The sequence below is a fragment of the Ipomoea nil genome, unplaced genomic scaffold (assembly GCF_001879475.1).
Source record: "Ipomoea nil cultivar Tokyo-kokei standard unplaced genomic scaffold, Asagao_1.1 scaffold3170, whole genome shotgun sequence".
Lineage (NCBI taxonomy): Eukaryota > Viridiplantae > Streptophyta > Magnoliopsida > Solanales > Convolvulaceae > Ipomoea > Ipomoea nil.
The window spans coordinates 2108127-2180215 of record NW_017619598.1 but is presented as its reverse complement, the minus strand read 5'-3'; the positions used below and the strand labels follow the sequence as shown (position 1 = coordinate 2180215).

General features: G+C 38.0%; 3 protein-coding genes and 3 long non-coding RNA genes across 11 annotated transcripts; 5 read left to right on the top strand and 1 right to left on the bottom strand.

Annotated features, from left to right (window-relative positions):
• The first annotated feature begins 1367 nt into the window (after positions 1-1367).
• LOC109167948 lies at positions 1368-2814 on the top strand. Of its 2 annotated transcripts, none has more exons than XR_002051950.1 (3): positions 1368-1431; positions 1589-1778; positions 2480-2814. It is a non-coding gene; the product is annotated as an uncharacterized LOC109167948 (long non-coding RNA). The 2 variants fall into 2 exon arrangements; XR_002051951.1 differs by having other exon boundaries at positions 1392-1431; positions 1534-1778.
• A 19878-nt stretch (positions 2815-22692) lies between these two features.
• On the top strand, positions 22693-33187 carry LOC109167945 (protein SIEVE ELEMENT OCCLUSION B-like). Of its 5 annotated transcripts, none has more exons than XM_019317029.1 (5): positions 22693-22726; positions 31079-31232; positions 31601-31989; positions 32112-32194; positions 32563-32671. In XM_019317029.1, exons 1-5 carry the CDS (start codon positions 22722-22724, stop codon positions 32595-32597), a joined length of 666 nt encoding a protein of 221 aa, XP_019172574.1. In that variant the 5' UTR covers positions 22693-22721; the 3' UTR covers positions 32598-32671. The 5 variants fall into 5 exon arrangements, 4 of the variants coding, with proteins under 4 accessions (XP_019172574.1, XP_019172575.1, XP_019172577.1 ...); XM_019317030.1 differs by lacking the exon at positions 22693-22726 and having other exon boundaries at positions 31024-31232; positions 32563-32604; positions 32661-33187; XM_019317032.1 differs by lacking the exon at positions 22693-22726 and having other exon boundaries at positions 31024-31232; positions 31601-31762; positions 31865-31989.
• Positions 23209-24166, top strand: LOC109167949. Its single transcript, XR_002051952.1, has 3 exons — positions 23209-23358; positions 23507-23591; positions 23786-24166. It is a non-coding gene; the product is annotated as an uncharacterized LOC109167949 (long non-coding RNA).
• A 2672-nt stretch (positions 33188-35859) lies between the features above and the next one.
• LOC109167950 lies at positions 35860-48568 on the top strand. Its single transcript, XR_002051953.1, has 3 exons — positions 35860-35961; positions 44554-44559; positions 48557-48568. It is a non-coding gene; the product is annotated as an uncharacterized LOC109167950 (long non-coding RNA).
• Positions 48569-50242: 1674 nt separating this feature from the next.
• On the bottom strand, positions 50243-50644 carry LOC109167864. Its single transcript, XM_019316936.1, has one exon. It carries the CDS (start codon positions 50642-50644, stop codon positions 50243-50245), a length of 402 nt encoding a protein of 133 aa, XP_019172481.1.
• Positions 50645-63517: 12873 nt separating this feature from the next.
• Positions 63518-65058, top strand: LOC109167863. The gene is made up of 2 exons (XM_019316935.1): positions 63518-64081; positions 64147-65058. Exons 1-2 carry the CDS (start codon positions 63518-63520, stop codon positions 65056-65058), a joined length of 1476 nt encoding a protein of 491 aa, XP_019172480.1.
• The last annotated feature ends 7031 nt before the right edge of the window (positions 65059-72089 follow it).

The window sequence follows — 72089 nt, the reverse complement described above, 5'->3', positions numbered from 1 at the left end:
GATCATCACTGGCAGGCTGCAAAATGGCTTCTTCGCTATCTCAAAGGTACGGTTTGCCATGGCCTATTTCTACGGGCGGGTCAGCCGTTGTCTCTACGAGTGTTCACTGACTCTGATTGGGGAGGTTGCCCCACCGATGGCCGTTCTACCACCGGATATTTGGTGTATCTGGGCGACAATCGCATTTCCTGGAAGTCCACGAGACACAAATCCGTTTCGTTAAGCCTTCGGTCCAAGATTGGAGTCTCCGACGGATCCTCCATCTTGCGGGGGCGTGTTAAGCCAATATGTGGCTAGTATTCTTTAGTTGTTATTTATCCTATTTGTACTCCTATAGACTAGTTGTGTTTGGTTGTAACTTGTTGCTATCTTCACTCCTCTATGTACTATATATAGGTTGTGCTTTACATCAATAAATACAACCATTCATAATCTTTACAATATATATATATATATATATATATATATATATATATATATATATATATATATATATATATATATATATACATATATATATATACATATATATATATATATATATATATATATATATATATATATATATATATATATTAAATATTAAATATAAATATATAATATGTACTAATATCCCAAATAGTCAAATGGATTATGGACTTATGGTATTGTTTTTGTATGTTTTGATATGAATTTATTATGATATGTATTTTATTTTAATTGAATTTATTATTTTAGGAGTTATTTTTAGAATTTTCAATTTTAGGGTTAAAAATTTAGGTTAATCGGTTAACCGAAAAAAAGTTCGATTCGGTTAATTCGGTAGAGCAAACTTCAGTTCGATTAACGATTAACGCAAAAAAAAATTCGATTAATTCGGTTCGGTTAACTGAATGAACACTCCTACTGAAAGTCTAAGTAGGATTCTTTGCTAAACAGTTTTTTATTTCTTAGGGTCTTTTTTGAAATTTGGAATATTTTTTTTTAGGAAATAAATTTTTAAAAATAACTCAATTTCTGTAAAATATTTTAATTTTTTAGTGTTTGGTTGGAGGTTAAAAAACTCTCTTTTTCTTTTAGATTTATTTTACTATGAAAATAGACCTATTATTTGTAATAATAATAATAATAATAATAATAATAATAATAATATAAGTGGTGATGTTGATGGTGGGGGTGATGCTGATGTAGGTGATATGGTGAAATTCTTTTTAATTATTATTATAATATTATAATAAATAATAATAATTAAAAAATTTAATTTAAATTTTAAATTTTGAAAATTTCTTTGAAATTATCAAGCCGTAAGACTAACGGCTCAAGTATTTAAAACAAACAATTCAATTATATTCAAATATGCGAATACCAGTATACATTTATACCAATCTCACCCTTTCTCTCTGCTTTCTTCTCCCTCTCTGTCTGTCTGGAGACGAATAGAGCATTTTAAAGGTAAGATCAATTTCCCCTCTCCGACCATTTTTATGTTTTCTTCCTTTCTTATAATATTTTCAGGCACTTTCTATTGCAAACAATTGCTTTTTACTTCTTCAGTTGTTATATAAAACACAACGAGAGATTTATGCGGTTGAAATACCCAATTTCTCAGAAGACAATTGTTTTGGCTAACCTGAAGAATGTGTTGGCCGCTTATTGTTCGTCGTCCCAGTCACTTCTTAGATTTCGAGATGAAATTGCCTGAAGAAACGGCCCTATTCTTTGTCAGGAGTATCAAGATCATATGTGGTCAGAGGGAAGAAATTTTCGGATAATTCGAAATCTGACTCTTGTTTTTTCGGGTAATGCTTTAATGTGTTTTCGTTTTGCATTCTTGGGATGTGAATTTTTCTTCTTAGGGATTTATGACTTTTAAAATTTTAAATTTTCATCTCTTTTGTATAAGAAACTTGAAATTTTCCCATTGATCACTGAATTTATCTTGAGTAAACAAGAGTTCCCATTATTGTTTTTGATATCAAGTTTGATTTTTTTTTTTTTAATTGAAAAAGGTTAAGGATTTACAAGAATGCTTTATGTTAACAATTAATCTTCTATTAAATCCAGTTCCGTCTAGGAAAATTTCCTTATGCTCAATTGGCAGTTGGAGGAAATACAAAATATATTGCTTCACACATAAGATATCATTATTGTCATAGGAAAAGATTTATGCCGGTTAATGATGCATTACTGTCTAATAAATGTATAAAACAAATATTAACTTCAAATGTTTTTGCCCCGTAGATGCCTTACTGTCTAATAAATGTATAAAACAAATATTAACTTCAAATGTTTTTGCTCCGTAGATGCCTTAATCCTCATGGTCATCTTACATAAGAAGAATTTCAGATTTTCTTTACTGCTGAAGAAAATGGCTTTATAGCTTACCTAGAAATATTTTAATCTTTACTTCAGAATTAGTGACATACCTAGGAACTTTATAGTTTATCACCTTGGGTGTCAATGTGTCATAACTGTTGACACTGAAATTGAATGAGTGCAGGTTTTGGACATGCATTTGTCGGATATTGAAGTTGTCTTGATCCTTCTATGACACCAAAGATGAGGATATCGACTCAGGTTTAGTTTGCTCTATTATGTGTGGAGTTACATTGCTATAACATATTTTTGACAAGATGTTTGACTTGGTAAGTTTGATACTTTTGTTATTTTGTTGATTTAATTTCTCACTAGGAGTGATAACAATGTATCCTTTTGATAATCCATTTATAGAGCAGATGATTTGGAACTAGCTAAAACATTGAAGCCAAATGACTTGGCTTCAATAGTATGTGTTAATTCAAATACTTGTATTTTGCTATTCATTTCTAATGTATGGATGGAAGAAAATGCCACCGGATTTAATATAGGCTCCTTGTGCTTTATTCTTTTTGAGTTCAGAACTATAGCTAAAACCTAAAATATGAATTTTGGTCATAAACCATACTTGAGGTCTGGAACATTGACGAAAAGTAGGAAATATAAATGAAATGTATGAAACTTTGAAATACTTGCACAGTAAATCTTCTTTAGGAACCAGTATTTTTATGTCCCCAAGTTATTGAAACTCCCAAATAAATGTGCCCTGAACTTTGGATACTCCTTGTGGTATCAAATCAGATATCTGGTGTCTTGGTAGCTTTTCAAATTAATCTATGCTAAAGATACAATGATTTGTGAAAGTGAAGAGTTATATTTGGCTATTTCAGAAACAGATAAAGAATTTTGAGGAGTTTATGAATTGTTTGGGCTAGGGACAAATGTTTGAGGTTTCTTTGCATTTGGATTTCTTCTCTACATTAATTGTCACTTGCTAAGTGCTATCATAAATATTAGTTATTAATTTCAGTTTTAATATTGGATGCTCTGTGCCTGCACTTCTTCAGATGTCATAGCCTCATAGGGTAGGCATATGTATACTTTAATATGCGACGTATGTGTGCTTGTACAGTGTATAAGTTATTTGTGACATTGATTGAATGTGTTCACTTATGCCTACTAATTATTTGTCTTCCAAATTGAATTTAGAGATAATACGACTAATCCTTTACTGACTGCAACAATCTATGATGCAAATCTACTCTCCATGCAATCTATGATCCCATGATTCCCATCAACAAGTTGTGATGCATATGTTAGTTTCATCAAAGAACATGCTTTTGCAAACCCGTAAAGATGCTACTCAAGTAGTCACAAATTTGCAGTCATGGCTGGTTACAAGCCATTACTTGATGGTCAATGGTGAATGGTGATACTTCTCTATGCATTTATTATAGTGCTGTGGGGCTATTTTGTAAGTAGTCACATATTTGTATGGTTTAAGCTTATAATCTCAGAAAATGTCTTTGTTGTGTTCCGTTTAATATTTAGAAAAATATGCTAAATGATACATAAGAGCATAATGCTGTAATGGTTTTTGCCTTGTTGGTTTTTTTTTTTTTTTTTTTTTTAAATTTATTTATTGCCCTTACTGGTTGGTACTAGCATTGCATATGTGATATTTTGTAGTATTAGATTTTGAAATAGGTGCATCCGACTGTAATGAAACTTGTCAGCAACTTTGCATAGGAAAAAAAAAAAAATCTAATTTTTGATATAATTTAGTAAATAAATTAATTGAAGAATTTCAGTTATATTCTTTACTATAAAAATTGTATTTAATTGTTGAGAACAATTTGTTCTGGAATTCTTGTGATGGAAGTAAATGCTCTGAATAATATATTTTTTTATCTTCTAGAAATTTGTAGCTAAAAGTTCAAACTAGGGTGCCAATGCTATTCCACCATATGAGGAAGTTAATTCTTCAACTGGAATCTAATTTGAGTTAGAATTTAAAATATTAATACTGGAGCATCTGCTATGTATGTTTGTGCCAAGGTTGTGTTAGTATTGTGATTGCAGTTTATTTCAACTTGCTTCATTTTTGGGTTCTATTGCTTACAACTTCTGAAATGCATTTATATCTTCTATATGTTGAAATCAATATACTTATTAGAACCAGAAATGCAATAGTTTGGTAAGTATTTTTCCATCTGAAGACAAAAGTACTTCAATTCTAATGTTATTAGTAATGTTATTAGTTTACATGTTCTTGGGTCTAATATGATATTGGGTAGTTTTGCATATGCTGTTACTTATCATTAGTTTGTTTTTGTGATGGATGCTTAGATTTCTATATATGTTGAACATGCAGTTCCAGCTAATTTGTAGAGAATAGAGGTAAACCTCAAAATAATGATAACTCATAAACCAATAGTGTCAGGGTAAAAAAAATGGTTCACATGCAGAAAATTAAAAGCAATAACTCTTTCTATGTTGCATTGCTTGTGTAGTTTGAGAAGTTGTAATTGGAATGCAGTCTTATATTCTTGGGACCATTGTTGATAGCTTTATGTCTTTATGCATAGCTTTTATGGTTTGAATCAGTTGCAGTATAAAGTTCCATCAAAATAATTCTACCTGTACTATAAACCAGTGTTTTAAGTATTTGCTATTGTGAAGATAAATTACTTCTAATGTTATTAGTTTATATGTTCTTGGGGCTAATATGATATTTGGTGGTTTTGCACATGCTGATACTTCAGTTCTCATTAGTTTGTTTTTGTGACGGATGCTTAGACTTCTCTTTTTTTGTTTTTTTTTTGTTTTTGTTTTTTGTTTTGGACGAGGAGGAAAACCTGCAACCACACTCAAAGGTGTGCACTGGGTAAACTCCGCCTTGTGACCCTAGCTGGCAAAGGACCGTAGGGAGGTAAACAAGCCTAAGTTGCCTATAGTTGACCAACTCAAACCGAGAAAGCAAATACATCCAGCTCCAGATATTTTGTACAAAGGTAAACATCAAAATAATGCTCACTCATAAACCAATAGTGTCATAAAAAAGAAATGGTTCACATGCAGAAAATTAAAAGTAATATAACTCTTTCTATGTTGCATTGCTTGAGTTTCAATTAAGGAGTAGTTTGAGAAGTTGTAATTGAAATGCATTGTATTCTTGGGACCATTGTTGATAGCTTATGGTTTGAATCACTTGCATTATAAAGTTCCATCAAAATAATTCTAGCTATAAACAAATGGTTTAAGAACAGAAATGGGTCACTTGCAGAAAATTAAAAGCAGTATAATTCATTTATTTTCATTTACTATTCATGCCATTTAGTTCTCTGTTCTAGCATTATGCTTATAAGATGCTACTTAAGTAGTCACAAATTTGCAGTCACGGCTGGTTATGAGTCATTACTTGATGGTCAATGGTGATACTTCTCTCACTCTATGCATTTATTATAGTGTTGTTGTGAGGCTATTTAGTAAGTAGACACGTATTTGTATGGTTAAGCTTATAATCTCAGAAAATCTCAGAAGCTAAGGTTGATGATTTGCAGAAATTGAATGCATCATTGTGAACTCCTACTGCCTACTGTGAAAGTGTGAAGGGTTTCATCTATTTCTCTACGTAGAACTGTACAGATTACAATAATTTATACTGAAAACTAGCTATAACCTAATGGGCCTACTGTAACGGGCCTAGGGTTTCAACACTCCCCCTCAAGCTGGAGAGTATAGATCATAAGCTCCCAACTTGTTACAAATATATTCAACTCTAGGAGCTCTAAGGGATTTCGTCAAGATATCAGCTAACTGATCTGTAGAATTAACAAAGCTAGTTTTAATACACCCTGACACAATCTTCTCTCTAATGAAGTGACAGTCAACCTCAATGTGTTTAGTCCTCTCATGATAAACAGGATTTGACGCGATGTGTAGAGCTGCTTGATTGTCACATATCAACGTCATTTGGGCAACATTGCCACATATCAACGTCATTTGGGCAACATTGCCACATTGCAATTCTTGTAGTAGGTGTTTAAGCCACATAAGCTCACATGTGGCAAGCGCCATGGCTCGATATTCTGCTTCAGCACTGGACCTAGCAACCACATCCTGCTTCTTACTTTTCCAAGATATGAGATTACCTCCAATGAGAATACAATAACCTGAAGTAGAGCGTCTGTCAAACGGGCAACCAGCCCAATCTGCATCACAATATCCAACAACTTGTGAATGTCCTCTATCTTCGTATACTAAGCCTTGTCCTGGTGCTCTCTTGATACACCTTAGAACACGAACAGCAGCATCCCAATGAGAATCACAAGGTGTCTCAAGAAACTGACTCAACACACTAACTGCGAAGGAGATATCCGGTCGTGTGATCGTGAGATAATTCAGTTTTCCAATCAATCTCCTATATCGCTCTCGGTCAGGCAATGGCTCCTCCTGTCCTGGTAGGAGTTTAACATTCGGATCCATTGGATTATCAATCGGTCTACTGTCCAGCATGCCAGTTTCTTCTAAGATATCCAAGGCATACTTCCTTTGAGAAATAACAACACCACTGCTAGATTGAGCCACTTCAATTCCAAGAAAGTATTTTAGCTTACCCAAATCCTTAGTCTGGAACCGACTAAAGAGATACTCCTTCAACTGAAATATGCCCTCTTGATCACTCCCTGTAATAACAATGTCATCCACATATACTACAAGGTATATGCATTTCTCATTAGAATGACGATAGAAAACAGAATGATCAACTGCACTTCTTGTCATACCAAACTCACACACCACAGAACTAAACCTTCCAAACCAAGCTCGTGGAGATTGCTTTAAACCATATAAAGAACGGCGAAGTTTACATACCATACCAGACTCCCCCTGAGCAACAAACCCAGGTGGTTGCTCCATATAAACCTCCTCGTGAAGATCACCATGAAGAAAGGCATTCTTGATATCCAGCTGGTGTAAGTCCCAATGATGAATGGCTGCCAAAGACAAAAGTAAACGAACTGAAGCAATTTTAGCAACCGGGGAAAAAGTATCAGTATAATCCAAACCAAAAATCTGAGTATAGCCTTTTGCCACCAGACGAGCCTTAAGACGATCAATTGCACCATCAGGGCCCACTTTCACCGTATAAATCCATCTACAACCAACCACAGTTTTACCAGGAGGAAGAGGAACCAACTCCCACGTGCCACTAGACTGGAGGGCCTCCATTTCTGTTAACATGGCTTGACGCCAACCTGGATCCGAGAGAGCCTCACGAGTGGATTTGGGTATAGACACAGAAGATAGGTGAGAAAGAAATGCAAAGTAAGGGGACGAGACACGGTGATAACTCAGAAAGGTATATATAGGATGGGGGTTACGAGTAGAACGTGTACCTTTTCGAACAGCAATAGGTGCCTCAGTGAGATCAGTGTCAGATTGCAGTGGAAGTGGTGGAACCGCAGCCGGAGGATCGGACAGTACTGGCAAGTCACTAGGGACCTCAGGAACTGCAGGGCGAGGACGCCGGTGATAAACCTGAAGGGGCGGGTTAAGAGGAGTCGGTTGAGCTGGAGGAACAGTGGACTGGACAAGAGGAAGTGGACCAAGATAAGGTACGGGGAGCACCTCAGAGACAGGGATCGTGTCTCCTGATGAGGACTGGAAAAATGGTGTGGACTCAATAAAGGTGACATCTGCGGATACAAAGTGACGCTTTAGTGCTGGAGAATAACACCTATAACCCTTTTGGACACGGGAATAACCCAAAAAGACACACTTGACTGCTTTAGGATCTAATTTGGATCGACCTGGAGTCATGTCATGAACAAAACAAACACACCCAAAAACACGAGGTTGAATAGGGAAAGGATCAACAGAAGGACACACAATGGAATATGGGGTGTCATTGTTAAGAGCAGAAGATGGCATGCGATTGATCAGGTAACAAGCAGTAAGGATAGCATCAGCCCAGAATTGAGAATGAACATGGGAGTGTAACAACATAGTACGGGCAATTTCTACTAGATGTCTATTCTTACGCTCAGCCACCCCATTCTGCTGAGGTGTGTAAACACATGACCTTTGATGCAATATACCACGAGATATCATATATGACTGAAAAGGATGAGAGAGATATTCTTTAGCATTATCACTACGCAAAACACGAATGAGTTTGCCAAATTGAGTTTGTATTTCAGCACAAAAAGTTTGAAAAATCTGAAACAATTCAGAACGATCTTTCATAAGGAAAACCCAAGTGCACCTTGAATAATCATCAATAAAGGTTACGAAATAACGAAAACCCAAAATAGAGTTGACACGACAAGGACCCCATATATCTGAATGAACTAAATCAAAGAGGGACGCAGCCCGATTATTGACTCTTCTCGGAAAAGACTGACGTGATTGCTTTCCAAGATGACACGACTCACAATCAAAAGACTCAATAGACAGACCTGGGACCATCCGTTTTAGTTTAGAGAGACTAGGATGACCCAAACGACTATGAATAAGTAAAGGAGACTCTGTAGAGGCAGAAGCAGCAACATCACCACCCCGCAGGTAATAGAGGCCCTGTAACTCATTGCCGGTGCCAATCACCCTCCCCGTACTGCGATCCTGCACAACAACCGAATCAGCACAAAATGTTATGGAACAATTGAGAGTACGGGTAATTTTACTCACAGAGATAAGGTTGAAGGGACTGTTAGGGACATATAAAACAGACTCCAAGGAAAAAAGACGATATAGGGGAAGCCTGACCAACACCAATTGCTGGTGTTTGATGACCATTAGCTAAGGTGACCATGGGTAAAGTCTTAGACTTAGACACATTATGCAAAAGAGAAAGGTTACCGGAAATATGATCTGAAGCACCTGAGTCCAATATCCAAGAGTTTGGAGTATTGGAGTGTGAAAGACAAACCAAAGAGGAAGTACCAGCATTAGGTGTGGAAGATTCAAGGCGGGATGCTGCTTTAAGTTGGAGATACTCTTCATATTCCCTAGAGGTCATCTCAACTGGGGTAGAGGTTGGCTCATGAGTCTGACTCTCGGATGCAGCAGCCTGGGCCAGATTAACAGAACGGGGAGGCCGACCATGTAACTTCCAACAACGATCTTTGGTATGACCATCTTTGTGGCAGTATTCACACCGAGGACGTTTGCCACGACCACCACCACCACCACTAGATGGTCCAGAAGGTCCTCTATCCACAGCCCGAGTAGCTAGAACTGATGACTCTCCAATAGGTTCAATTGAGGGAGTTGAGGCAATACGAAGCAGTCTGGCAGCAGCGTCAGTGTAGGTAGGCACACTAGGACTGGATAAAATCTGATCACGAATGTGAACCTAGTCAGGCCGAAGGGTAGCCAAGGTCATCACCATAAAGAACTTATCATACTGCTTCATATGACTTTCTGACGTCTCCTGATATGGAAGTAAATTATGATACTCCTGCTGTAAAGCTTCCATCCGACCCAAGAAATCCTGTGTACTCATATCAGCAGTGGAACGGAAATTAAGCATATTAGATACAAGGGAATATAGCCTTTGGATATCATTAGTATACAATGACTTAGCTTTATTCCACACATCATAACAAGTGTCATAAGACTTGTAAATAAGATATAATTTAGGGTCAATGGATTGCCACAACATATTGCACAATAACGCGTCTGACTTCTCCTAATCTGATTTCTTCGATTCTTCAATTTCCCCAACCTTTTTGGTTAGATGATCAGACATCCCCTGGCCTTTGAACCAGAGTGTCACAGAAGCGGCCCACGAAGTGTAGTTTTCACTCCCAACCAATTTGTCCATAGTAATGGTGGGATAAGAGGTAAAGGAAGCCATAGAGATTACCCAAAAAGAAAAACACACTGTCTGTTTCTCTCTGACCGGCGGTGACCGGCGGCGGCGGCGGCGGTGGCCGGAGAATGGCGGCGGCGGGCGGTGGCGAGGAAAACAGTCAACACTCCTGGAAGCGTCTCGTCGAGACGAGTCCAATGGTGGTGACGGCGTCTCGATCGGAGATCGGAGGAGAGAGTTATGGCCGGAAAACAGCGGCGGTTCCCGGCGACGGCGACGGCGCGTGCGGCGGCGGACGGCGACCGGACTCTGGGCACAGACTCGCGACGAAGCTCCGGTGAGGCCTGTGGTCTCGGTTTGGGAGAAGAACCACCAAGCAGAGGTCGGAGAGAGAAGATCAGTCGCGGCGGCAGTGAAACTCCGGTGGCGGCGGCGGCGAGGAAGAGAGGGGAAAAACTATCTAGGGTTTAGGCTCTGATACCATGTGAAAGTATGAAGGGTTTCATCTATTTCTCTACGTAGAACTGTACAGATTACAATAATTTATACTGAAAACTAGCTATAACCTAATGGGCCCACTGTAACGGGCCTAGGGTTTCAACACCTACTTTCTGGTAGTTGATGCTTAGTACTCCTATTAGACCTTGATGGAAAATTTATTCTGGTACTTATCAATTACTCCATTCTTGCGACGGAGGTAAATGCTCTGAATAATATTTTTTTTTCTTCTAGAAATTTGTAGCTAAAAGTTCAAACTAGGGTGCCAATGCTATTCCACCATATGAAGAAGTTAATTCTGGAATCTAATTTGAGTTAGAATTGAAAGTATTGATACTGGAGCATCTGCTATGAATGATTAAAGGTTGCTGCAAAGGTTAGTATTGTGACTGCTTATAATCAGAGTTTATTTCAACTTGCTTCATTTTTGGCTTCTAATAATTACAACTTCTGGAATGCATTCACGTCTCCTATATATAGAAATCAATATACTTTAGTAGAACTAGAAATGGTTTGGCAAGTATTTGCTATTGTGAAGACAAAAGTACTTCTAAGTTAGTTATCCATCATTGTTACATCACATTATTGTTTAAAAGTATAATAATATTGTGGTAAGATTATGAGTAAATATACGAAGTATTTGTTGATGTTAACAGGCTTAGGAGAAAATACATTTAAGCTATGGAGCAACTCTCTGTCTCACCCTTTTTAGGGAGAGTCCACCACCATATAAATATAAGTTAGAGGGTGTATGATATGGAAACAAGTTTCCATATACCTCAAAATCCTAATCTCCAGGTTTCCTAATATGTAGGATTCTTAATATGAATATTCTATAACACTCCCCCTCAAGTTGGAGCATAGATATTGATCATCCCTAACTTGTTATACAAATAACTAACTCGGGTTTCAGTAAGGGCCTTCGTGAATAGATCCCCGAGTTGTCTTCCGATCTTCACAAATTCAGTGGAGATTAACTGTTGTATCTTCTCACGAACAAAATGACAGTCAATCTGTATGAGCGCACTCGAACGAGAAACCACATTCTGCTTTTTACTCTTCCACGAAACCAAATTACCTTCAAAGAAAAACACAATATCTAGTTGTTGATCTACAATTCTCTTTGGATCTTGCCCAATCAACATCAGTAAAACACTCAATCCTAGTGTGACCATGATTTTTATACAAGATTCCATGTCCTGGGGCTCTCTTTAAGTAACTCAAGATGTGCTCTACAGCTGCCCAGTGATCAATAGTTGGGGATGCCATGTACTGACTCAAAACACTAACTAGGTATGCAATATCTGGACGAGTTACTGTCAAGTAGTTTAGCTTCTTAACTAATCTCCTATACCTCTCAGGATCCTTTGACAATTGCAAGTTCGGTATCATGGGAGTGTTGCATGGTTTAGTGCCTAGTTTTCCTGTTTCAGATAGTAAGTCAAGTACATATTTTCGTTGAGATAGTAATATACGTGTTTTGTTCCTCATAACTTCAATACCCAAGAAGTACATCAGTGGTCCCAAATCTTTTGTTTGAAATTGACTATGAAGAAATGACTTGAAAGATGAAATCTCTTCGGTGTCACTCCCTATAATGACAATGTCATCCACGTATATCACTAACCAGGTACGCCTGTTTTGGACCACTTGTAAAACATGGAGTGATCCGATTTACCTTTCACCATCCCAAACTTTCAACAGCTTGACTAAATTTTCCAAACTATGCACATTGACTTTGTTTCAGCCCATACAACGATTGCCAAAGTCGGTATACTTTCCCAGACTCCCCCTGATATCAAGAATGCCACAAGACGGGCTTTCAATCGAGCAACAGACCCATCAATAGGTCTTTTACCTGTAGTCACAATGACCAACTCCCAAGTACCGTTATGAGCCAACATGAGGTTAGTTAGGGTTGAAGAATTCAAGCCCACAGGCTTGCCCGTAAAAGGCCTGCAAAAGTTACAACTTGCAGTGCGGCGGGCTAGACCGCATTGACACCCTCAATGCATACATGTCACCTAGAGACAAAATGAAGAAATCAATTAAAAAAAACGTAGAAAAGAGAAGGAAAATACCCAAGAACAATCGGCAATCAACTAGCCCCAAGAACAAGAACTACTATCTAGTCAATAAAGGTCATCTCTGGCTACCATGTAACGCGCCCCACCCCCCTCCCTCACCTCTCCCAATCTTCAGAACTAGGCCTGGGCAAATTGGTTCGGTTTTGTTCGGTATAAAATCGAAAAATCGAACGATTCAAAAAATCAAACCGAACCGAAAACTCTTCGGCCTTGGTTTATAATAATAATAATAATAATAAGAATAATAATAATAAAATTCAAATCATATTTGATTATTTGATATTTTCCCCTCAACCCTAGTAGCGACATATAACACGACATTATTGCGATTTGCGACATTAGCCTCCAACCTTCGCCTCTATTCGCGCCTCAACCCAAGCGCCTCTCTTTTTGAGTTTTTGCCCGTCACCACTCGCCACCGAGCACCGTAGCTTTGCCTGATCGGTGACTGCTGAATGCCACCGTTGAAAATGTAATATGCTATTTTATTGTTTAGATTCGTGTTTCGTGTGTTTTGGTGTTTTATGTGCTTTGTGCTTTCTTGATTTCTTGTATGTGTTTTTTTTATGAAATTCAATAAATTGGAACGAAATTTCCAGTATACTGGAATTTTGTTCTAATAACTGGAATGAAATTCCAGTCATTCGAGTAACTTTACACTGTTTTTAATTTTTTTTTTCTTGAGTTTTTTGGTTAGAGGTGGACACTAACCATTGGTACTCATTGGTTATTCATCATCTTGTTATTAAGAAAACAATTCAAGTGGCACTCCAAGCTAGCTAACTGAAGAGGTGATCAGACAAAAAAGAAAACATTGAAACATGGACTTCTACCAAAACCAATTGCTCCAAGGCCTAAGGTATGGATTCACTTTACTAGATTAGATGACAACAAGGATAAGTGTGCATGTAATTATTGTGGTAAAGTATTGAAGTGTGCAATAACTAGTGACACTAATAGCTTGAAATCACATAATCAAAGATGTACTGCATTTAAGAACCATCTTGATAGTGCAACTCAAAAAATTCTAACAGTTCATAAAAGTGCAAGTGTTGTTAAATGTTGTAGTAGTAATCTTGTGGTGATTGGGTTTAATCAAGATGCTTGTAGAAAGGAGCCTGTGAATAGGTTTTAGAATAAAATACCTTGGAGTAGTCTCTCTGTCTCACGCACACATTAGGGAGATTTCAGCTCTCTATATATGTAGGGGCAAGATGGCAACTGATATGGAAGTTTCCACACACCTCAAACCCTAATCTCTAGGTTTCCTAATATATAGGATTCTCAATATTAAACATTCTATAACACTCCCCCTCAAGTTGGAGCATAGATAGATCATGCCCAACTTGTTACACAAATAACTAACTCGGGTTCCAGTGAGGGCCTTCGTGAATAGATCCCCAAGTTGTTCTCCAGTCTTCACAAATCCAGTGGAAATTAGCCCTTGTTGTATCTTCTCACGAACAAAATGACAGTCAATCTCTATGTGCTTGGTTCGTTCATGAAACACCGGGTTTGATGCAATATGAAGAGCAGCTTGGTTATCACACCATAACTTTGCAGGAATCGGAGCTTTGAAACCCGATTCATTCAGAAGATTATTCATCCACATCACTTCACATGTTGATTGTGCCATCGCTCTATATTCAGACTCTGCAGTCGAACGAGAAACTACATTTTGCTTCTTACTCTTCCACGAAACCAGATTCCCTCCAAAGAAAACACAATATCGGGTCGTTGATTTACGATCCTCTTTGGAACCTGCCCAGTCAGCATCAGTAAAACACTCAATCCTAGTGTGACCATGATTCTTATACAAGATTCCATGTCCTGGGGCCCCCTTTAAGTAACTCAAAATGTGCTCTACAGCTGCCCAGTGATCAATAGTTGGGGATGCCATGTACTGGCTCAAAACAATAACTGGATATGCAATATCTGGACGAGTTACTGTCAAGTAGTTTAGCTTCCCAACTAATCTCCTATACCTCTCAGGATCTTCAAACAACTCCCCCTCCTTCGACAATTGCAAGTTCGTTATCATGGGAGTATTGCATGGTTTAGTACCTCCTGTTTCAGAGAGTAAGTCAAGTACATATTTCTGTTGAGATAGTAATATACCTGTTGTGTTTCTCATAACTTCAATGCCCAGGAAGTACTTCAGTGGTCCCAAATCTTTAGTTTGAAATTGACTATGAAGAAATGACTTGAGAGATGAAATCCCTTCGGTGTCACTCCCTGTAATGACAATGTCATCTACATAGACCACTAACCAGATGATACCTGTTTTGGACCACTTGTAAAACATGGAGTGATCCGATTTCCCTTTCACCATTCCAAAGCTCTCAACAGCTTGACTAAATTTTCCAAACCATGCACGTGGGCTTTGTTTCAGCCCATACAACGATCGCCGAAGTCGGCATACCTTTCCAGACTCCCCCTGAGCAACAAACCCAGGAGGTTGCTCCATATACACCTCTTCATGAAGATCCCCATGCAGAAAGGCATTCTTGATATCAAGCTGATGTAAAGGCCAATCATTGATGGCAGCCATAGAAATGAGTAATCTGACAGAAGTAAGCTTAGCGACAGGAGAAAAAGTGTCAGAATAATCAACACCATAAGTTAGGGCATATCCCTTAGCCACAAGACGGGCTTTGAAACGAGCCACAGACCCATCAGAATTAACTTTTACGGTAAACACCCATTTACAACCAATAGGCTTCTTATTTGCAGGCTTAGTGACCAACTCCCAAGTACCGTTGTGATTCATGGCATTTCGCCACCCAGGATGGGACAAGGCTTCCTTTATAGTTTTAGGGATTAGAATAGAATCAAGGGAAGCAATAAAAGAACAAGAGGCAGATGACAACCGATCATGTGTCGCAAAAGAGGAAATAGGATAAGTACAACTACGTTTACCTTTCCGTTGAGCAATCGGACGATCATCATCCAAGACTGGATCAAATGACACAGAGGTGGTTTCAGGGCATTGAGCTGGTACCAGATCCGGAAGGGAAGCAGGAGGTGATGCCGGAACGGGTGCAGCAGGCTGAGGTCTACGAGAATACACCTGTAAGACAGGAGGAGTAGGAACAGAGATAGGAACAGAGGACGTGATCCTTTAGCCACAAGACGGGCTTTGAAACGAGCCACAGACCCATCAGAATTAACTTTTACGGTAAACACCCATTTACAACCAATAGGCTTCTTATTTGCAGGCTTAGTGACCAACTCCCAAGTACCGTTGTGATCCAAAGCATTCATCCACCTGTAAGACAGGAGGAGTAGGAACAGAGATAGGAACAGAGGACGTGACCGTATACATCAAGATATCATCTCTCTCCCCCTCACGAATAACATCAGGAGATGCAGGAAAGAAAGGAACATCCTCATGAAAGGTGACATCAATTGAAACAAGGTACCTACCAAGCTCAGGAGAGTAACATTTGTATCCCTTTTGCACACGAGAATAACCAAGAAATACACACTTCAAAGACTTTGGATCTAACTTGGAGACATTGGGACGGACATCCCGAACAAAGCACACGCAACCAAATATTCGTGGGTCAATATGAAACAAAGGTTTCGAAGGATACAAAGTATGACAAGGCGTTTTCCCATCCAAAACCGTAAAGGGCATACGATTGATCAAGAAACAGGCTGTGGAAACAGCATCAGCCCAGAACTGCTTGGGAACCCTCCTTTGAAACATCAAGGCCCTTGCAGTTTCAAGCAGATGCCGATTCTTGCGCTCAGTCACCCCATTTTGGGAAAGTGTGTCAACACAAGAGGACTGATGTATCATACCTTTCCCACGCATATAAGAGGCAAAAGGATGCGAGAAATATTCTCTAGCATTGTCACTACGTAAAATTTTGACAGGAATACCAAATTGAGTTTCAATTTCAGAACAGAACCCACAAAACACATCAAACAATTCAGAACGAGACTGCATTAGATATAACCAAGTCATGCGGGAAAAATCATCAACAAATGTAACAAAATACTTATAACCAAGTTTAGATGTCACAGAACATGGACCCCAAACATCAGAATGTACTAACGCTAAAGGAGTAGACGCTCGTTTGTGAACCCTATGACTCAAATGCACGCGATGGTGCTTAGAAAACTCACATGACTCACAATGTAAAAAAGACAAACTAGAAAACTGCGGACACAATTTCTTCAACAAGGAAAGGGAAGGATGCCCCAAACGACAATGTGCTTCAACTGGAGTGATAGCACCAGAACAAGCAATAGACTCCGGCCTCGCTGTGTCAAGAACGTAGAGACCTCCCGACTCACGCCCCTTACCAATAACCCTCTTCGTCATAAGATCCTGAAACAAACAATGATCGGGAAAAAACGTAACAGAGCAGTTTAAAACACGAGTAAGCTGGCTGACTGAAATTAAATTGAACGAAAAATTAGGTAGGTGCAAGACAGATGACAAGGGAAGCGTGGGGATTGGCGTAATGGACCCAGACCCAAGTACACGAGAGGTGGATCCATCCGCTAAGGTGACAGGAGAACTATGTGGATGGGACGAGAGCGTGGAAAATAGACTCGAGTTACCTGTCATATGATCTGTAGCACCGGAATCTATAACCCATTTGGATGCGGACGAGAGAAGGCATGTGGTTGTATTACCTGAGTCAGCAATAGCAGTGACCGAAGAGGATGAATGTTTTAAAGATTCTTGGTATTGAGAGAACTTGGCAAACTCATCCGCAGAGACCATGACTGTTTTGGAAGATGCCTCAGGTGTATACGCAACATTAGCAGCTGAATTTCCCCGCTCCCTCAACCACTTCCTACAGTCTCTCTTTATGTGCCCAGGCTTATGGCAATAATGACACACAATACCACCGGAACTGTGCCCCTGGGAATTTCTACTATTCCCATTATGAGGTGGATTGGATGATTGCCCCTGGGGGTTCCCACAATCCCACCGCGAGGATGGCGGCCAACGAGTGCACTGGTTGGTGGGATGTTAACTCCGGACAGACTTGGTTGCAATTGCTCCGATCGAATCAAACGTGGGAATACAGCAGCCAGAGTAGGGACTTCTGAGGTACTAAGAATGGCGGACCTAGCTGTATCAAACTCAGAGGGGAGACCTGCCAAAAAACTCATAACAGCCAGTTGTTCATGTTGTTGTTGCTGTGTTTTAATGTCAGTAGTGAAAGGCATTAGTTTATTAAGTGCCTCATACGTTTTCTTAAATTCCATAAAGTACGCCATAAGAGATAAATCGCGTTTCACTGCACGGTAAAAAGACTTGCAAACATCATAAATACGAGTAATATTCCCCTTCCCAGAGTACAAATAATCCAAATACTCCATCAATTCCTTAACAGAACCACAATGACTAATGAACCCAACAATACACTCATCAATAGAATTACGAATCTGCAGAAACAGACGTGCATCATCCCGCACCCAAGTAGGCTCTTGATCAGCCAAAGATTTTGTTAGGTCATCAGACTTATCCAAACTAGTGAGATAAAGATTAATGACTTGAGTCCATTCCAAGTAATTAGAGTCATTAAGCTTACAATCCGTGATTTTAGAAGTCACAGGGACAATATCAGTTACAACCACAGATTTATTATCAGCCATACCCACCAAAACTTGAGCCCAAACAGATCAGAATCTATGCCGAAAAGTGAGCCTGAAGAGGTACGAAACAACCTAACCTTAAAACCGGAGCAGCAATGGTCCAAACTAAGTCCAGAACTGAGAAGAGGGGACTTAGGCGACCCAGAAACGTTCATCGGAAAGATTTTCCGGTGGCCGGAGACGGCCCACGCGCCGGCGCGTGGAGGAGGTGGCGGCGGCGACGGCGGCGTGTGAGGCCCACGCGTAGGGCAGTTCACCGCGAAACTCTGCAGCTGTGGTCGCCGGACTCCAGCGGACCCTTCTGAACCGGCGGTGACGACAGGAGATCGCCGGAAAAAAAAAAGATTATTGAAGTGGCTCTAATACCATGTGAATAGGTTTTAGTATAAAATACCTTGGAGTAATCTCTCTGTCTCACGCACACATTACGGAGATTTCAGCTCTCTATATATGTATGGGCAAGATGGCAACTGATATGGAAGTTTCCATACACCTCAAACCCTAATCTCTAGGTTTCCTAATATATAGGATTATCAATATTAAACATTCTATAACAGAGCCTATTAAGATGATTATTTTGGATGAATTGCTTTTTTGTTTTGTGGATGGAGCGGAGCCTGTTAAGATAATTATTTTGGATGAATTGACTTTTTGTTTTGTGGATGGATCGGGGTTTAAAGAATTTTGTAGTGTTGTTTGTCCAAAATTTATTATTCTTTCAAGAAAACAATTACAAGCAAAAGATGTAGTTGAATTGTACATGAAAGAAAAATATTTATTGAATAGTATGATTAGGGAGTGAAGAATTTTTTTAGTATTGATATATGGACTGCAAGTACTACTACTGTTAATTATATGGTTATCACTGTTCATCATATTGATGTGAATTGACAGTTGAATAGAAAAATTATCAGTTCTGATAATTATCAATTCTGAAATAATTATCAGTTTTGATAATTATCAGTGATCCTCTGATAATTTTTAGTTCTGATAATTATCAGTGATCCTCTGATAATTTTTAGCTCTGATAATTACCAGTTTTTATAATTTTCAACTGTGATTTGATAATTATAATTTTTAGCACTTATAATTATCAGTTTCTATAATTTTCAACTATGATCTGATAATTTTTTAGTTCTGATAATGAGCAAATACCAATTTTGGTCCTATGAGTATTAACAAAATGACAATTTTGGTTCACATGTTTAATTCCTACCAATTTTCATCCACGACTATTATTTTAATACCAATTTTCATCCACGACTATGGTTTTAGTGCCACAATTCATCATGCCGGTCACCCATCCATTTAAGACATGCCGAAATCTAAAATTTTTAAGGGTATTTTCATTATTTTCAACTTAAGATCCAAATGTAAGCATGAATAAAGAGATTTAAGTCCTAATATCCATCCCAATTCTAAATTTTCCTCATCAATCCTACCTTAATTTGAGAAGGAGAACTGGGAATTGAGATCAATCTTATGGCTTAAATTCATTTATTCATACTCAAATTGAGATCTTAATTTGAAAATGATGAAAATACCCTTCATAATTTCATATTTCGGCATGTCTTAAACGAAGTGGTGACCGACGTGATGAATTTTGGCACTAAAACAATAGTCGTGGATGAAAATTGGTAGTAAAACAATAGTCCTGGATGAAAATTGGTAGGAATTAAACATGTAAACCAAAACTGTCATTTTACTAATACTCGCGGGACCAAAATTGGTATTTGCTCTTATGATAATTATCATTGATCCTCTAATAATTTTTAGCTTTGATACCAGTTCTTATAATTCTCAACTCTGATAATTTTTAGTTCTAATAATTGTCAGCTCTGAGCTAATAATTATCAATTATGATAATTATAAGTTTTGATACTTTTTTCTATACAACTGTCAGTTCACTTCAATATAATGAGCAGTGATAACCATATAACTGACAGTAGTACTACTTGTCGTCCATATATCAGTAGTAAAAAAAAACTCTTGAATAACTAATCATGCTATTCAGTAAAGATTTTTCTTTCATGTACAATTCAACTACATCTCTTGTGATTGTTCTTTTTGAAAGGATAATAAATTTTAGACAAACAACACTATAAAATTCTTCAAGCCCCGCTCTATCCACAAAACAAAAAAGCGATTCATCTAAAATAATCATCTTAACAGTTCCCCTGCTAGCATCATGGTTAAACTCAATCGTCACAAGATTACTATTACCACCCTTAACAACACTTGCACTTTAATGTACTGTTAGATTTTTTGAGTTGCACTATCAAAATGGTCCTTAAATACAATACATCTTTGATTTTGTGCTTTCAAGCTACTAGTGACACTACTTCAATTCTTTACCACAATAATTACATGTACACTTATCTTTGTTGTCATTTAATTTAGTAAAGTGAGTCCATACCTCAGACCTTGGAGCAATTAGTTTTGGTGGAAGTCCATTGTTTGAACGTTTTCTTTTTTGCATGATCGGCTCTTTAATTGGCTCACTTGGAGTGTTTTTCGATAACAAGATGATGAATCATCTATCTGTAATAAATAGCCAAAATATTCAAGAAAAAAAAAAACAAAAACATTGTAAAGTTACTCTGACTAATTGGAATGATAACTACTGGAATGGAATTAAATTCCAGTGTACAGGAACGAAATTCCAGTACACTAGAATTACGTTTCAATTTTTGGAATTTCATATTAGAAAAAAAACACACAAGAAATCAAGAAAGCACAAAGCACATAAAATTCCAAAAAAAAAAAAAAAAAAAACACGAAACACGAATCTAAACCAAAAAATAGCATATTACTTCAACGGTGGCGTTTAATACTACGGTGGTCGGTGGCGATGGGCGAGAATAGAGGCGAAGGGTGAAGGCTAATGTTGCAAATCGCAATACCGTCATGAGTGTCCGTTCCTCTTCGTTTGATATGAATATGGAACATACAATGTTGTGAAAAAAATATCAAATAAAATAATAAATCAAAAATTAAAAATAAAACGTCCTTTTGAAGCAAGGAAGAGCTGTTCCTTCTTACTCTGCTCCTTTAACAAAAGCACACAAATTAATATGCTTTGGACATTCATGAAGCAATGAATTTATTCCTTCTTTATTCAATTTATATGTATATATTTGAACAACAATATTAAGTACACCTAATGTTATTATTAATTGCACAGAATGTAAAAAGGTAAATTACTTACCTCTTATAGTATAAATAGTTGCATAATATAGTGATATTACTAACACACTTGCAACTAAATTTTGAAGTGCAAGTAATAATATCATGGTGTGTTGTTAACAACATCATAAAGTGGAACAATACAAATACATCATTGGGGGCCCTAGGTCCCTTTCCCCTACCAAAAAAAATAAAAATAAAATACAAATACATCATTAATTGCCAATCATTAAGTGCAACTGACGTTATCATTAATTGCACAGAATGTGAAAGCTAAATTACTTACACTTCAAAGTTTGAGTTATTTACAAAAATATCACTGCATTTTTTAAATTACTTATGATCCGTTAGATCTTTCTAAAATGATCGGACGACTCAGATTAGTTCCTAGTTCTCTCCTAGACATCAGTACTTAGCAGAGTGTCCAGGAAAAAAAATTAAAAACCAATCGCAGTCGTCCACGAGTCCAGATTCAACAAATCTGATGTAATTTTAAAAAACGCCGCCGTAGCATTTTCGTAAATAACTCGAACTTTGGTGCAAGTAAAATGTGTTAAAAGTGTAAGTAACTGGTGCAAGTTTGCAAGTAAAAAGTGGAAGTAAAATCACTTACAAGTGCAACTATTTTCACTAATGATAAAATCTTTTACATAGGTGCACTTAATGATAATGTTTGGTGCAACTAATGATAACTAGGTGAACTTAATATTGATGCTCAGTGTATATTATTTGTTGCACTTGTAATACATTTTACTTGCACTTGTAATACATTTTGCTTGCACTTAGGTGGACTATATGAAACTGTTACTTTTACTTTTAACACAATTTACTTACACTTCAATGTTCAATTATTTACGAAAATGCCATCACATATTTTTTGTTAAATTAGTGTTTATGATCCGTTAGATCTGAACACGTGGACGATTGTGAATGGTTTTTTGTTCTCCTCTGGGCAACCCGTTCTCACCTGAACGGCTTCCTCTCTATATATGTATTTTCCTATTTTATTCAACTTCATACTTTATATAAAGGAGATGAATACAAAGCAGAAGGCAAAATAATATATACTACTTTAGACAACATTCAATTCATAAGCAAGGAATTATATTTATTCCTTCTTTATTCAATTTGATATGCTATATAAAGGAAATGGATTATGAGCATCCTAGTACTTGTACAATGTACAACTTAACCACACTTTCTTTCACAAACTAACAATGATGTTCTCAGAACATCAAAGGCAGCTACCAACTCTGATCTTCACATTGATAAGAGTGTTAAAATGGAGTGTAGTGTTTGGGTGGGAGCACACAGCCTTGATGGCAGAGATTTCAATGTCAATTTTATACATTGTATTCGATCTGGTTAAATATTTTCATCCTCAAAAAGGTTAGTCTGCCTCATTATATGTCTCTGGGTACAAGGTGGGAAAATATTATCTACGTGTATTTAATTTAGTATAGAATTTTCATAATTTTCTCCTAAATTCAATTCAGTATCGTTACGTTAGATTATATTCTGTCACTTTCCTTTGATCAATTTAATTATTTTTAGATAGTAGTGAAATGTTTGAGCAAAGAAGATCCACACTCGACTGTAATATATCTACTAATCGCGCTTTCAACCTATCCTTGGGAGGATAAGCTAACAACGATTTTTGCTTCTTTGACGATCAACTATTGAGAATTCAACATCGTCAAAGGATTGGCAACTCTCAAGGGAAGTAAAACAATCATCGCATTACTCTACACCACAATCACTAAATTCAACATTACCAATTGCTAGCTATTGGATCGCAAGAAGTGTTGTTACTAATGCAATACGTTTTATCCATCTTCTTATGATGGGAATCGAGTAAGCTTAGATTTTTCATTTGTTAGAAATTATTTTCAACTTATAAGCTCTTTAGACTTATTTATTACTATAAGTACACATTTACTCATTTTTTTGTTTTTATATTTATTTATTGTAGCTAATCTTTTAGCTTGACGGTTGATTTCAGGTCCAAAAATCAGATAATAACGGAACTGTCCAATTTAACTGCCAAAATCAAAGATATATAATCACTGCTTGCAACCCACTACTAGGTATATGTTACTTGCACAGACAGTTATATTACAATTATTAATGTACTTATTTTATATCATTTTCAATTAAGCAAATATAAATAATTATTACACTCTTAATATTCGTATAGAAGTTAAAAGATTAACAATTTGGTTTAGATGGATTATTATATTATTGATCCAAGATTAACAAACAGATTGTTTTGCCTATGCAGAGGAGAAGAAATCCGAAGAATCGTAAAAAGCATTTTTTCATGTTTCAAACATTATTCAGATAACTGCTTCTAATCGTCTTGCTTCAACATGTAATGAGAAGATTGGTTTTCTCATTAAGTTCAGGGAAAGATATAAGCTCATAGATACAAGGAATCATGGAAGATTGGTGAGAATACACATTAAATTAAATTAGTTTATAATTTTAAGAAATAAGCTGTGGCTCCTCTGATGATGAATGACCCATGACCAAAAAATCATGGAAATGTTGGAGAAAATCAAATTCTCTCTCATTATTTGTTTAGAACTTTAGATATATAGTTCGAATGGTTTAGGAAATATTTGTAATTTATTTTTTTATTGTTGTAATTAATATTATTCATTGTATTACGTAATTGAGTGTATAATATTAACATATATATTGAGTAATTTAGTTAAGAATTGTTACACTCTTGAGGAACAATTGTATGCACGGTTGAAAATTATGCAATTTCCGATCACCTGAAAATAATCAAAAATCATGTCAAAAGTCTTGTTCCGACCACTTTTGGTGTCTGGAAAAACCTTTATAGCTATTTCCGACCACTTTTTATTTAGATTTGATTTAAGATCACTTTCAGGTGGTCGGAAATTCCATAATTTCCAGTAGTGATGCTTATATATTGTTGTGATTAAGTTATAAAAATGCCATCATTTTTTCCCCACCCAACCCCGGCCACCTAGTGGGGAAAACAGCAGAACTCATTCAAAAATTAAAAGACACAGCAATCTATAGTTTATGTTGGAAATTTTAGTATAAAATGATATTTTAAGTGACTATTTTGTTGTACAAATATATTAGTGTGGTTCACTTTTGATTTGGGTCGGGTCAAAGTAGATTTAGATTTTTCTAAGTGAGACGAAAAAAATGATATATTGTACGTTCGAAATGGATAATGGGTGAATGAGAAATTGAGCCCCAAAGCATATCCATTTGAGTTGGAAAAATGGTATAATGATTAGGCTACGTTATGCTAATTTTATGGACCATACCACATTTTTTCAATTGAGATGAGAAGACACTCATACGAAGAGTGTTGAGGCGATGGTAGTACTACGAAATTAATTGTCTCTTGAAAATTATTCTCTCTAAATTTCTGTTTTACCTCCTCTAAAAGAACTTGGGTTCTTTCTTGTTCTTATTTGCTGGATTTAATATTATTGGAATTGAGTGCTCAACTTTTAAATCAGAAATTTGTTTTATCCTGAAAAACTTAGGCTACAACACTCCTAGCTAGCTCATTGTGAGGTAGCAAATAAAGTTTTAAGGAAAGAGTGAGTGTCACACAACTTGAATTTGATCCCGGCCATAACCTTTTGTTTTAGGGTTTGTATTTTTCAGATTTGATTTAAACTTTTGCAAATTTTCCAAAATGGTATAGTTTTTCACCAAACAAATGATGTTTTTTCACGAAAATGATGTTGATTTTCTCCAAAACTATGTTATTTTTCTCCTAGATGATCAATCTAATTTCTACATATTTATAAAAATTTCATCACATTATTTTTCAAGTATAGATTTCATCAATCTATTATTTTGCAATGGACAAATGAGATTAATTCCTACACGTAACACGCAAGCATTCGATCACATATATATGGTGGCATATTAAAGTGAGAACAAGTCTCACTATTAAGAAAAAAAAAAGGACTAATATTAAATTAGTTGTTGATTTCAGATGATCAACAACTCTAAATTAATGGAAAACGTCATGAAAATTTTGTAATTATTACAAACTTTGAACATGCACTAAGAAAGTTTCAGAGTGTATAGATAATAATATATGTGAGTCGGTTGCACTTTAACATATATCAAAGGATGCACTATGAAGCTTTGCTTAGTGCATGTTCAAAGTGTGCAATAATTATGAAATTGCCATAACATTTTTCTCCTTACTTTATACTCATTGATAATCCCAAATGGACGAATGAGACTACAGTCTCTTTTACAAAATGCATTGTTTTCACTTAACCCCTATAGACACACATACAAATATCCGCACATATAGGGGATGATCCAGGTGAGAACATGCTCCCACGTAAAAACTGAGGGTTGATTTTATCCATCCATCTAGGTAGATCAACGATTGAGGGGTGCTAGAAAATAAGAGAAAAGGGAGAGGTTCTTTTTATAAATATTAAAAATTTAAAATTTTTCAATAATTATAAAATTGACCTTATATATATATATATATATATATATATATATATATATATATATATATATATATATATATATATATATATATATATATATATATAATCCTCAACCATTGATAAATCTTGATGGGTGGCTGAGATCAGTCTTTACTTTTTATCGATGGACCCTGTTCTCACCCGATCATTTGATCCTACCCATGTGTCTGTGTGTTGTTCCTGAATGGTATGTAGCCAAGTCTAGAGGACGGGTGAATAGAGTGGTGATATTGAATTTCTTTTCTAGGTGCAAGGCTTAGGAAATTAAGAGTTCGTCACAACTCCAAGAAGAGTGATGTTGTATTTCAAATTGCTTGGTCAAAAATTAAGTTAGAGTATGCTGCGGAATTAAGTTATACCCTTTTAAATATTTTATGGGGCAAATACTAATTTTGGTTCCACAAGTATAAGCAAAATGACAGTTTTGGTCCACATGTTTAATTTTTACCAATTTTCATCCACGACTATTGTTTCAGTACCAATTTTCATCCACGACTATTGTTTTAGTGCCAAAATTCATCATGTCGGTCACTTATTCGTTTAAGACATGACGGAATCAAAAAATTTTAAGGGTATTTTCATCCTTTTCAACTTAAGATCCTAAATAGAACATGAATAATGAGATTTAAGCCCTAAAATCGATCTCAATTCGCAGTTATCCCCTTCATCCAACCTTAATTTGAGGAAGAAAACTGTGAATTGGGATCGATCTTAGGGCTTAAATTCCTTTATTCATGCTCAAATTGAGATCTTAATTTGAAAATGAAGGAAATACCCTTAATAATTTCATATTTCGGCATATCTGAAACGGATGGGTGACCAGTGTGATGAATTTTGGCACTAAAACAATAATCGTGGATGAAAATTGGTACTAAAACAAGTGGATGAAAATTGGTAGAAATTAAACTTGTGGACTAAAACTGTCATTTTGCTAATACTCATGGGACCAAAATTGATATTTGCTCTATTTTATGACACGTTCTGATCTTGTCTTGTTAAGATTTAGAGATTTGTAAATGTAAACGCGAAAGTAAATATGGTAATGTAAAAGAGAGATAGAGAACTTTTATAGTGGTTCGACTAACTGAGTCTACTCCACTCTTCTCTGATCCTGTAACACTTCAATTCTTTTTTATCTCTTGTATAACTTATGAAAACGACCAACACCTCTTTCAATTTGAAATGATGTATTTATAGACTTGTATGAATTTTTTCGTTGGACAAAAATGAAATTCAAACGAGTAGTATTTATCCAATGTGTAATGACTAATGATTTTTTTTTTTTTCTTTTGGTGTTGCTCAAAACTTGGCTTTTTGGCGTGCTTTTTATCTTGGGAAAAAGTGGAAAATCATCCTCGATTAATGTTCATAATCTCTTTTTATGTCACATCACCTAATAATATATGCTCATTTCTCTATCATATGAACACCCATGTGTAACCCGTAGGGATAATATTTTTTGGTGTATATGTTATAAAGATAATATATTTCTTCTTAGTGAGCTAAGCTATGTCTTAATTGTTCTTTTCTATTTTGAATAGCTAAGGCGCATGCTTCTAGCGCTCCACTACTATTTCAAGTTCTAGGTCCAGATTATCATATAACATGAGCAATTGCAAAGGCAAAGGCAAATGTGCGTGTTGTCGACAACTGTTATATTTTTATTATAAATTACTCTCATATTCATGACAATTTCTAATTCAACTATGAAAAAGATCATGGATCTTGAATGCAAGCAAAACCTAAGTGGTTTCTATTAAATTTTAAAATCAATTGTTAACTCTGGATAAGATACAAAAACTGCGCCAAAACCACAATAAAAAGATAATGAAAGATAAGGGAACCAGACACTAGGAAATGTTCACGTAGTTCGGAGCCACACTCCTACGTCTGCGGGGCAACTCACGTCAGCCCCATCCACTAAATGATCAAATAAGGAGTACAAATGGGGGAGCACAATACACACTACGGTACACTACTAGCTACTCCAGCGTATCTTACATCATCCTATTGAACTGGACGTGCATGCTAACAACTTCAGTAAAAAAGCTTGCCAAGATGTCTTCAACACCTTCAATAAAAACTGATAATATAATCAAGATAACCAAAGGATGATTTGAGTAATAAATCATAGAGATTAAGCTCTTTAATTCGCTAGTTGGAAGGGAACCCGAGAGAGCCATTTATAGAAATAATTTAGAACTCTCTTGTATGAAATTGTGCAGCAACCAAATCCTCAAGAGAAGCTGCACCACATGATTTAGAAAGTCATAGAAATAGGGTCTGAAACTAACAAGTCATTTGAATGAGTTTCTCTCTTCCTGGAGTGCATCCTGATTGTGATCCAGCCAGCTTGTACTGATCCATAACCTGGACTAGATCCAGATAATGACAACCACTAGATATGTCAACTAATAATGCCAACTAAAAAGGTTTTAGTGTATAACATTTTTTACACTTACAAACTAGATTCTTATCATTTTCCAAATATATTTAGATCTATTCATTCCTCATCATAAGCATTATGATTATTTGGTGCACCTATAAACTTATTTTGACCCCCTTGAGTATGGATGTCTTTAAGATGGAATTCTTTACGAAATTTTAGAAGTGACGAAGTTTCTTTACTAATTAAATTTAATTTTCCTCGAATTTTTATATTTTTCTCTAATAGAATTCTCACTCTTCTAATGTCAAGGAGCATTACATATATATTTAATTTAAATTGATTTCTTTTCTCACATAATAATAATAGGGTGGTGTGGTGGTGGTGATGGTGATGGTGGTTCTAATAATAATTTTGAGACTAGCCATGATGGAGAAGAGAGACAAGAAAATAAAGAATCTTGAAAATGTCTTTCGACTAAAAATCTAGAAGACATGTTTTCACAAAATTAGACATTTTTCGTAAACTTGAATAAATATTTTTCTTTTGACTTTATTTTATTTGAATACCAAAATAGAAAAAAAAAATCCAAAAATGAGTTCAAAATCATTTTCCGATTTTCTAACGAATCCTAAATGACTCAGCATATATCAAATAATACCGTCAGGAGAGACCAAAAGACAAGATGGCATGATTTCCTTTGCAAAAGAGAATGCTTTTTGTTTAGAAGAAAACAGAAAAAGAGCAGGAACTAGCGAGTTCTATCTTTCCAGTCATTTGTTTAACTAATAATGCTTTTTTTTTTTTTTTTTTTTTTTTTTTTTTTTTTTTTTTTTTTTTAATATTATTGGTTATACTTTGAGTATATTTGAAGTATGAAGAAAAGGTTTCTAATTACTTTAATTTCCCAATTCTTTTGTTAAGTTACTTGGTTTTGCTTTTACTTTTACTTTTTCTTCATTGCACTGGATGCTGTAGACAATCTTATGATTCACTCCCCACAATTTCAAAGATTCACTTCGTCTTGGTAAAACTAAGTCCAAGTCATTTTTTTTCTTTAATAAATTGCAATGCTTTAAATATTAGAACATAAATAGAAAATCAAAGATTTTTAAATATGAAATTTAACATGTTTATTTAATTTCTATTTCAATAGAAAATGAATTGTATTGTATTATTATTATTATTATTATTATTATTATTATTATTATTATTATTATTATTATTATTATTATTATTATTATTATTTATGTGATGATGAGGGAAATCCGTAGCCACTAACTAATTTTGTGTACTGAGTAAACACCACTCTTATCTTACAAACCGTGCAAGAGACGATGGCAAGAACTAATTTTTTTTTTTTTTTTTTTTTTTTTTTTTGTGTGACAATGTACAAAAATCATACTATAGTCATTTGACTACCCCTTTTAAGGTTATTGCATTGTAATTTAACCAAATAGTTTCATACAATTGGTACGCATAATAGCAATGCAACTATAAGATCAACAGTTTAAACATTACAGAGGATGCACCGAGTCGAATTCTATATATAATGTATGGGGTTTATCGCACTTTTGGTCCCATGACTATAGTGGCATTATCAAGATTGATCCACAACTTTCAAACCTTGCAATCTCGGTCCACGATTATTATTATTATTATTATTATTATTATTATTATTATTATTATTATTATTATTATTATTTATTTATTTATTTTATTTTTTTTTGTGATGATGAGGGAAACCCATAGCCACTAACTAATTTTGTGTAGTGAGTAAACACCACTCTTATCTTACAAACCGTGCAAGAGACGATGGCAAGAACTGATTTATTTTTTTATTTTTTTATTTTTTTTTGTGACAATGTACAAAAATCATACTATAGCCATTTGACCATCCCTTTTAAGGTTATTGCGTTGTAATTTAACCAAATAGTTTCATACAATTGGTACGCATAATAGCAATGCAACTATAAGATCAACAGTTTAAACATTATAGAGGATGCACCGAGTCGAACTCTTTATATAATGTATGGAGTTTATCGCACTTTTGGTCCCACGACTATAGTGGCATTATCAAGATTGATCATGACTTTCAAACATTGCAATCTCGGTCCACGATTATTATTATTATTATTATTATTATTATTATTATTATTATTATTATTATTATTTTGCAAAAAAAAGTCCTTCCGGCCATTTTTGTCAGACAAAAAATGGGCTGGAAGGACTATTTTTTTGCAAAAAAAAAAAAAAACAAAAACAAAAAAAACAAAAACAATAGTCATGAACCGAGATTGCAATGTTTGAAAGTTGTGGATCAGCTAGTCCGGATAATGACACTATAGTCGTGGGACCAAAAAATGCGATAAACTCTAATGTATGTATGTATAAGTTCCGTATGAAGCAAGGAAGCTATATATTTCTTCAATTCCTAATTTATTATATTCAATTTCATATATACTTTATATAAAGGAGATGACTACAAATTAAAGCAGCAGGCAAATTAATATACAACTTTAGACATTCATGAAGCAAGGAATTTATTCCTTCTTTATTCAATTTGATATGCTATATAAAGGAAATGGATTATAGGCATCCTCGTACTTGTACAATGTACAACGTAACTTAAACCCCCTTTCTGTCACAATTCACAAATTAATCTAGCAATGATGTTCTCAGAACTTCAGAGGCAGCTACCAACTATACACATTGATGAAAGTGTTAAAATTGAGAATGCTTGGGTAGAAGCACACGGCCTTGATGGCAGAGATTTCAATGTCAATTTTTTGCATCCTATTGCGGATAATATTTTCATCCTCAAAAAGGTTAGATAACTTAACCTACTCATTATATATATTATGTACGTGTCCACAATTTTATAGTATATAGCTGCTAGGATCAAACGCTTACCAATAGGCCAAATGCTAAAGCTAGTAGCGAAGCTTTATTTTTTTTTTTTTTTATACCGCTACACATTTTTGAGAGCCAAGATATTGGACTTGACGTTTTACCAGCATCCACCCAACAATCCCCTAGCCACATGGTGCTAGACTTGGCCCTTACTGGCCTTCGCCCAACAATAGCCCAGTCATAGTATTTTGTTGGAGGACTTTCTACTTCACAAGTTTATGTAAAATGAAGCCAACCTGATCTTTTTTGTCACTTTCTTTAATTTTGATAATTTCATTTTTAGATAGTATTGAAATGTTTGAGCAAGCAAGGTCTACACTCAACCGTAATCTGTCTATTAAGCACGCTGTCCACATATTCATGGGAAGCCAAGCTAACAATGATGCTTGCTTCTTTCGCCATTATCCATGGAGAATCCAACGTGAAAGGATTGGCACTTCTCAAGCGAAGTGTAAACATAGTACTATCCTTTGATAATCGAAAACAAGTTGACGACTCCATCAAATCCATCTTAGATCTCGCCAAATGTATCGTTGATCACAACAATCAACTATCGTATTCCTCTGCGCTACAAAATTCAACGTTACCTATTACAAACTACTGGATTGCAAGAAGTGTTACGTTCTTTATGCAACACATTTTGCCCGGCCACCTTCTTATGATGGGAATCAAGTATGCTAAGACTCTTCATTTGTTGAAACTATTTTCTACTTAGCTGTTTAGACTTATTTATTACTATAAGCACATAATAATCACTGAGTTATTGTGGTTAAAAGATTGACGGTTAATTTCAGGCCACAAAATCAGCTAATAAAGGAACTATCCAGTTTAACTGCGAAAGTGAAAGACATAATCACCGCTTGCAACCCACTACTAGGTATGTTATTTCAATGCATAGAAATATAGAATGACATATTAATTGTTATGCACTTGCCCACACATATATATACAAATATACAATACTCTTATTAATTTACTTTAATTTTGAATCATTTACAATTCAGCAAATATAATAATAATAATAATAATAATAATAATAATAATAATAATAATAATAATAATAATAATAATAATAATAATAATTATTATTATTATTATTATTATTATTATTATTATTATTATTATTATTATTATTATTATTATTATTCTCTTAATATTTGTATAGAAGTGAAAAAGACTAACAATTTGGTTTGGATAGATTATTATTGATTCAAGATTAACAAACAGTTTGTTTTGCCTATGCAGAGGAGAAGAGAGCAGAGGAATCTTATGAAGCATAATTGAAGCATGTACTTCATCTCAACTAAAACAGAGCAGAGGAATCTTATAAAGCATAATTAAACATGTGCTCCATTTCAAATAAAAGGGAGCAGAGGAATCTTATAAAACATAATTGAAATATGTGTTTCATCTCAACTAAAAGGGAACAGAGGAATCTTATAAAGCATAATTGAAGCATCTGCCCCATCTCAACTAAAACGGAGAAGAGGAATCTTATAAAGCATAATTGAAGCATGTGCTCCATCTCAACAAAAAGGCTAAGCTGATAGTCGGATATATATGTGTGCGGGCCCGATTACTTTTTGATAAGCTCCAAGCAACACGTGAATTATAGTCTCTTTTTTATCGTGTGGCGCGGAGATTCAAACCCATGCATAGGGATGTCAATTTAGCCCTGAACCAATGGGCTGGCCCAATAAGCCCTAAAAATTGCAGGGCTAAAATCCAAAAAGATCAATCCAATAAAAATGTAAGCTCATTGGGTTGGCCCTATCGGGTTATTGGATTGAGTTGGGCCAGCTCATGGATTGTTGAGCTGGCCCGTGTAATATCCAATCATTATTAGGGTACATTTTTAATATAATAAATGTACATTATTTGTGTATTGAAGATACATTATTTGATAGTATATATAAAATAATGTACTTTTATACACTACACACATTAACCAAGACTATGTGGTCTAATGGTACCCGGGTTGGACTTTCATTTGGAAGGTTGTGAGTTTGAGCCTCAGTGGAGGCGTTATTGGTTCTTTGTGTTTCAGTAGGTTGAGAAAGTATATGAACAGATACTACAATGTAATAGAGCCACTAACATTAAAAAAAAAATACACTACACACACGCTATACATACACACTATATATATATACACACACAGACACACTATATATATATATACACACACACACTGTACACAGACACACTATATTTATATATACACACACACACTGTACACACACTGCACACACACACTATATTTATATATATACACACACACACACTGTACACACACTACACACACACACTATATATATATATATATATACACACTGTACACACACACACACTATATATATATATATATATATATATATATATATATATATATATATATATATATATATACACACACACACACACACACACACTGTACACAGTCACACACACACACACTATATATACACAGTATATATATATACACACTGTACACACACACACACTATATATATATATATATATATATATATATATATATATATATATATATATATATAGTTATGAACCTACTCTATTTGTAATAAAAATTTTGTTTATTGATTTAGCCCGTTGGATTAGCCCAACAACCCGTTGTTTAGGGTTAGGGCCAACCCAACTCAAAAATAAAAAATAAAAAACCATTTAGTCCAAACCAACAAGTCCACCAACCCTGTAAGGCTAGCCCAAAACCCAGTGGGCTAGCCCATTTGACATCCCTACCCATGCATGACCTTTGATATGAGGTTGGCTCTGATACCAAATTAAAGCATGTACTCCATCTTAACTAAAAGTCTAATTATAAGCTAATTGTTGAATTGCACATTTATGTTTATATATTATATACTCAACAGTTTTCTCATTATATTCAGGGCAATATATGAGTGATTGAATTTTAATTGTTCTCTATCAATGATGCATTGAATTTCAGTGAATGAATGATTGAACTCCAGAGAATACACATAACATTAGTTTAAAATTTCTGATGAATGACTCATATATATATATATATATATATATATATATATATATATATATATGACCAAAATATCATGGAACTGTGGGAGAAAAACAAATTTTCTCTCATTATTTGCTAGATATTTAGTCCGAATGTTTTAAGGAGATATTTGTAATTTACTCTTGTAATTAAAATTATTCATTGTATTATGTAAATGAGTGAATTTATTAGCATATATATAATACCTTATTTATTTATTTAAGAATAGTTTAATCTTGAGAGGTAATTGTATGCTTATTTATTTATTTTCGCATCTTGGTTTAATTATTAAGCAATGATGTTTGGCTGCTCGTGACATTGGGAACGTTTCCGTTCATTGCATTTTTTTAAAAAATTACTTATGATTCGTTAGATCTTTCTCAAAAGATGACTCAAATTAATTCCTAGTTCTCTCCTGGACAGTAATTCTTACCCGAGTGCGCTTATATATATATATATATATATATATATATATATATATATATATATATATATATATATATATATATATATATATATATATATATATATATATATATATATATATATATATATAGTGAAAGGTTCCCGTGCGGTTGAATGCTTCCCGTGCGATTGTGCTGTTGATTAATGTGCGTGAGATTTGTACTCAATGTGCGTGAGTGTTGCGCTTAATGTGCGTGAGATTTGTACTTAATGTGCGTGAATGTGTAAAATGCAGCAGAAAATATGAATGTCAGCTTTTCCCCATCCCCAGTAGTCATTGTCCCCTCCCTGATGATGATGATGCGAAGGCGGGCTATGGTGGTTAAGAATTATGGGAATAATACAACAGAAATCCACACTTAGTTGCTGTGCAAATTTTGCTGTGCGTGCGTCATCTATATAAACATTCAACTGCACTGAAAGTAGCTGATAATCCAGAATCCATGGCCAAATTAAAGGAAGAAGTAATAAGAAGCTTGGACGTTAATGTGCGTGAGTTTTCTGTTCTTCTTCCTTCTGAGCTCGTAATTCTGAACTACTCACGCACATTAAGCACAAATCTTACGCATATTAATCACAATACTTAGGCACATTAACATTACGCAGTACAAATCTCAGGCACATTAAGCATAACACTCACGCACATTAAGTATAAACCTCACGCACATTAATCCACCGTACAACTTGATTTAAGATCACTTTCAGGTGGTCGAAAATTCCATAATTTCCAGTAGTGTTACACGCATAGGCTTCCGCCATAAAAGGTCCCTGACACAATGGTAGAGGGCCTTTCTTGGCCGCCACGAAAGCACCATCCGCGTCTTGGTACGTGTATTTAATTTAGTAAAGAATTGAATGTCCATAAATTTATTTATAGTCTATATATAACTCTTGTCCAGGGTTTTAGTGATGAAGTGAATGCTAGGGAAAAAGAATCATTCCCTCGCCGGAGAGGGAATTATTTTGATCTTGGGATCCCAAATAGCATTGTAGCTTCGAACGATGGAAACTAAAGCCGACTACAAAGGTGGTTATCTAAAAGTTGGTGTACAAACATATGGAGGTGGTCTCTAGCATACGTGGTTTGATTGTGATTTATCTGTTGCTGGGAGGATAATAGTAAGAGAAAGGAAAGACCGGTCAGAGTCCTATGCACAGCGGCTGGTGAGAATTCAGGAGCCTATATATATTGAGAATCCCAACTTTAATTTGGCAATACACTTGGATAGGAGGGGTGATTGACTTTTTAGTGCAGATTTGAAAAGCAAAAGAAAAAAATGTGTAGAAATAAAAAGGTGAATAAAAATATGTAAAGTACTAAGCTGATTACCTTCTTCTCATTAGGGTTTTTAAGAAGAAGGTAACCAATTAAGTTACCTTCTTATACCAAAAAAAAAAAAAAAAACAAAACTGCCTTCTCTCTCCTCATTGAATGCGCAGGTGGGAGGAGAGAGAAATACTTTTTTTTTTTTTTTTTTTGAGATTTACGCACGTTGAGAGAAAGAAGAGGTTGTTCCAACTACCTCTTCTCTCTTTATTTAATTTTTCCTCAAAATATTTTCTCCTTCTTCTAGCATAAATACTGGAGGTAGAAGATGAAAAATGCACATATCCTTCTTTCACCATATCATTGCTTCTTCTTCGTAGCCAAATCAAAAACAACCGAAAATTGCAGTTAGGAAGAGCATTATCAATTCTTTAATTGCTTTGAAGATCATATAATCACATATATTAAACAAATTAATGGTATTTGCAATTCTAAATAATTAATATATTAGTAAAGAAGGCAATAATGAACTTTTTAATTAAACAAAGTGAAAAGAAGGCAAAGTAATTCCCTTCTTTTGTGAGGCTTGGACGGTCAAAGCAAGAAGAATAAAAGAAGTTTTATTACCTTCTTTTCAAATAGGGTTTTGAAAAGAAGGTAATGACATTGGTACTTTACATATTTTAGTCTAGGGTTTTTAATCAACACATTTTTGTCCAAGTCATGTCAAAAGTGCACATTCTTAGCTATGTCTCAGGGAGTTAATGATGGATTTAAAGTGAATGCACAAATCAGGGTCATCTTCTTCTACATCAATTAAGGTGGAGTAGCTCAGTAAACCAGCTGCTGATTCAGTTGAAAATGGGGCTCCAAGTGATGTGAATTGAAGTCTAGTGATAAGATCAAAGGGAGTGTTTGTTAGTTGATTGAGTTAGTGGGTTTGACTAGTTGATAACATTAGCTAATTGTAGAAAAGTGTTTGGTAAATTAGCTGTTAGTTACGTTGTTGGCTAATTACTAAAAAAGCTTATCGAAAAAGTTAGTTTAAACAGCTTTTTAAATTGTAGCATTTTGGAACAATAAGTTTTTACAAAAACCTAATTAATCAAAAATTCATATTGATTGTTTAACTAAGTCAAATAGTTAATAATGGTCAAATAAGTCAAAATTGATTGATATGCTAACTATTTTACCAAACACTAATGCCAATAGCTAGGCATCATTCCCTTCTTCTGCAGCTACTTGCTAATCTTTGAAGAAAAGGAATGGAAGAAAAGAAAATACGGAAAAAAAAGCCAATAAACTCAACCTCCACGTAAATAGGTAACCAGAGGTAGGGGAGAAAATTGGCTGGTAGGTGAAATTACACACATTTAACTTGTTGACTGATGTAATTGTTTTTTATTTTTTTATTTTTTTTTGTTCGGTGACCTAATTGCACTTTCGCGTACGTTCAATGGTCAATTTGACCTTTATTCCTTTCATTCCAATTTCATCCCAACGTACGTAACGTAGCTGCCGAGCATTTTGTTTAAGAGCCTAAGAGAGTTAGACCTATAATGGGTAGAAAAAATGACTGTCAAATTTTTTAATCAAAAGAATGGCTCAGATTGATCAGATTTTAATTTTTCCTTTAGATTTCCTAATTTATTCTTAATGAATATGACTATCCGTTAACTTTTCCGTTAAATATTATATTTTCCGTTAATTTCTGTTAGTTCACCGTTAACTTACTCATTGATTTCAATAAGTAAGATCTTAGGTTTGAACCTCATCCCAATCAAAGTTGGCATAATTAGTACTTTATTTTACTCTTATTAAATTAAATAAAATAATAATAATTTAGTAGCTACAAAAAAAAATAATAGATATGCATTTCTTTAATTTAGAATTATGTGTCTACAATGTCTTTATTAAAAAAATTATTCATTATCAATAAATTAAATAAGAGAAATAATTCCATTAGTTATATTGTCTTTATTTTTCTCCAATATAAAATTCTTTAAATTCAGATTCATCAATTGATTATATTCGCTATATTGTCCCTACAATGTCTTTGTTAAAAAATAATTATTCATTATCAATAAATTAATTAGGAGAAATAATTTTATTAGTTGTATTGTCTTTATTTTTCTCCAATGTTAAAATTCTTTACATTCAAATTCATCAATTGATTATATTCAATACATTATCTATTATGTTTTTTGTGCACTATTTTTTAATTAAATATCAAAGTTATAATACAAAATAATGTTTAATATTTATTTACCAAGTATTTTATTAATACCATGAAAAAATTAAAAATATATATACAATTAATAAAGCTAATCATATTAACTACTTGAGGGATTTGTTGACAAAGAGAGTATTCAAATCATACAACAAATTGAAATGAGAACTACCTCGCAATGTCCTTGTTTGACAATCAGCCGTTAGCGGTTAGCGTTAGCGGATTATATTAGCGGATTTGAGTAGTAAATTTCGGTTGGTAAAAAGATATTTGAAAACATTAGTTGTTTAGATTAACATGTAAAATGACATAATAATAATAATAATAATAATAATAATAATAATAATAATAATAATAATAATAATAATAATAATAATAATAATAATAGTAATAATAATTGTTTTAATATATATATATATATATATACATATATATATATATATATATATATATATATATATATATATATATATATATATATATATATATATATAAGCCAATCATATTAACTACTTGGAAAATTTATTGACAAAAAGAGTATTCAAATCACACAACAAATTGAAGTGAGAAACTATCTCGCAATGTCTTTGTTTGGTAATCAACCGTTAGCTCTTCAATATTAGTATATATTTAATATTTTTTGCCCTAATTTTTATTTTCTCTCCCTTATTTCCTGTATTTGGTTTCAACCATACCTATACAGTTATTTTATTGACAATTATAATCAATCTTGACTATATTATCTTGCATTTGTAAACTTAGAATTACCTATTTAAATACGCAAATTTCAACATTCAATTATTTATGCATGAACCATTCCAATATAATCTTGCTTTAATATACTTTAAAATACTTATTTTAAAAAAAAAACATTGAGCATTATTCCAATCACGCAATGCGCGCAAAAAACTAGTATTCCTATAAATTTGAATTAGTAGTGCAAGTGGCAGAGGCCATCAAAATGTGCAGCATAAAATAAAATATTGGAAGTTGCTATTAAGTTTAAAATGGTGCCTCCCAACTTAATATTTCAATTATTGCTGGAGAAAATTAAAGTAATGCACCCGCAATTAATATATTATGTCTTTAATTTATTTACAAACACATAATTTATTAACTAAAGACATAATTTTTGAACCAGAATTCATAATGAAAGGTGAACTAACCTTAATCCATTGTGTAACAATTCTATGATCTTCCCTGAAAGAGAACCACAAAGGTGTCATCTAAGTACAAGGTAATTAGTTGTTAAAATCTAATGTCAGTTTGTAATAATTAATATATTAAAGGGACAATAATGTAAAAGTATAGCTATTGTTTTTCTCCCATGATAGCCTCAACAATCATATATAGCATTATTTAGTTCTTGAATTGTGTTCCAAGGTACACTCTGGGTGAAACCGTCTTGTGACTTTGAGTTGACTTATTCAAATAAAGAAGACCAATAGATAATTCTCATACTAAGTTGAACTTAGAAATTTTATGATTACCAAGCTAACTGTTTGATCAGCTTGGTAGGATTGCCATAATTGAGGTCAACCATTTGCCAACAACAATAACATTATATTATCTTCCCAACAACCAACCATTTGTCACTACATATTGCTATAATTATTAACTTAAAAAACTAAAATTATTAACAATACTGAACGTGAATTAGTAGTGCAAGTTGCAGAACTAGTAGTTTTGGATATAACGTTGGTAAAATTCAATAATAATAATCCTACGAAAAGATTATTATTTTATGGAGATTTTGGGACGGAAATGATGAAAGGATACGGTATAGGTTCGGGTTGGTGGTTAGTACGAGTCTAGATTTTACAAAATGCATTGTTTTCACTTAACCCCTCTCTCTTTAGTATAGACACACATACAAACATGCGCATATATAGGGGAAGATCCAGGTGAGAAGATGCTCCCACGTAAAAAGTGAAGGCTGATCTAATCCATCCATTTAGATAGATCAACGATTGAGGGTTGCTAGAAAATAAGAGAAAAGGGCGATGTTCTTTTTATAAATATTAAAATTTTAAAAATTTTCAATAATTATAAAATTAACCCCTGTATTTTTTATTTTTATTTTTATAAAATCTTCAACCATTGATAATTCTTGATGGGTGGCTAGGATCAGTCCTTACTTTTTACCGAAGGACCATGTTCTCGCCTGATCATTTGATCCTACCCCTGTGTGTGTGTGTGTGTGTGTGTGTGTGTGTGTGTGTGTGTGTGTATGTGTCTGTGTCTATGTTTGTGTATGTGTGTGTGTTGTTCCTGAATGGTATGTAACCAAGTCTAGAGGACGGGTGAATAGAGTTGTGATATTGAATTTCTTTTCTAGGTGCAAAGCTTAGGAAATTAATTAAGAGTTGGTCACTACTCCAAGAAGAGTGATGTTGTATTTCAAATTACTTGGTCAAAATTTAAGTTAGAGTATACAGCGGAACTAGGTTATACCCTTTTAAATATTTTATGGCACATTTTTGTCTTGTTAAGATTTTGAGATTTGTAAATGTAAACGCGAAAGTAAATATGGTAAAGTAAAAGAGAGATAGAGAACTTTTATAGTGATTCGACTAACTGAGTCTACTCCACTCTTCTCTGATCCTGTAAAATTTATGAAAACGACCAACACCTCTTTCGTTGGACAAAAATAAATTCAAAACGGGTAGTATTTATCCAATGTGTAATGACTAATGGTTTTGTGTGTTAGGTTGTCCATATTAGATTTTCCAACCGTTGTCTAACTTGAGCTCCGTAAAACTTAGCTTTTTGGCGTGCTTTTTATATTGGGAAAAAGTGGAAAATCATCCTTTAATGTTCATAATCTATTTTTATGTCACATCACCTAATTATATATGCTCATTTCTCTATCATATGAACACCCATTTGTAACCCGTAGGGATAATATTTTTTGGTATACATGTTATAAAGATAATATATTTCTTCTTAGTGAGCTAAGCTATATTTGAATTGTTCTTTTCTATTTGGAATATCTATGGCTCATGCTTCTAGCGCTCCCCTATTGTTTCAAGTTCTGGGTCCAGATTATCATATAACATGAGCAATTGCAAAGGCAAAGGCAAATGTGTGTGTTGTCGACAACTGTTATATTTTTATTATAAATTACTCTCATATTCATGACAATTTCTAATTCAACTAGATTCTTGTCATTTTCCAAATATATTTATATCTATTCATTCCTCATCACAAGCATTATGATTATTTGGTGCACCTATAAACTTATTAGGGGTTTCCGACCCCCTTGAGTATGGATCTCTTCAAGATGGAGCTCTTTACGAAATTTTAGAAGTGACGAAGTTCCTTTACTAATTAAATTTAATTTTCTTCGGATTCTTATATTTTTCTCTTATAGAATTCTCATTGTTCTAATGTGAAGGAGCATCAATAGATATATTTAATTAAAATTGATTTCTTTTCTCACATATAATAATAGGGTACGGTGGTGTAGTGGTGGTGGTGATGGTGGTTGTAATAATAATTTTGAGACTAGCTTGAAGAGAGATGATGGAGAAGAGAGAGACGAGAAAATAAAGAATCTAGAAAATGTCTTTCAACTAAAAATCTAGAAGACATTTTTCATAAAATTAGACATTTTTCCGTTAACTTGAGTAAATATTTTTCTTTTGACTTTATTTTCTTTGAATACCAAAATACGAAAAAAAAAATCCCAAAAATGACTTCAAAATCATTTTCCCATTTTCTAACGAACCCTAAATGATTCAGCATATATCAAATAATACCGTCAGGAGAGAGCAAAACACAAGATGTCATGATTTCCTTTGCAAAAGAGAATGCTTTTTGTTTAGAAGAAAACAGAAAAAGAGCAGGAACTAGCAAGTTCTATCTTTCCAGTCATTTGTTTAACTAATAATGCTTTTTTATTTTTATTTTTATTGGTTATACTTTGAGTATATTTGAAGTATGAAGAAAAGGTATCTAATTACTTTAATTTCCCAATTCTTTTGTTAAGTTACTTGGTTTTGCTTTTTCTTTTACATTTTCTTCATTGCACTGGATGCTGTAGACAATCTTATGATTCACTCCCCACAATTTCAAAGATTCACTTCGTCTGAATTGGTAAAACTAAATCCAAGTCATTTTTTTTTTCTTTAATAAATTGCAATGCTTTAAATATTAAAACATAAATAGAAAATTTAAGATTTTTAAATATGAAATTTAACATGTTTATTTAATTTATATTTCAATAGAAAATGAATTGAAGTCATTTTTTTTTTCTTTAATAAATTGCAATGCTTTAAATATTAAAACATAAATAGAAAATTTAAGATTTTTAAATATGAAATTTAACATGTTTATTTAATTTATATTTCAATAGAAAATGAATTGTATTGTACTATTATTATTATTATTATTATTATTATTATTATTATTATTATTATTATTATTATTATTTATGTGATGTGATGATGAGGGAAACCCGTAGCCACTAACTAATTTTGTCTACTGAGTAAACACCACTCTTATCTTACAAACCATGCAAGAAACGATGGCAAGAATTTATTTTTTTTTTGTGACAAGGTACACAATTCATACTCTACCCATTCGACCACCGCTTTTGAGGCCCGTTTGGTTCACAGAACCAATTTGGAGGGAATATGAATGCTATTCCATAGGGAATAGAATAGGTAAGGAATAGAATAAGAATTGTATTCTGTTGTTTGGTTCGCTGAAGGAATAAACTTTTGGAATTGTATTCCAACGTTTGGTTGGTTAAAGAATATAAAAGGAATATATGTTTAAAAGACATAAATGCCCTTGTACAAAATATATTATTATTATTATTATTATTACTATTATTATTATTATTATTATTATTATTATTATTATTATTATTATTATTATTATTATTATTATTGTTGTTGTTGTTGTTGTTGTTGTTGTTGTTGTTGTTGTTATAATTTTGCATTTCCTCAGATTAAGATTATTATTAGAGATAATCGACTGGTATACTGGACTGACTGATTCAGAGACGTGAATAGTCAGACCGTTAGTTAGATTGCGGATTAGTTTATGGAGGAAAACTAGAGCAGATAATAAAACAACACATACGATGTTTACCCAGTTCGATACAGTGTGTATCTACATCTGGGGGACGATCACCGAGGCGTCCAATCCACTAACTCATAATCCAATGTACAAAGGTAGAGAAAATATAATCTCACCCAAGTGCCCCACACAAGGTACGTACCCAGTCTACAAAGGTTTAGTGGATTGTTGAAGTTGGAGAGCCACGCATGCAGAAGTACAATGAAATCCCGTCAATTGGAGAGCTAACTCTGATGCAGTCCGCTTCAATGACGCAGTCCCATGTTGTTCCCACAACTGAGTGATCTTCGCGTCCTTTCGATTAAGCAACGTTGGTTCTTCTCAAGTTCTTCTTCATAATCACCAAGAACTCATTATCTTGAGAAGAGACATGATAATCAAAGATGTATGTTTCTGTGTAGCATGGAGTGTTTTTGCCTTCTTAAACTTGTAACCCTAATTCTTGACCGAAAGAGGATACTTATACTTCCTTGGAAGAACACTTTCGAAAAATATCTTTGATTGTAGATGGTAGGACTATTTGTGAAGAATGCAATCTTTAAGAATCGGTCCATACCTTTCAAAACAGATCCGCTGATATTATTTCCAAAATTGTCTTCTCAAATCGCGTTAAGCATTTTTGGAAATATCTTCCTTTATCAGATCTTCAGTGTCATGCGTCTGTTTATGAACCTGATCAATCAGTCTTCTTTAAGAGAAAATAGACACCAAGCTAAACCATATCTTAATTTGCCATAATAATATTGCCAATTATATGTTGGGGTTTTTAAACAAATAAAACACTAACAAACTCCCCCTTTGGCTATTATTTGGCAAAACAACTCGACTAAGAACCAAACATTTAGCTAAAGATATAAAAGAGAACAACTGTCGCATAAAGGGAATAAAGTCCGACATACAACCCTTAAAAATAACAGCACACAAGCCGTGCTAGACGAAAATAGGTAATATTCTTCACAATGGGGCCATCACAAAAACACGCCCAGACAGGGCCAGAAGATACTAACAACAAAAACTCCCCCTGAGTTTAGGCACTCCCCCTTTTTGCCAAAGATAGACAAAGGAATCATTAAGCATTCGAGGGACCTTCACTTTCTGACTTCACATTCTCAGCAGCAGCAGACTCAGTCAAGCTCAATCGGAGCAAAACAGTCGCAAGTTCAGTACGGGCTGCATTAAGCTGATTCGTGATAATGCTATTCACGGTCTCTAGCTCAGACACTCGAGCCTTCAGACGTAGGGATAACTGCACATCTCTAGCATGTGGCGAGTCCTGAACAGTAGTGTCAGCTTCAGATGATGGAGGATCATGAACTGGTGTAACATCCCGGATATGCTTGCCAATCAAAAGTCGCAGATCAACAGTATAGAGCAGAGATGGATTAATAATCTCACTTGGCATTGGTACCAGGCGCTGTGACGTCAGAATGCCAAAGATGAGATTGGGATAAGGCAGTCTTACCTTTTGTTCTCTTGGATGAATCAGGGTGAGAATGTGATAGAAGATCCATCTTCCCAGATCAATTGACATCTTGGTGCCGATTCTGAACAGAAGAGCAGCTAGTTGCTTCCCTATAGTATGAAAGTGTGCAGAAGGGAGCTAATTGTGCAGCGCAATACGGTGCAGGATAACATACTTAGAGGTAAACACTGAGCTTGACATGGTGTCAGGATCACCTGTAGGCCATGCTGGAGTCTGACCACCAGTGAGAGTTCTAGCAACCAAATCCTAGTCTGTAATTTCTTCTTCGTCAACAACCTTCAAGCCATAGTAGTCATTAATCATGTATGGGCCGAATACATACCACTTTCCTCTGATGAAAATCTGCTGGCACCGTGTTCCCGTAAGGTTGTCAATTTCTTCATTCAGATTGCAATAAAACTCGTAGGTCAACAGCTTCGAGTAGGGACAAATTGAATTTACAGTCTTCAGAAGGCCAACCTCACTCAACAGGGGTAAAATATCACAGACAGAATTTAATTGATTCTCATCAACTGATCTCTAAACAATAAGCTCCCGTCTCACCATAGTGGCTGGACCACTTTCCTTGAGCTGTTGCAGAAACAAACTGTGGCTTGTAAATGGAGGTGTCGTGCTGTCAGACGCAGCATGTACATCAGGGGCGACACTCCTTCCTCTTGACCGGGTTGTGGCTTTCATTTTCTTGGTAGCAATGGTTGAAACAGTAGCAGGAGCCTTAGTCTTGACTGACAACCTCAAGGTTTTAAACACTTGCTGGACTAGTGGGTCACTCACAGCCTGCACTGACTCGGCTGATCTTCGTCTTTTCTCTGGTTGAACAGTCTCAATATTATCATCACCAGTTTCCAAAGCTACTCTTTCTGGGTTACCTTTGCGTTTGGATTTCCTTGTTTCTCTAGCAGGAGAATGATCAGTAAGGTTAGGAGAAACTGAGTTGCTTGTCTCAGACACAAGAGTAGATGAAGATCCAAGAAGTTTGGAGACTTCTCTAATTCTTAAGGTAGTGGAATCCGGATGTGCTGTCTCTTCCACTGTAAGGGGCCTAATGGGACCAGAGGATGGGGCATGAGGACCGTATACTTCATCTAGGATTTTCTCATCATCACTATCTATCGGCCCAGAAGGATCAACAGGAGGAATAACTCTGTATGGTTTAGGCACAGAGGAAGAGGGTAAACCCGCAAAGTGTCGAATGTGATCAAGACTCTCAGCCAAAGTAGTGGATGTATAGACAGGAACACCATCAATCGAATCAGAAGGACGCGGGCTTATAGATTTTCAGCTTCAATCTCAGCGGATACCTTATGTGACTATCAACTTGGCAAACCTCATTTGTGGACTTAATAACATCAGACACAGGACCAGCAAAAAGCGTAGAGTGCACAATATCAGCAGAATAAACAACTAGACTCAAATTATCTACCTTATCAGATTTTTGACCTTTTTCCTCCGACTCACTGTCAAGAACAACTTTTGCGGGCTTATTCAGTTCAGTATCAGGTTTTGTAACGGCCAGAGCAGACTCAATATCATCAGAAAGTAAATCAGCAGGCTTATCAGGAGAAATTTCGATAGGGGTTTCAGAAGTATTGAACCTGTTTCGTAGAATCTCAAGACGATGTTTGGCTTCGTCCTGTGCAGCTTGAAGGTAGAGAGAACGGGCCTCTGCCATTTGACGCGAGACTTCTTCCGATTCCAGAGCTCTTTAGGCAAAATACTGGAGGAAAGCCCCAGCTCGGTTTCCATCTTCAGGTTCAGCAATGGAGGCAGGGCTATCATCGTCACTTGCTTCTGAGGCCATCATCAGAAGATCGCTTGTATCATCATCCGACCAGTCTGTATAGAACTCAGGGTAATTTGAAATCACCGTCACAATGATCTCATCATGGAGAGCAGAGTCCATTTTCAACTTCTTTTTCATTGCAAGTTGGAGGAGAGTTTTCACATGCTTCGTTGCGTTTTCTGGTGTGTGGATTTTCCTTCCCAACTTGATAATGATATTCCTTATTGCATCGGCCATTTTTGTGAGATTTGGGGAAGAGAATGGAAACCCTAGGCAGAGAACCAGTAGAGGATTAACAGAGAACAGAGTAGTGCTTAGAACTCTTCTTCTACTAATATTGATCAGAAGAAATATATAATCCCAAGGGTGATGAACACTGTTCAATGCGGCTGTTAGAATGCATGCAGCTGTGATGTGATTGACGCAACGGTATAACTCCTTTTTAGGGATGAAACGGAAGATTTGAAATTTGAATGGGACAATTTAATTTTGGTAATCAAGGTTAAGATATTATGTTAACAAAAATAGAAGAGAGATAAAAAAGGAAGTCAAAGATGTAATTTTGACTCGAGATTGAGAACATCATACACTCTCCTTCTATGCTACTGTTCTGCCTTACTGATAAATCCTGTAGATCCCCAGAGCAGATCTGAGAATCTCAAACCGGTTTGCATCTAGAGGCTTAGTCAGTATGTCTGCCAATTGCTTATCTGTTTGAATATATTCCAATTTTATCTCCTTTGATTCTACCAAATCTCTGATATAGTGATGCCTTATATCAATATGCTTGGTCCTGGAATGTTGAACTGGATTCTTTGAAATGTTTATGGCACTGACATTGTAACAGTAAAGTGTCATAGTCCTTTGAGTGAGACCATAATCTTGAAGCATTTGCTTCATCCAGACCAGTTGAGTGCAACATCCTCCCGCTGCTATATATTCTGCCTCAGCTGTACTTAGAGAGATTGAATTCTGTTTCTTGCTTAGCCATGATACTAAATTTTTACCAACAAAGAAGCATCCACCTGATGTACTTTTTCTGTCGTCAATATTTCCTGCCCAATCAGCGTCACAGTATGCAATCAGACTGAGTTCACTGTCCTTGGAATACCATATCCCATATTGAATTGTACCCTTGATATATTTCAAGATCCGTTTAGCAGCTATCAAGTGTGACTCTTTGGGATCAGATTGATATCTTGCACACATCCCAACACTAAACATTATATCTGGTCGACTGGCGGTTAAATAGAGCAGACTTCCAATCAGACTTCGATAGACTGTGATATCAACTGATGGACCAGTATTATCTTTTGATATCTTTGTGGAGGTGGAAATAGAAGTCCTGGTGTTTTGCATGATTCGAGATCGAACTTTTTGACTAAATTCTTAGCATACTTTTCTTGAGAGATAAAGTATCCTTCATGACTCTTTTAACTTGAAGTCCTAGAAAGTAAGTCAGTTGACCAACCATGGACATTTCAAATTTGTCTTTCATAACTTTCACTAAGTCATCAGTATATTTCTGTAGTGTGGATCCAAAACAATGTCATCGACATAAATCTGAGCTATAGTAACATGACTTCCAGTGGTTTTAACAAATAAAGTTTTGTCAACACTACCTCGATTATACCCATGATGCAACAGACACTGTGTCAGACGTTCATACCATGCCCTTGGAGCTTGTTTGAGTCCATAGAGAGCTTTTCTGAGCTTGTAGACATGAGTAGGGTGAACTGGATCTTCAAATCCTTTAGGTTGTGCCACATAAATATCTTCATGCAGATAGCCATTCAAGAATGTTGTCTTGACATCCATCTGAAACAGTGTGAATGCCAGAATACAAGCTACTGCCAATAAGATTCTGATTGACTCCAGTCTTGCAACAGGAGCAAACGTCTCATCATAGTCAATTCCCTCTATTTGAGTATATCCTTGAACAACTAACTGAGCCTTGTTTCTTGCAATATTACCTACTTCATCAGTTTTATTTTTGAAGATCCACTTTGTTCCGATTACGTTAACATGGTCAGGTCTTGGTACCAGATCCCATACATGATTTCGTTCAAACTGATGTAGCTCCTCTTGCATTACCTTAATCCATAAGTCATCCTGCAAGGTTTCCTTCACATTTTTTGGCTCTATTTTGGAGGTGTAACAGGCAAAGCCGGATATTTCTATCAGATTGCTTCTCATCCGGCTTCTGGTGTGCATTCCATCTGTTGGATTACCAATTATGTTGTCTGATGGATGATTTTTCTGAGTTCTGGTGGGCTTATTCTTACCATCACCATCCGAGAGAGAATTTTCTTGTTCAGGGCTATCTTTATCTTCTTCAGATGAATCATGTGTGTCAGACAATTTGATTTTATCAGATGTTTTTGACGAATCACTAATAGGGAGATCTGTCTCTGGATCAATAACAATAGTTTCATATGCTTCTTCTGGATTATCATCTATAACAACATTCATTGATTCCATGATTGATTGAGTTCTTTTATTGTAAATCTTATAAGCTTGACTGTTTGGAGAGTTTCCAAGAAAGATGTCCTCATCACTCTTGGGTTTAAATTTTCCTCTTAGTTCCCTATCAATTAGAACATAACATCTTGTTCCAAATACATGGAAGTTCTTCAAGTTTGGCTTCCTTCCATTCCATATTTCATATGGTGTCTGAGACGTACTTGGTCTGAGATAGACTCTATTGACTGTATGACACGCTGTGTGCACTGCTTCAACCCCGAAATGTTGTGGCAGATGAGATGCGTGTAACATTACTCTTGCCATTTCCTGTAAGGTCTGATTTTTTCTTTCCACAACACCATTCTGTTATGCAGTTCGAGGAGTAGAGAACTCATGAGCTATCCCATTTTCTAAATAGAAATCTTAGTATAAGGAGTTCTCAAATTCTTTTCCATGATCACTTCTCAGCCTTTGGATTTTTATAATGGGCTCGTCTTTTTCTTTTTGTACTCTTATGCATAGAGTTTTGAAGGCATTAAATGCCTCATACTTTTCTCTCAGAAAGTATACCCAATTGAACCGAGAGAAATCATCTACACACACAAAGATGTATTTCTTTCCGCCAATGCTTTCAGTCTGAGTTGGTCCCATAAGGTCTATATGAACCAGTTCTAGACATTTCTCAGTAGTGATTATCTTTACTGCTTTGTGAGGAGCTCTTATTTGCTTCCCAATGGCACACGCACCACAAACTCCTTCCTGTTCTATTTTGAGTTTAGGTATCCCACGTATAGCATATAATTTAATCATTTTGTCCATGTCTCTGAAGTTTATGTGTCCCAATCGTCGATGCCACAGTTTTGACTCGTTTGTTTTAGGTATTAGACAAGTAGTTTCATTTGACAGAACATAACAATTGTCAGAAGAGTCAGTTCCTTCTATCACAACTTGATTTGCTTTATCACAGACTCTACAGCAGTCTCAATTGAAGCACACATTCCAATTCTGATCACATAGCTGACTGATGCTAATAAGGTTTGCTTTCAACCTACTGACTAGGAAAACTTCGTCCAAATGTGGCAACCCTGGCACATTTAGAGTACATTTTCCAACTATCTTCCCTTTTGGCCGCCCCCATACGTAACTGATCCACTGTTGGGTTGAACAGCCATGAGACACTTGACATTCCCAGTCATATGTCTGGAACACCCACTGTCGAAATACCATTTTGCTTCAGTCATAGAGGCGGTCAGAACGATTGTGGGATAGCATATTACTTCTGATTTCCTCACCCAAACCTGTCTTGTGAAGGGAGTAATAGACTTGTTCTGATATTTCTCCTTCCTCTGATCTCTGTAGAAGAAATAACATTCAGGTCGGGTGTGTCCTTTTGTTTGACAGTAGTGACAAATGGGTACATATTGTCTAACTTTTACAAACTTATTCTTGAACCTTGAGTACTGAGATTGAAATTTGACCCTGCCAGACTCAGTCTCAGTAATCCGAGTGTGCATGGTGCCTTTCTGATTTGTCTGAATTGACCGTGATGATTGACCTTGTTCATAACTATGCACTGAGTTACCCACTGATGTACCTTCTTTGATAAACACAGGTGCTGTCTTCGAGGACTGTCATCGTTCAAACCCGAGTCCCTTTCTATCATTTGGATTTCGACCCGAATCCAGAATTTTGTCTAAAGTAGAAGTAGTATCCATCATCTTGATGTTCTTCTTCAGGTCCTCCAGTTCTTTTATCAGCTTTCCCTCTCGAGATCGTATCTGAGTAATAAGATCTTCTTTTGTGACTAGCTCAGTGTTTAGTTTCTTCAGGAGTTCATCTCGCTGCATCAGATCTTCATTCAGATTCTTGTTTATGTTTACCAGTTGTTCCCAACTTCCAACTAGTTTAGCAAATTCCATTTCTAGTTGAATATGTCTCTCTTCAAAATCATCTGATATGTACGATTCTTCATCAGTTTCATTCTTTTCTGATTGATTGTCTGTAGCTGTGAAGAACGCTACGAAATGTCCCACATTATCATCAGACTGGTCATTTGTTGCTTCCTCTTCATCATCACTTAGGGTCGCCACAGACATAGCTTTCTTCCTTTTGAGATATGTTGCACACTCAGATTGTATATGTCCGAATCCTTCACACTCTCGACATTGCACTGATCGGTTTAGAGTTCTAACCGTGTCTGTTGGCGTACTTCTGATTTGCCTTGTTCGGCCAGTCTGGGACTGACTGTTCTGTGTGAAGGAGGATGGTTCTGTTTTCTGAAATGAGGAGTTTCCACTTTTGTACTGTGTTCTGTTAGGTTGTCCTTGGATCTTTCGACTGAAACCTTTCAGTATTTTCTTGAAATTTTTTGTTAGCAAGGTTAACGCTTCATCATCTATGTCATCTGTGTCAGATTCTCGATCAGCTTCAGCACCAAAAGCCACTGACTTGCCTTTTTTGTTGACTGCAGAATCATCATCAGCTAGCACTTGAAGTTCATAGGTATGTAGATTGCCCATAAGCCCTCACACACTCTTCTTCTCCCAGCCTGTGTTTTCCTGAATTGCAGTCACTTTCATTCGGAATCGTTTGTGTAACACCCCGTGTTACGACCCCTAAACTAAATTAATTAATTAACTACTCACCCTCAAAAGGGAATTAAAATCCATTAATTAGCTAAAGAGGGGTCCACCATAGTCCATGGGCCCTTATCCCAAAATCCAACCCTTAGTCCTATAGGAAATAGAATTAGCTAAGCCCATACCATTTTGATCCTAAATATGACTCTTAGATATATAAATAGGGACATAAGAGGCACCTAGAACTCACACCACAAATAATCTCTCACCACACAAGAAGTTCCAAGAATTCCCTAAGGAGAAATCAAGAAAGGAGAAATCTTAAAGAAAGACCCTTCATAGCCAAGGAAATTAATTAAGGCTAAGAGGTAACCCTTGTCTCAACAAAACCTATTTTCTTCGCTATAATCTCCTCCTTTGGCCTCTCTCTACATTCTTGTGTCTTGATAAATTCTTCTATGTTAATTGTGATATGTTCTTGATGATTGATAAGATGATCTATGTGCTTTCTTGATAATCTTGATAATCTTGATGTTGAAAAGAAGTTCTTGATATTGATGTGATAATTCTTGACGAATCTTGATATTTCTTGATGTTAAAGGTAAAATATGATCTTGATGATTTGGGTGGGATTAGAGCCCTAGGTTGAATTGGGGATTTGTGTTGGGATGTTCTTGATACATATTTGGATGGGAATTCGCATATTCGGGTGTTGTTTATATTTAGAAGTCGTGATAGGATGAGTCATACGTGATTCTTGCTTTTGATTCGTTAATTGCCTACGTGGTGTCGTTATTCGCGTTTAAAAGTGTCTAAGCATGGTTTCGGGTTCCACAAAGGTTCCCGGGACGAATATATGAGAAAAAAGTCAGTGGGGGGGTAGGGGAACTCGCCACCTACCCGCTGCCCGAAGGACACCACCCGGCAGCGGGCAGCCGTCTGCCCGCCGGCAACCCGCTGCCCGGAACCGTGCCCTCCGGCGGGCAGCCGGCGGGTGACCCCCACCCATCGGCTACCCGCTGGTCCGTACCCCACCACAGGTCTTCGGCTTCCCCGTTTGATGTTCCCCGCTCCCCCATGGTGTCCCAACGGACCACGTTTGTCGTGCTTGAGTGTAGTTTGATGTTGCGGGAACCATTCGTAGGTTAAATGAGTCTTAGGGATTGCATGCTAGTAGAATTGGTAACCCGTTGACCTAGGTGGAAGTTGTATGAGCCCTTAGGACTATTCTTAGTATGTGAACAACCACACGTAAGTTTATTTATTTGTCTTCCCCTCCCAAAATGCTATTACGTGCTCCTATGTGTTATGTGTTGCATGATCCCCCATTTTGGTTACAGACCAATTGGGTGATTCCCGGACTGAGGTTCGGAAGTCGGCTGAAGGCCGATTGGATTGTTCCCGGACTAAAGGTTCGGAATTGGCTGAAGGCCAAATGGATTATTCCTGAGCTAAGGCTCAGAAGTCGGCTGAAGGCCGAATTGACTCATTTCTTGGGCTGCGGTCCACATGGGCCTCGGTGCTATGACCCACCGACCTGGATGCGCCAGGCGGTGTGTAGGGCCAAGAAAACGAGGAAGGCTGTAGTCCACCGACCTGAGTAATCAGGCGGTGTGTAGGGCTATGGCTAGCTGCGATCCACCGAGTGATGGGACAGCGGTGTGTAGGGTTGTAGTCTCCGAGGATCTTTGCCCACCGACTGAGTCTAGCTCAGCGGTGTGTCGGGATTGATCCGCTACGGTCCACCGACTGTACGCATCAACGGTGTGTAGGGTCGTAAGTCCCCCCTTGTAAAGGGGATCACGGTCCACCGACTGTGCGCGTCAGCGGTGTGTCGAATTGTGGTACGACGTTGAGTTCGTCAGCGGTCCTCTATGGGTTGGTTGCGATCAACTCCCTTCATGCCGCGGTATGAGGAAGGGTGCTGCGGGACCGTGTTAATGCTATACGCAGTAACCCTCATGTTCGGGACATGCGATTGGTCCCGTGGCGCCAGAGCAGTGTGATTGAGTGTCATAAATGATGATTGAATGATAATTGAAATGATGAGTGAATGATAATTGAATGATGATTGAATGATGATTAAATGATGATATGATTGATGTGGACATATACTGTGACCTTAGTTGCATATCCTTTATGATGATTCTATTATTATTGTGTGTCTGCTTACCCTATTTGCTGAGTCCATTCCTGGTTTTGAAACTAGTGCCTCTTAAGTATATATCTTCCTGATTCAAAATGATTTTCGTATATCTATATATATCTATCTATAATGTATTTCAACGCTTTGGAGTGGGTTACCAGCATCTCTCGCTGAACAGATATATTTGGCTTTCAGGCACAGCTGAGTAGACACCGGAGCGCGCTAGAGACCTGAAGCGTAGAGTAGTTAGTTTCCCCTTTTCAGCCTGCGTGCCATGTTCATGTACTGACTTTACTTTGAGGATTTTAGTTAGTTTGACTGTGCACCTGAGCTCTCTAACTCAGGTGTGGCATAGCACCCCGTACTCTTATGTTTACTTTAGGGACTTAATGAGAAATTACCTTTGTTACATAAGTTTTAAAAGTTTCAAAATTCCGGGGTGTTACAGTTGGTATTAGAGCCTAAGTTTGATCCAAGGATAGGACCCTTAAGGACCAGACCTTAGGACATTACACTGGAACTCTAGGTATTTAGGAACATAGGACTTCGGAATCTTAGGACACACGACAAGATTGTGAAGCCTACACATAACCTCCCCTCACTTTAAATCCCTCCCTAATTTAAAGAACCCCCCTTCACTTATCACGCCAAGGTAAGAGTACAACTCTCTAAATCATTATAAACATTGGCTCTATAGATCAAGCAACATGGCACCAAACAGAAGACAATCAAGGACTCCGGAACCCGCCACACACGACCCCCTGACTCAAACCCTACAACAACTCACCCAGGTCGCCCAAGCACTAAGCGACGTAGCCCTCCGCAACAATAGGCCACCACCCACTCCACCAAATGCAAACGCAGAAGTCGCCCGACAAGTTTCAAGCCATCGGCCACCCACGTTCTCGGGAGAAGAAGATCTCGCCGCCCTCGAAGAATGGATATGGACCTTCGACAAGATTCTGAGGTTGGTAGAATGCCCGAAAGAACGACGTGTAGAGATAGCCTCGTTCTACTTCCGACACGAGGCAGACCTTTGGTGGATCCACGAGGGACCCACTTACAGACAAGAACCAGGATTCAACTGGGAACACCTGAAAACACGCTTGCGAGAACGATTCTACCCGACGCATGTAAAAGCTTCTATGCACGAGGAGTTCCTCCACCTAAAACAAGGAACGACTACCATCATTGAATACCATAAACGATTCCTCGAACTAGCACGCTTCGCGCCAGAGCTAGTCCCCACATAATCAACCAAAATAGAAAGGTTTATATCGGGTCTCAACTTCGAAGCCCGAAAAGCACTAATAGTAAGCAGACCCCGGACCCTCAACGAAGCTTACTCCAGTGCCGCCAATCTCTACCGAATCCAACTGCTACAACATGGGGTTCAAGATCAGATTCGAAAGAGGAACACAGGAGGAGGGGCACCACCAATGAAAAGAATGAGAACCGACACCAACACAAGGCCAAGCAACCCCGCTGGACAGAGGCCACCCCCCAAGAAACAACGAAGCTAATACAGGGGGCTTCCCTTGCCCAAAATGCCACCAAACCCATAGGGGCAGGGACTGCATGGGGAATCCCTTACGATGCTTCAATTGTGGGAAGGAAGGGCACAAAGCCTTCTACTGCACTCAACCCTCGAGCTCACGCCCTATGGCCACAGGCCAACACGGAGGCGCAAACAATCAAGGAAATTACAGTGCCCCCGGAAAAATATTCGTCATGAGCCGCACGCAAGCCGAACTCGAGGACGAAGGCAACCCCGACGAAGGAAACGTGGCCCCAGAAGACGAAGATCACGCAAATCCACCAGAAGAAAACCAAGGAGATGAGTTCTGTTTAGGATAAACTGAAGAACTCCCTGTAACCACCCTCGTAATAAAATTACTTGTTTAGCTTAGCTACTTCGGAATTATTATAAATAAAATCAAAATAACTTAGCATAAGGAGAGATTACCCACAACAACAACAAAAAGGACCAAACCAATCTTCTACCACTAGAAGACAAAAAAAAAGAAAAAGACAAAAAGTACACAACAAAAAAAACCAATATTACCAACAAGAATTGAACCTTAAACCTCCCACTTATAAACCCAAGTCCCAAACCACTAAATCATGAGTGTTTCTTGACACCTCAAGGGAAAAAATCCTTCTCAAACCCCTATAAATCCCTAAAACCCCCAAATCAAAAACACTTCTTCTCCTTCTTCTTCTTCCTCTCTCTCTCTCTCTCTCTCTCTCTCTCTCTCTCTCTCTCTCTCTCTCTCTCTCTCTCTCTCTCTCTCTCTCTCTCTCTCTTCCTTCCCCACTCATTTCGCCGCCACACCACAACCACCCCATCACCCCCAACAAACCACCCCATCAACCGCCGTCACCGACTAACCCACCGGCGACCACCCAGAACAGCGCCCGCCGCCGTCACCCCGGAGGCCGCCCGCAACGCCGCCACTGCCCGTCGACTGCCCGAACCTCCCCCGCTGCCACACACCACCACTGCCGCATCACCCGGGCTCCACCTTGGACCACCACTACCTCGCCGAGCATCTCCGCCGCCTCGCCAAGACAAACTACGCCGAGAGTCGTCGTCGCCGGAGGAGCCGTACCACCGGAACCCTCGCCGGAATCTCGCCGGAAAAATGCTATCTAGAAGAAAATACAAAAGGAAAAAAGAATGCCGAAAAAGCCCCTCGGAGTCTGAACTCCGGATTGGAACGACGCCGATTACACAGTGATCAGAGGTAAAGCCCTCGAACCCGACCAATTCTCTCCGGAGTTGGTCGATATGCTTAAATTTCAAGGACTCTTGGACACGTACCTCACCATTAAAGGGGATACATACCCCGAATTGGTGAAAGAGTTCTATCATCACTTGGTAGCCGTTAAGCGGGGCGATAAACTAGAAATCACCGCTAAAGTCCGAGGCAAGGAAATCATACTTTTCGAATGACGCTTGGACAAACTCTTAAAACTGACCACCACGGGTGTGTCAGACTACGACCGGAAAGGATGGATTGGTGCCCAAAACACGGGGTACAAGGACTACCTCGGGTACCTACTCGGGAGAGAAGAAGGTTTCACCTCGCCACTTGGCCAAACAGGAAATGGCTAACCGCGGAGCAAAAGATTCTAGTCATGATTGTGACCGATAGCCTGTTGCCCACAAATAACAAGAGCAAGGACGTGGGAAGCGTAGAATGCACTTTTTCTTACCTCCTAAAACACAAAATCAAGTTCAACCTACCGGCACTTATATTGAAACACATGGAGTTTTGCAAAACTAGCAACCGGCTTAGCCTACCCTACGGGATGATCCTAAGTTGGATCATGGAGAAAAAGGGGGTAGACCTGAGCCACACCGAGGTCAAGACCGCAAACGGCATGGTTTTCAATGCCCAGAATCTCCGTCGCAACGATATCTACTACATCGAAGGGGGACAATACATCACCCTCGAGGAGGTTTACCTTAAACCTGAAGAGGAACGGAGGGAGTTGGTTGAACAACTAGATATTTCCAACAAGAAGTTTAAACGGGCAAAGCAAGAATGTAGGGGAAATGAGGAACAAGAGGAGGATAGCGAGCCCGAACCACCGGCTCCCACACAAGCAAGGAGAAACCCGGGGAGCCAAAAAGAAGAAACCACCAACGAGCGCATCCTCGCACAACTCACCACACAGAACCAAATCATGGATGAAGGGTTCTCAGCCCTAATCCACACAACACGCGCCTTAGATCAGAGGGTGGCAGCAATCAAGACCATCCCGGGCACTAGCGGGGCATCTAGCTCGGGAGCAGGAAACCAAGGTAGACTCGAACTCTCCAATCACCACTTCACCAGAAATCTAGTCTACCCCAGCAGAGACAACGCGCGAGGCCACACTTCCTAATTGGGAGGCCAAAATACGCGACGTCCCGAGGTGAAAGAATGGATCCACGCACCGGCTTCGGAGACGAAGTCTCCTGTAAGGCGGGGGGGGGGGGGGGGGGCAGAGTGTAACACCCCGTGTTATGACCCCTAAACTAAATTAATTAATTAACTACTCACCCTCAAAAGGGAATTAAAATCCATTAATTAGCTAAAGAGGGGTCCACCATAGTCCATGGGCCCTTATCCCTAAATCCAACCCTTAGTCCTATAGGAAATAGAATTAGCTAAGCCTATACAATTTTGATCCTAAATAGGAATCTTAGATATATAAATAGGGACATAAGAGGCACCTAGAACTCACACCACAAATAATTTCTCACCACACAAGAAGTTCCAAGAATTCCCTTTGGAGAAATCAAGAAAGGAGAAATCTTAAAGAAAGACCCTTCATAGCCAAGGAAATTAATTAAGGCTAATAGGTAACCCATGTCTCAACAAAACCTATTTTCTTCGCTATAATCTCCTCCTTTGGCCTCTCTCTACATTCTTGTGTCTTGATAAATTCTTCTATGTTAATTGTGATATGTTCTTGATGATTGATAAGATGATCTATGTGCGTTCTTGATAATCTTGATGTTGAAAAGAAGTTCTTGATATTGAAGTGATAATTCTTGACGAATCTTGATATTTCTTGATGTTAAAGGTAAAATATGATCTTGATGATTTGGGTGGGATTAGAGCCCTAGGTTGAATTGGGGATTTGTGTTGGGATGTTCTTGATATATATTTGGATGGAAATTCGCATGTTCGGGTGTTGTTTATATTTAGAAGTCGTGATAGGATGAGTCCTACGTGATTCTTGCTTTTGATTTGTTAATTGCATACGTGGTGTCGTTATTCGCGTTTAAAAGTGTCTAAGCATGGTTTCGGGTTCCACAAAGGTTCCCGGGAGGAATATATGAGAAAAGAGTCAGTGGGGGATAGGGGAACCCGCCACCTACTCGCTGCCCGAAGGACACCACCCGGCAGCGGGCAGCCACCGGGCAACCGCCTGCCCGCCGGCAACCCGCTGCCCGGAACAGTGCCCTCCGGCGGGCAGCCGGCGGGTGACCCCCACCCACCGGCTACCCGCTGGTCCGTTCCCCACCCCGGGTCTTCGGCTTCCCCGCTCCCCCATGGTGTCCCAACGGATCCCGTTTGTCGTGCTTGAGTCTAGTTTGATGTTGCGGGAACCATTCGTAGGTTAAATGAGTCTTAGGGATTGCATGCTAGTAGAATTGGTAACCCGTTGACCTAGGTGGAAGTTGTATGAGCCCTTAGGACTATTCTTAGTATGTGAACAACCACACGTAAGTTTATTTATTTGTCTTCCCCTCCCAAAATGTTATTACGTGCTCCTATGTGTTATGTGTTGCATGATCCCCCATTTTGGTTACAGACAAATTGGGTGATTCCCGGACTGAGGTTCGGAAGTCGGCTGAAGGCCGAATGGATTGTTCCCGGACTAAAGGTTCGGATGTGGCTGAAGGCCAAATGGATTGTTCCTAAGCTAAGGCTCAGAAGTCGGCTGAAGGCCGAACTGACTCACTTCTTGGGCTGCGATCCACATGGGCCTCGGTGTTCTGACCCACCGACCTGGACGCGCCAGGCGGTGTGTAGGGCCAAGAAACCGAGGAAGGCTGTAGTCCACCAACCTGAGTAATCAGGCGGTGTGTAGGGCTACGGCTGGCTGCGATCCACCAAGTGATGGGACAGTGGTGTGTAGGGCCGTAGTCTCCGAGGATCTTTGCCCACCGACTGTGTCTAGCTCAGCGGTGTGTCGGGCTTGATCCGCTACGGTCCACTGACTGTACGCATCAACGGTGTGTAGGGTCGTAAGTCCCCCCTTGTAAAAGGGATCACGGTCCACCGACTGTGCGCGTCAGCGGTGTGTCGGATTGTGGTCCGACGTTGAGTTCGTCAGCGGTCCTCTATGGGTTGGTTGTGATCAACTCCCTTCATGCCGCGGTATGAGGTAGGGTGCTGCAGGGCCGTGTTAATGCTATACGCATTAACCCTTATGTTCGGGGCATGCGATTGGTCCCGTGGCGCCAGAGCAGTGTGATTGAGTGTCACAAATGATGATTGAATGATAATTGAAATGATGAGTGAATGATAATTGAATGATGATTGAATGATGATTAGAATGATGATTAAATGATGATATGATTGATGTGGACATAGACTGTGACCTTAGTTGCATATCCTTTATGATGATTCTATTATTATTATGTGTGTGCTTACCCTATTTGCTGAGTCCGTTCCTGGTTTTGAAACTAGTGCCTCTTAAGTATATATCTTTGTGATTCAAAATGATTTTCGTATATCTATATATATCTATGTATAATGTATTTCAACGCGTTGGAGTGGGTTACCAGCATCTCTCGCTGAACAGATATATTTGGCTTTCAGGCACAGCTGAGTAGACACTGGAGCGCGCTAGAGACCTGAAGCGTAGAGTAGTTAGTTTCCCCTTTTCGGCCTGCGTGCCATGTTCATGTACTGACTTTACTTTGAGGATTTTAGTTAGTTTGCCTGTGCACCTGAGCTCTCTAACTCAGGTGTGGCATAGCACCCCGTACTCTTATGTTTACTTTCGGGACTTAATGAGAAATTACCTTTGTTACATAAGTTTTAAAAGTTTCAAAATTCCGGGGTGTTACAGTTTGGGTAGGGAGCGAAGGATTTTTTTGACAACTCTTTCATCAGTGAATGGTTCACCAAGCACTGAAGCTCTGTTCATCAAACTCTGAACCCGACTATGAAAGTTTGAGATAGTTTCCTCTTCACTCATCCTGAGTGCTTCAAACTCTGACAGAACCATCTGAAGCTTTGACTGCTTGACATCACTGGTACCTTCGAATCTGGTCTCAAGAATTTCCCATACTCGTTTTGCCTCTTTTGTCCCTGTGACCAAGGTAAAGACTGATTCATGCAGAGATACTACAATAGAGTTAAGTGCTTTATTGTTCAGATCAGATGACGACATCTCATCTTCAGTCCATGTCTCCATAGGTTTGGTCTCAGCAGTTCCATCAGCATTCTGAACAGTCAGAGGACTCAATCCAGTGAGAACAGTACGGTACACTCTGGTGCCTTGTGCCTGAAGATAAATCTCCATTTGAGCCTTCCAGAAAGAATAGTTGTGACCATCCAGTTCTGGTGGTTTCATACTTGCATCCATCCTGACTCAAAAGACAGCCAGGCAAAACACACACGTAGAGAGCAGTCTAACAGCCAACAGACAACCAAGTAAACAGCTTCTTAAAGAGAGAACAATGCAAAAACATCTTCCCGTAAGGATCAAGTCACTATGCAGACTTAAAAGCTTTGATACCACATGTAATTTTGCATTTCCTCATATTAAGATTATTATAAGAGATAATCGACTGATATGACTGATTCAGAGACATGAATAGTCAGACCGTTAGTTAGATTGCGGATTAGTTTATGGAGGAAAACTAGAGCAGATAATAACACAACACATACGATGTTTACCCAGTTCGATACAGTGTGTATCTACATCTGGGGGACGATCACCGAGGTGTCCAATCCACTAACTCATAATCCAATGTACAAAGATAGAGAAAATATAATCTCACCCAAGTGCCCCACACAAGGTACGTACCCAGTCTACAAAGGTTTAGTGGATTGTTGAAGTCGAAGAGCCACGCATGCAGAAGTCCAATGAAATCCCTTCAATTGGAGAGCTAACTCTGATGCAGTCCGCTTCAATGACGCAGTCCCACGTTGTTCCCACAACTGAGTGATCTTCGCGTCCTTTCGATTAAGCAGCGTTGGTTCTTCTCAAGTTCTTCTTCATAATCACCAAGAACTCATTATCTTGAGAAGAGACATGCTAATCAAAGATGTATGTTTCTGTGTAGCATGTAGTGCTTTTGCCTTCTAAACTCGTAACCCTAATTCTTGACCGAAAGAGGATACTTATACTTCCTTGGAAGAATACTCTCCAAAAATATCTTTGATTGTAGATGGTAGGACTATTTGTCAAGAATGCAATCTTTAAGAATCGGTCCATACCTTTCAAAACAGATCCGCTGATATTCTTTCCAAAACTGTCTTCTCAAACCGCGTTCAGCATTTTTGGAAATATCTCCCTTTATCAGATCTTCAGTGTCAGTGCGTCTGTTGATGAACCTGATCAATCAGTCTTCTGTAAGAGAAAACAGACATCAAGCTAAACCCTATCTTAATTTGCCATAATAATATTGCCAATTATATGTTGGAGTTTTTGAACAAAATAAAACACTAACAATTATTATTATTATAAAAAGTGAAAGAGTTGCGACTAGTTTATAAACCCAAACGGCACAACAGACTCCAGAAATTCCGTGGATCGCACGATTTGATCACAGGGCCTTGATCACGATGCCTCCCCCACTCCATCGCCACCCTCCGATTGGCCATGCATGGACTCCGGTTGTGATTGCGAGAAGCTTTTGCCGACCTCCGATCACCAAATTGAGGATGTGCATCACCATGAGCGGAGGATTAGGGGTAAAATATGAAATAGGAAGCCAGTTGGTGGTGCCTGGTGTTTTTAATTTGTGCCTGGAATTTGATATTGATTGTGTTTTTGTTTGTTATTTGTTGGTAGATCTTTATTATAAAATTGGGTTGAGTTATAGTGAATTAGTATGGTGGTGCTGGTCGTGACGGCTATGGCGATGGCGGTGAAATAAGAAATAAATAAATTTAATAGGGGTGAAATAGGAAATAACAACTTTAGGCTATTCCTGAGAATTTAGGAATAGCCGAATACCAGGGCCCCCCGTAATCTCTATTCCCCTTGTAAGGGGAATAGGTCATTCCCATGAACATTGTTCTTGGGAATAGATATTTTTACCAAACAAAGGAATAGGTCTATTACTGGGAATGGTATTCCATTCCAGACCTATTCCGCGAACTAAACGTGCCATTAAGGTTATTCTATTGTATTTTAACCAAATAGTTTCATACAATTGGTACGCATAATAACAATGCAACTATAAGATCAACAGTTTAAACATTATAGAGGATGCACCGAGTAGAACTCTATATATAATGTATGGATTTTATCGCACTTTTGGTCCCACGACTATAGTGTCATTATCATGATTGATCCACGACTTTCAAATCTTGCAATCTCGGTCCATGACTATTTATTATTATTATTATTATTATTATTATTATTATTTTTTGTAAAAATGGTTCTTCCAGCCCGTTTTTGTTAGAAATGGTTCTTACTTCGGTGAGAAATTATGAAAAATGGGTCGGAAGGACCATTTTGTAAAAAAAAAAAAAGAAGTCGTGAATCGAGATTGCAAGGTTCGAAAGTCATGGATCAGTCCTGATAATGCCACTATAGTCGTGGACCAAAAGTGTGATAAACTCTAATGTAGGTATGTATAAGTTCCGTTTGAAGCAAGGAAGCTATATATTCCTTCAATTCCTGATTTATATATTCAATTTCATATATACTTTATATAAATTAAAGGAGATGCCTACAAAGAAGCAGGCAAATTAATATACAACTTTAGACATTCATGAAGCAAGGAATTTATTCCTTCTTTATTCAATTTGATATGCTATATAAAGGAAATGGATTATAGACATCCTCGTACTTGTATAATGTACAACTTCATGGCCACTTTCAACTTTTTTGCATGAGGATATTTTCTCTCTAAAAATAACGACTTATTTTAGGTATCTTTGTCGCTTTCCGTTCTGGCCTCACCGGCTCCGGCCATGCCGGCGGCAACCGAGTCACCTCAAACTGCTCCGATGGAGACGGGGGAAGGTGCTGATGGTGGCGCGCGGGTGGTGAAACGGTTCAGGACCACTAAACGCTCTTTTGCTGAAACCACTGCGGCGGCGCCGACGTTCGAAGGAGAAGCAGAACCTTTCGTCAGCGTTGAATCGTGGTTTGAAGAAGATCTGAATTGGGATCTGGATGGTAGCGTTGGAGAGGAACCCATTGATGATGGGATCCCGTCCGTCACCTTCACCAAAGAGGAACGCCTACAACAAGTTCTACCTTGGAAGAATGCTCTCATCATCAAGTTCTTCGGGAAAGCTTTGTCTCTCCCATTGTTCAAACAACGCGTCTCACGTATGTGGGAATTGCAAGGAAAAATGGATTTGATCGACCTCGGCTATGGGTTCTATGTTGCAAGATTCACGATGGCTCGTGACTGCATGCACGTCTTGATGGACGGTCCATGGAAACTTTTTAATCACTACTTGGTTGCGCAACGATGGCAACCAAACTTCAAACCGGCAACTGCCAAGATCACGAAGATGGCCATCTGGGTGCGGCTGCCAGACCTACCAATTGAACTTTTTGGAGAAAATCATATAAAAAGATCCTTCAACAGATCGGCAGACCGTTGAAACTGGATCGGACGACTTCGGGTGTTGAAAGAGGGCAATTCGCCAGAGCATCGGTTGAAGTCGATGTCACGAAACCGCTGGTAGCAAAGATAAGGGTGAATGGCGAAATCCAATATGTTGAGTACGAGGGGCTCCATGTGATATGCTTCTCTTGCGGTGAATTCGGCCACAGAGACATGGCCTGCCCTCTATCTACCAACCCCACCATGGAGGAAACTCAGAACGTGGATAACATGGATCAGGTAACATCGCCGGGGATTAATCCACGCAGACAAGATGTCCAGAAGGCAGCTAGGGAGAAAGCTCCTTTTGGATCTTGGATGTTGGTGGAGAGAAAGAAGAATCTTAATCATGCGAATAAACAAAAACACAGGAAACAACACCAAAATGGCCAGACCGCTAATACCAACAGATTCTCTACCTTGGCAGATGCGAACGGGGAACGAGTTGTGGAACTGCGGCAGAAAGAAACCAGACAGGACAAAAACAAGGCTACACAGGCCAAAGGTAAGCAGATTTCTACGTATCCCACCCCTAACGTTGACTCTCGAACTTCTCTGCAGGGTCTGGATTCTCTGCATGATGCACCTGTGTTCATGGAAGGAGAAGGTCAGAAGGCGGAGACGTCCAAGGCCGGAAGGAGACAGAGGAAAAAGAAAGCCACGGAGACGGCCAATCAACGGGTCTCCGGGAAGGTTTCTGGAAAGTCTCAGGAGCAGAATGTGATCAGAAACCAAGACAAAGGCACAAAATCGCCAGTCTTCGTGTTTGGTGACCAGAGACAGAGTTCTAACATGGAACTTGAACCCGCACCTAACAATCAGGTGTCGCAAGCTGTTGTTATGCCTGGGGGGAGCGCAGCTCAATCCCCTCACCCTCCTCCTCTTGCCCAATGATTGTGCTTTGTTGGAATTGTAGGGGTATCGAGAACAATAAGGTGGTGAGACGCGTGAACCTTCTCTTGTCATCTCATAAGCCGGATTGTTTCTGCCTCCTCGAAACTAAAACGAAGGACAAGGGTAAGATGGTGAAGATGGCAACGAACCTTGGGTTCAATAGGCATTTTATGGTGGATCCTATCGGTTTCGCGGGGGGTCTTCTTCTGTTTTGGAAATCGGATAACTTGAATCTTGAAGTCTTGGAATTCAACTCTCAGGTGATTCATGAGAGAGTAATTCTGGACTCTAACAATTTTGTCAGAATCTCTTTTTGCTATGTCAGGCCTAGCAGGATGACGAAAGAGCTCTTTTGGAGAGCTTGCGTTGACTATGCGGACAAGGTGAAGGAACCATGGATTGCAATCGGGGACTTTAATGATATCGCTACTGAAGAAGAACAATGGGGCACTGAAAGGATTAGCAGTAGTGTCACCAACAAGTTTACGGATGCGATGAATGCTTGCAACCTGATAGACTTGGCGGCTGGAGGTCCAAAGTTTACTTGGGTGCGGCAGGTTGGAGGTTTAACGACTTTGAGGAGAAGATTGGACAAAGCCCTATGGAATGTAGAAGCCCAGCTCAACTTTCCGGAAGCCAAATCCCTTGTCCTGGGGAGAGTCTTCTCGGATCACCACCCGATAATGTTTAAATCTCATGCAGGAGAAGCCCCACTTCATAACAATAGGCCCTTCCATTTTGAAGCCGCATGGCTTACCCGAAGGGACTATGATGATATATGGCGTGAGGCATGGATGGACCAGGAGGATAATGTCGTCATGGCTATTAGCCGTGTCACTAAACAAAGCCAAGAGTGGAATGAAAAAACGTTTGGAAACATTTTCAAACGTAAACGGAGACTCCAAGCTCATATTCGCGGGATCCAAGAGTCCCCTTACTACAACTCCCGGGAGCTCCAAATCCTTGAGAAGAAGCTGATCAAAGATCTCAATGATACCCTCCATCAAGAGGAAATTCTTTGGTTTCAGAAGTCTAGAGCGGATTGGATCAAGGATGGGGACAGAAACACCTCCTTCTATCACAAATCGACAGCCATCCGCAGAAATAGAGGACGGGTCCGACTCCTTAAAATTAATGGTGAGTGGTGTTCCAATAAGGATTGTTTTAAAGTACATATTAATGATTTTTTCAATGGCCTTTTTGACAGGGACCAATCAGTTAGGACAACTACGTCGTGCAACACCAGTGGCCCGAGGTTATCCGCCAACCAAGCGTCTAGACTCATGAATCCGGCTTCTACCGAGGAAGTGCGTCGTGCAGTCTTTAGTATGAAAAGGTTCGGAAGCCCAGGTCCTGACGGTATTCATGCGGCTTTTTATCAACACTATTGGGATACGGTGGCCAGCTCCATCACCAACTTGGTTAATTCCGCCTTTGAGACGGGCATGATTCCCGAAAGTATGCTGACTGCACACATCACTCTGATTCCAAAAATTGATAGGCCTGAAAATGTGGGAGACTTTCGCCCAATTACTCTCCTCAATGTTGCCTTCAAGATTATCTCTAAGGTCCTGGTCAACAGACTTCGGCCGTGGATGCAAAAGCTCATTCGCCCCCACCAAAACAGCTTTCTTCCAGGTAGATCCACTATGGATAACGTCATCCTAACCCAAGAGGTTATTCATTCTATGAACAAAAAGAAAGGTAAAACAGGTGCATTAGTGGCTAAGCTTGACCTCCGGAAAGCTTATGACAGCTTGGACTGGATTTTTTTGGGCAACTCGTTGAAAGACTTTGGCTTCCCGGACAGTTTTGTGCAGCTAATCCTCTTCATAGTTTCCCACACTAATATGTCTATCATTTGGAACGGAGAAAAACTGCCCTTTATACAACCGAAGAGGGGTTTACGACAAGGGGATCCCCTCGCGCCTTATCTCTTCATACTCGCCATGGAAAGACTATCGTGGGACATTCAGGAAAGTGTGAAGGAAGGTAATTGGAAGCCTATTCAGCTCACGAGAGGTGGGATTAGCGTTTCCCATCTCTTTTTCGCAGATGATCTTATGTTGTTCGGGATGGCTACGGAACACCAAATTGAAACCATGATGGGCTGCATGAAGGAGTTCTCTTCCCGGTCAGGTCTGAACATTAATCTAGCCAAATCTTCTATCTATTGTTCCTCTGATACTTCAAATTGGACCAAACGAAGGATAGGGGAGATTTCAAACATACCCATCACGGAATCCATTGGTCGTTACCTGGGGATCCCCATCCTCCAAGCCCGGGTCTCAAAAGGTAATTTTCAATATATCTTGGATAAAATGCGAAATAGACTCTCGAATTGGCAGGTAAACTCGCTTAGTCTAGCCGGACGGAGGACCCTCGTCCAATCGGCTTTAGCAACAATACCCTCCTATACGATGCAATGTCTCTCCCTACCGAGTAGCACATGCGACACTATAGATAAATTATGCAGAAATTTCTTATGGGGTGATAGTGATACTACCAAGAGGATCCACCTTGTGAACTGGAAAGATGTCTGCACACCGCGCAACACTGGAGGGCTGGGGCTGCGTTCAGCGAAGGACGCCAACATGGCGTTTCTTGCAAAGTTGGCTTGGCAAACCATTAATAATCCCGAAAAACTTTGGGTCCAAGCAATGTGGAGTAAGTATATTCGAAATGGAAATTTCTTTACTGCAACTCCTACAGGTAGCACGTCATGGACTTGGAGGAGCATTACAAAGGCACGTACTGTGATTGAATTAGGAGCTCGGTGGAGGGTAGGAGACGGAAACATGCTCGATTTTTGGTCAGACTGGTGGGTAGGCGATCAACCACTTGGCTTAACAACGGCGCAGGACATCCCCAACTATCTCGCACATGCTAAGGTAAGTGATTTCATCTCTAATGGTAACTCATGGAATGTTAACCTTTTGCAGGAAGCAGTTTCTCCAAACCTGGTAGAGCAAATCAGGGCCGTGCCATTGGTGGAATATCCTAAGGTGTCGGACAAGCTCGTGTGGCCGCACACCAACTCTTGCAGATTGACGGTGAAGTCAGCTTACGACTTCATCTCAGGTTCCAACGACGAAAAGGAAGACCTTAGCTGGGTTTGGAAGTTACAGGTCATTGAGAGGGTAAGGATGTTCATGTGGCTGGTCTGGAACGGGAAGCTGCTCACCAATGCTGAAAGATTGAGGAGAGGCATAACATCTGATGGAGGCTGCCCAAGGTGCGGTGAAGAGGATGAATCCCTGCGGCACCTTTTTCAGACCTGCTCTTTCGCGAAAGAATGCTGGAGGCGATACGCGTCACCCACGGGCTTCCAATCTATTTACATGGGGTCCCTTCAGACTTGGATCCGTAATAACTGCGAGTTAAGGGGCTGGCTGCGCAACCATACTACTTGGGGGTCCCATTTCTGTCACATGCTATGGGAGATCTGGAAGGCACGCAATGAGGGCGTTTTCAATAACTCGTGGAGGGAAGCAGGCGAGGTGGTGAGGCGTGTTACTATGTCTATAAATGAGCTCAGTCACCATCGCAAAATCGGCAATGACTTCGATAAGAGCATCAGTAGATGGGTGGGTTGGATACCCCCGACGACTGGTTGGGTGAAGCTGAACACAGATGGTGCGAGAAAAGGCAACACCGGCCACGCTAGCGCCGGGGGGCTAGTTCGAGACGCTAAAGGGGCCTGCTTGCGGGGTTCCTAACAAACATCGGCATATCCTCCAGTTTTATGGCTGAACTGTAGGGTATTCGTGAAGGCCTTAAGTTAGTAAAACAAAAAGGTTTGGATATGGTTATTGTCGAGGTGGACAACGACGCCCTTGCAAAAATTCTGAATAAGGATACCGAGCTGGATCATTCTGACTCCCCCATGGTGGCAGAATGCATGTACTTAATGGCTAATTTGAGAAAGGTTAAAGTTGCCCACACCTTCAGGGAAGGCAACCAATGTGCAGACAGACTCGCTAATATGGGACAAAACACTAGTCTAGGGACTTCCATTCTTGAAGAACCGCCGGACTGCATCATGGATCTTCTTTTGGCCGATTCAGGAGGTGCTCGAACTCGTAGAATTAGATAATGGGGGCCTTGCCCCCTCCAATGTACCCAAAAAAAAAATGTACAACTTAAACCCCCTTTCTGTCACAATTCACAAATTAAACTAGCAATGATGTTCTCAGAACTTCAGAGGCAGCTACCAACTATACTCATTAAAATGGAGAATGCTTGGGTAGAAGCACACGGCCTTGATGGCAGAGATTTCAATGTCAATTTTATGCATCCTATTGCGGATAATATTTTCATCCTCATAAAGGTTAGTTAACCTACTCATTATATATATATATATATATATATATATATATATATATATATATATATATGTGTGTGTGTGTGTGTGTGTGTGTGTGTGTGTGTGTGTGTGTGTGTGTGTGTGTGTGTGTGTGTGTGTGTGTGTGTGTGTGTGTGTGTGTGTGTGTGTGTGTTGGGTGCGTGGGGAACGTATTATGTACGTGTATTTAATTTAGTATAGAATGTCCCCAAATTTTATAGTATATAGCTGCTAGGATTAAACGCTTACCAAAACGTTATTAAAAACTATACATATTAACGAAAACACAACTTTATTTCTTTGTATTGTAACACATTTTTCGAGTGTCAAAGTATTGGACTTGACCCTTATCGGCCTCCGCCCAACAATAGCTCAGTCATAGTATTTAGTTGGAGGACTTTCTACTTCACAAGTTTATGTAAAATGAAGCTAACATGATCTTTTTTGTCACTTTCTTTAATTTTGATAATTTCATTTTTAGATAGTATTGAAATGTTTTAGCAAGCAAGGTCTACACTCAACCGCAATCTATCTATTAAGCACGCTGTCCACATATTCATGGGAAACCAAGCTAACAGCGATGCTTGCTTCTTTCGCCATTATCCATGGAGAACCCAACATGAAAGGATTGGCACTTCTCAAGCGAAGTGTAAACATAATCACTGCTTGCAACCCACTACTAGGTATGTTATTTCAATACATAGAAATATAGAATGACAATTCAAAAAAAAAAAAGAAAAAAGAAATATAGAATAACATATTAATTGTTATGCACTTGCCCACACATATATATACAAGGAAAAATTGTAAAAAATATCCCTCTATAATATGCCAATTATCAATGTCACCCCTGTATTATGAGTCGTGTAAATGTTGCCCCTCAATTATCAAAATGGCGCACATATAGCCCCTCCCGTTCACCGCTTCTTCGTTCACCGCTTCACCGCTTCACCGCCATCTTTGGTTCTTCGTTCACTACTTCACCATCATCTTCCTATAATGGCGGCGACGGACTGTAGCTGCGGTGACGACTTCAAGCTTTGAGCTTCAGATCTGCGACGACCTTCTTCAATTCATTCTTCTAGCTTCAGATCTACGATGACCTTCTTCAATTCCTTCTTCTAGCTTCAGATCTGCGATGATCTTCTTCTTCCTTCTAACTTCAGATCTGCAACGAAGAGCTTCCGGTACATACTTGCCACTAGTACAAAACAGGACATAGGAGAACCCACCACCGTGGATCGCCGCGCCAACGTTGAACACCGTGTCCACCCACTACAAGAAAAACAACTTTTAGTGATAAAAAATTAGTGACGGGTAGAAAAACCTCTCACTAAATGTATTATTTGCATAGTTTTAGTGATGGTTAAAATATACTCTCACTATTAATACAAAAAATATTTTTACTCTCACTATTAATATCTACCAATTATTTCACTCAATTCTAATTCCCACCAAAATTTTATTTTTGAGCGCCCTATTCTGCATAAAACTTTACAGCCACAGCCTCCAGCCCTCCACCCCTCAGAAGCCGCCACAACCTCCTCTCACTTTCTCAAGCGAAATGTTGAAGCTGATTTCTTAAATTAAAAGACAAAAAACCCTAGACTTTCATTCTCCGAATCTATTTTCTACCAAATCCTCATCTGCTCTCTCTAAACGTACAGCCACCACGCCAAACCTTCACATCTTTCGCCGGCGACTTATCTTTTCTTGTGAGCAGCGGCGGTGACCAGAGCGAGGCAGTAGGGGAAAGCTTGGGCTACGATCTGCGGCGACGATAGCGACAGCAACAACTGCGAGCACCACGGGCTACGATCTGCGGCGACAGTAGCTCTTTCTGACCGTCGCCCATCGCCACACCGTCGTCGTCTCCGCTACCCAGCCATAGCCACAGCCGCCGCAGCAGCATCGCACAGCCTCCATCGTCTCGGCCTCCGCCACAGCCGCCGCACCAACCATTTTTGAGCCCACATTGTCAGTCCTATTTTACTGCTTCCGTAAGTCAATCCCGAAACCCTTGCTTTGAATCTCATTTCTGTTTTGTTGTTTATTTGAGCATAAAAATTAATGGTGAGACTTGAATACAGGGAAAAAAAAATTAGGGTTGTATGTTTGACTTAATCGATGCTAAGCTGCTAGATTAGTTTTGGGGTGATTTTGTTTGCTTGATAACATATTTATCAATTTATGATGAAGCCACATTATTTTGATCATTTAATGATTTTAAAGAGAACACTTTCCCTTGCATTTCAATATCCATCCAGTATGTATTTTTTGAGTTGGGTTTGAATCATATTGATATTTTGTGGATTTCTAGAGCACTTACAGCATTCGACACAATGGCCATGTTGGTTACAGTTAGTCCTATATTTGGTGCCTATGGTTGCTTTTCTTCATTGCCCACTCAACACAATAGAAGGATTTTCCAAGATGATTTATGAGTTTGGTTTTGTGTTTTACTCTGTATTACAAAAACTGTTCAATGATATAAGTCTTAATCTTTTTTGATGGTTTAATTGCCTTCAGTTAACCATCTCTAAAATATGTTGTGTTACTTGTTGCAATGTTTTTATATCCCCTAGTTTTTGAGAATAAAGTAGGTATCAAGTTCTGAGAAGACTATCAATTAATTCACACACCACCAGAAGTGTGTGCTTGTGGATACACAGGGTGATGGTAATAA

Bases quoted from the DNA above. Each gene is read 5' to 3' on its own strand.
- LOC109167864 (XM_019316936.1), bottom strand. From the start codon at position 50,644: ATGCACACTCGGATTACTGAGACTGAGTCTGGCAGGGTCAAATTTCAA.
- LOC109167863 (XM_019316935.1), top strand. From the start codon at position 63,518: ATGCCGGCGGCAACCGAGTCACCTCAAACTGCTCCGATGGAGACGGGG. The intron at 64,082-64,146 runs GTGCGGCTGCCA...ATCCTTCAACAG, and splicing joins TCACGAAGATGGCCATCTGG to ATCGGCAGACCGTTGAAACT.
- LOC109167945 (XM_019317030.1), top strand. From the start codon at position 31,074: ATGATGTTCTCAGAACTTCAGAGGCAGCTACCAACTATACACATTGAT. The intron at 31,233-31,600 runs GTTAGATAACTT...TTTCATTTTTAG, and splicing joins ATATTTTCATCCTCAAAAAG to ATAGTATTGAAATGTTTGAG. The intron at 31,990-32,111 runs GTATGCTAAGAC...GGTTAATTTCAG, and splicing joins CTTCTTATGATGGGAATCAA to GCCACAAAATCAGCTAATAA.